This window comes from Perna viridis, chromosome 2 (assembly GCF_037379345.1).
Source record: "Perna viridis isolate PV_CMFRI_1.1 ecotype Kerala chromosome 2, ASM3737934v1, whole genome shotgun sequence".
NCBI classification, from domain to species: Eukaryota; Metazoa; Mollusca; class Bivalvia; order Mytilida; family Mytilidae; genus Perna; species Perna viridis.
In genome coordinates, this window is record NC_142446.1 from 63,200,127 (window position 1) to 63,272,215 (window position 72,089).

The 72,089-nt window shown below is 33.4% G+C and overlaps 5 protein-coding genes and 1 long non-coding RNA gene across 6 annotated transcripts; 2 read left to right on the plus strand and 4 right to left on the minus strand.

Annotated features, from left to right (window-relative positions):
• Positions 1–4,936: 4,936 nt before the first annotated feature.
• LOC148626409 (uncharacterized) lies at positions 4,937–7,380 on the minus strand. The gene is made up of 4 exons (XM_088570376.1): positions 7,247–7,380; positions 6,583–6,935; positions 6,104–6,277; positions 4,937–5,454 (listed from the first exon to the last, which is right to left on the minus strand). The coding sequence occupies exons 2-4, from the start codon at positions 6,922–6,924 to the stop codon at positions 5,089–5,091; spliced, it is 882 nt and encodes a 293-aa protein (XP_088426502.1). The 5' UTR covers positions 6,925–6,935; positions 7,247–7,380; the 3' UTR covers positions 4,937–5,088.
• Positions 7,381–12,328: 4,948 nt separating this feature from the next.
• LOC148626410 (uncharacterized) lies at positions 12,329–23,372 on the minus strand. Its single transcript, XM_088570377.1, has 14 exons — positions 23,224–23,372; positions 22,437–22,643; positions 21,708–22,049; positions 20,595–20,957; positions 19,891–20,332; positions 19,288–19,455; positions 18,336–18,523; positions 17,776–17,938; positions 17,285–17,396; positions 15,739–15,892; positions 15,243–15,384; positions 14,130–14,307; positions 12,702–12,892; positions 12,329–12,462 (listed from the first exon to the last, which is right to left on the minus strand). Exons 2-14 carry the CDS (start codon positions 22,641–22,643, stop codon positions 12,404–12,406), a joined length of 2,709 nt encoding a protein of 902 aa, XP_088426503.1. The 5' UTR covers positions 23,224–23,372; the 3' UTR covers positions 12,329–12,403.
• A 7,061-nt stretch (positions 23,373–30,433) lies between these two features.
• Positions 30,434–34,501, plus strand: LOC148626411 (galactoside alpha-(1,2)-fucosyltransferase 1-like). The gene is made up of 2 exons (XM_088571223.1): positions 30,434–31,352; positions 33,405–34,501. Exon 1 carries the CDS (start codon positions 30,434–30,436, stop codon positions 31,340–31,342), a length of 909 nt encoding a protein of 302 aa, XP_088427349.1. The 3' UTR covers positions 31,343–31,352; positions 33,405–34,501.
• A 22,885-nt stretch (positions 34,502–57,386) lies between these two features.
• Positions 57,387–59,320, minus strand: LOC148626412 (uncharacterized). The gene has a single exon (XM_088570379.1). It carries the CDS (start codon positions 58,574–58,576, stop codon positions 57,527–57,529), a length of 1,050 nt encoding a protein of 349 aa, XP_088426505.1. The 5' UTR covers positions 58,577–59,320; the 3' UTR covers positions 57,387–57,526.
• On the plus strand, positions 58,742–63,037 carry LOC148626413 (uncharacterized). The gene is made up of 2 exons (XM_088571106.1): positions 58,742–58,869; positions 61,459–63,037. The coding sequence occupies exon 2, from the start codon at positions 61,544–61,546 to the stop codon at positions 63,035–63,037; it is 1,494 nt and encodes a 497-aa protein (XP_088427232.1). The 5' UTR covers positions 58,742–58,869; positions 61,459–61,543.
• A 1,516-nt stretch (positions 63,038–64,553) lies between these two features.
• On the minus strand, positions 64,554–67,060 carry LOC148626414 (uncharacterized). Its single transcript, XR_015920067.1, has 3 exons — positions 66,524–67,060; positions 65,954–66,030; positions 64,554–65,380 (listed from the first exon to the last, which is right to left on the minus strand). It is a non-coding gene; the product is annotated as an uncharacterized LOC148626414 (long non-coding RNA).
• Between the last annotated feature and the right edge of the window lie 5,029 nt (positions 67,061–72,089).

A 72,089-nucleotide genomic window follows, 5' to 3' on the forward strand; every position in this document is an offset into this window, starting at 1 on the left:
ATTTACATTTTTATCGTTTTTAAATCTTTGATGTAGACCGGGAAATAAAAAGGGAGGTAACTCAATACGTTCTAATCATGTGTTATCCCATCTCATAAGTCACAATTGACGAACTTACATCCGTGCATCTGAAGACCTTTGACCTATCAAAATGATACCCCTTTAGAAACCCTTGATATCATGAACATATTTTATGGATGTTAAATTCCCAGATGTGAATTTGTGAACATTGAAAAACACAGGTTTTGTTTTGCAATAAAAATAAATTAAAGGAATGCAAATTTAAACCCTAAAATCACAGGTGCAAGTTCTTCATAACAAATTACCGTGAGATAGCGTTACACAACTCAGAAACAAATAACCTACCCGTTGTGGAAATGACAGACAAGGGAGTGAAATGTTGGTATTTATAACACTATAAATTCAAAACTTAAATTAAGGGTTAGACCTTATTAGAGCTTAATAGAGAGATTTGTTCATACCAACCGAGATAATTTTCCGTATTTTGTAATTGTGAATAAAAACGAACATCGAGAAAATAGATATACACAAATATAACCAAGAGTCTAACTTGAAACCAAACACATGGGCTTGATCCCACAATCAAGTATGTAGCCCGATCGGCTAGCATACAACGATGAGAAGTGAGATCCCAGATTTTGGTGGTACCTCGTTTCAATTCACCCCCCACCCCAATAAAACCGAAAATATTACTATTTATTGCTCTGAACCAAAAAACAGAATAACAGAATTCGTATGCATTATAGATGTTTTGAATGATTATGCTTCAAATTACAAATATATATAAGTTAGAACCGGTTTTTCCTGTATATCCCGACACAATATGAGGGTCAAAAACAAAAATTGATTATAGTGTTAAAACCACATGTTGTATTCAAAATGACTTATTTAGTTCCAACAACGTGTTGTATCCGTCAAGTTTTCTTGTACCGAATATTTTTCGGCTATGATATTGGTATATAGTTTGCACGTATTTATAAATCTATAATAGTATATTCCCTTCTCACATATACACAAAGATAGGACTTGAGCAGAACACAGGGGCTTGCTCCTATTATTAAAAATGTAGGCAAATTTTATATTCGGGCAGCATATTTTGTCGATAAGTCTCTGCATGCGCCCAGCACAAATTGAACAACAACATAAAAACACGACACAAATGGCGTGTTTATCTTCAGAAAAGGACAGTACGCCATAATGCTTCTTCACTGAAAAACAATTGGTATGGGCAACTTGAGGATTGTTTCTGTAAAAGCAGGAAACGCTTACCCTATTGGTACACCTGGTTCGTGATCCCATTTGTTCGATGGTGTTCTGGTTGCCTATTTACTTTTTGCTGTCCTTGTATTTTTACTGTTGTTTCATTTGAATTCTGAACTTTCATCGTGGTTATGCCCTTGAATTCACTTTATTACATAGAAGATGATACGCGGTTATAAATCTGAATCACATGCCCTATCACGAGGGTCTCTAGCCCAAGGGGTGATATTGATCGAGGGTGATAAGGCATGTGATACGGATTTTGTCGTGCATCAAACACTTAATCATATATTTAAATAGGAGATTATTACAGTATACACAAATTGTCCAAAACACCCCACAATGAAAATGACACAGAATTCCGAGGAGGTGTGCGATATATTTTCAGTCATGCGATAAGAGATTTATTAAGTTAGCCATGTGATAAAATGTAGGGGTTTGACACCACAATGTTTGATACGAGTCAAATTGTTCAGACTTAATCAGATAATTAATACCGCTGTTTTTACCACTAAATATATGACGAATATCTTTATTTAATATGTTTAGATAAAAGGAAAACGAATTGTAGCGATATGTTAACCTCAGAAGTCAGATTATGAACTGAAGATACAGAAGCTTTGTATCTTAGTCATGTCAACGTTTGAATTTCCATAGCACATGGTTACAGAAAAAGAGAGACAACTCTGATTCACCAATATGCCAAACATCCCATAGTTATAGGTCTCAGTATCGTATTAATTTTCCCATAGACTTCTATAGTGAAGTGCATATTTTTAGGATTTTTTAAAAAATATGTAAATTGATTCAATAAAAATTTCACTTATGTAGCATTTCCAAGGACATGTGAGAAAATAATTTCCCACAAAGAAAATAGGGTGAGTCCGTCCACGAAGATCGGACAGAAAAGTAGTCTCAAACTATAAATAGCCATTTTCCCTACTTTCACTTTCGTTTTGCACTCACCAAACCAACCTTTTCAGTGGAACATTTTTATGATATTATGTTAGATTTTCTTTTAAAAAAGTTCTTCATCTTACAGTGTGATGTTTGCTCTATTTTATAAGTCATTGTTCATATCTTTTGACAAAATATTAGTTTGTAGAGAGGCAAAAAGAAAATGCACTATATTTTTATAGTATCCATGTTTTGACGATACTGGTACCTATATGTACATTATACCGCTCTATATGACATTTACTAAACAGCACGCAATGATACTATAGTAGTAAAATTTAAGCTGAATTTGTATTAATCTTTGCCATACAATTATTTAAGGAGGTTGTAAATGACCATAGCGGAAAACTGTCCCTCGTTTGATACATACAATCTGTATATACATGAACATGTTGTACGAAATGCAAGCTTGCTCATAATAAAATATATCCTTAGACAATATTCCTAAATATTCATGCAATAAATAACGGTACTCTGGATGTTCTATCTTACTTGTCTTTTTTTAACCCGTTCTTCGTTTTCGAACATGTTAGATAAAAATTATCAATCGAAGAGGAGTGCGAGTTATTTGGAATCGAAGCTGCACCAACATGCACATGTAAGACCTTGTTGTTTGCTTGCTTTGTTTTGATCGAAAACACTTTTGTTCTGAATCATAATTTTATGCCGAAAGTAACTTTTTAAAAACTGATTATATGATTAATGTCGTTACAAACTTATCACAAATATAAATGTAGGGTATTTTACTTCAACTCTGAAGAGTTGTTTCAGGGTAGCCATTGGGTCCACATTTTAAGATGGAAGGTGTTGAAAATCAAAATGATAACTTAGTTGAGTCTTTGATTATGATATAATAAATGAGATATATAAGTTCTTGGGATGTAAGTATCCCAGTTTGCACCCTTGAATCAACGCCTTGTCGTCAAGCAAGTCTGACAATTACGTGTGTATTATTTTCATTTTAGGGTATAGAGTGAAAACCAATTACCGCTGAACCAGAATTGAACTGTGTCATTAAGTATTTACTTCATTAAACAGACTTTCTTAGCTGGAAGGAATTGTTTCTATTTCTAAACTTTTTAAGAGATGTGGAAACGTGCCATGAAATTAATTTCTTATAATAGTAAATAAACCCTTAGGACATTTGTGTTCTTCGTTGAGCATGCCTGAATAATTATGTCTGATGCCATTTAGATACTGAATTATTATTGAACAAGTGATTCGACAACTGATAATACATATATCGTACATGTATCTATTTCGTTGAGGGCAGTCTGTGTCGTGAACATGACAATGACGAGCTAGCACGTTGTGTATTATTTTATTTCAAAATGTAGTGATTAGTCAGTGCAACTTCATGACATCTAAAACGTAAAACTCAAGAAACATTCTTCTAAATTCAGAAAACATAGTGTTTTAGTTCGTTTCCACCAATGTCACGGACAAATAAATAGAACCAAATTTCGTCATATTTCATGGCCAGGTGAAACATGCAACAAAAACATCAAATAAATTCTTTTACTTGTTTACAAATGTACATCATAAACAATACTAAAAACATAAACACATTACAAATAAAAGAATTAAATACATACATGTATATATGCGCAGTTACAAATACATGTATGGTTTTTAAATGCTACAATAAAACATTAAAATATGCGGCATATCATATTTGCATCTAAGATTTAAGATAAGAAAAATATTTGGATCTAATAATCTACGTTTGATCATTTATTCGGTCTGAAGATCTGAAGATATTTAATTTGGAGGGTTTATAACTTACATGTAAATGAACTGCGTTTATTTTGGTCCATCAGTCAGCTTTTATGCTGACGTCCAGTTCTTTTTACTAAAATAAAGTCGGAATGAAGGCTGAATCAATTGCATGAACTAATCCAGGAGGCAGAGAGTCGGCTCGAATCCAGTTGAGGGATCGACCGAATTTGTAATGATTCAAGAGTTTTGGAAAGATCCTAAGACTTGATAGTAAATGTAAGATACTTTGTTGACTTGTAAGCCTGTAAGATACTTTATTGATGTAGTAAGCCTGTAAGATACTTTGTTGATGCTGTAAGCTTATAAGATACTTTGTTAATGTTGTAACACAGTAAGATACTTTGTTTATGGTGTAAACCTACAAGATATACTTTGTTGATGTTGTAAGCCCGATTGATATTTTGCTGATGCCGTAAGCCTGTGAGATACTTTCTTCATGCTGTAAGCCTGTAAGATACTTTGTTGATGTTGTAAGCCTGATTGATACTTTGCTGATGTAGTACGCCTGTAAGATTCTTTGTTGATGTTGTAAACCTGTTAGATACTTTGTTGATGAAGTAAGCCTATAAAACACTTTTTTGATGTAGTAAGCCTATAAGATACGTAGTTGATGCTGTTAGTTCATAAGACACTTTGTTGATGTAGAAAGCCTATAACATACCTTTTTTGATGTTGTAAGCCTTAAAGGTACTTTTTGATGTTGTAAGGCTACAATATACTTTGTTGATGTTGTAAGCTTATGAGATACTTTGTTGATGTTGTAACCTTTCAAAATACTTTGTTGATGTTGTAAGTTGAAAAGATACTTTGTTGATGTTGTAAGCTTATAAGATACTTTGTTGATAAGATGATAGAGTTTTCCACACCCAACCTATTACAAGTATTCATATAATGAGCAGCCTAAAATGGATAAACAACATCACATTATATGTTTAATTATACTGTATTAACCGATAATAACACAAACACATTTTTCATATTTGCTTGAACCAGTAGAATCGATCAGTGCATTAAACGCACAGTACAATTTGGTTATGTATGATAAATGTAGGATAAATAATGCACTTCATTTCACGTCACTTTCAAGGGCAAACCATTTTTCTTGTTCACAAAAATTACGTCTACTTTGTTTATTCTCCTGTTTGTAAACTGGTGGAGTGTAAAGTACCCCTTTCTGTCCATCTCAAGATACAAGTTCGGTAAATCTTCCAACTGATCATTAGATAACTCTAACACAATAACCCGGATGTAGAATTTGTCAAGTGGTATCGATTGCAAAATGGACACCTCTTTGTTGTGAACATCAACGGTAATTAAGTCGATATTCTTGTGTCTGTATGCATGCAGAATTGTTTCCATATGTAAGCAATGTTTGATATTATCAACTTCGAGTTTGCTCCTAGAAACTTTGAACGAGATGTTCTTTGTCTTAACATTCTAAAAGACATAAGAGTTAAACCATAGTAAATATTATATTCGAGGCGTGTTGTTTGCACATTTCTTTTAAACTCACTTTTGATAACGTAAAGAAAGTAAATTGACACACTGAGATCAACAAATCGGAAGCTTTCAACCAAGCTCTACCTCGCGGAAGTATATGTCACGCATGCTCATCGGCTACTCCACAGTTATCACGAACGGTACTGGCCTTTAGCAATCATATACAACACTTATGGAAACATCATTTAGTGTGATTATCTTTACTCATGTGAATATTAATGCATACGGTAAACATGATAATAGTTACATAGATAACTCCATTCTATTTAGTATTCACGGTGTCTGTTTGCCAGTAAACTCCTTGGATAAATTATGGACTAAATACAAATTCAAGCTCAACGGATAGATCTTTTCACATAAGTCCACACTTTTGCATTGTATCAAACATATAAATCTGAAATTTAATACCCAGTTCACCACATTTAGTTTACTTTGCATGAGGGATATCTTGCACCACTTCCGCTGCCCTGAGAACCAGTATTGTCATATTTAAATAGCAAACACAAAAAAACCGAAATATTAATTAATTGAAGACATCTTTGAGATGGTGTTGTGTAGACTGCTTATACGTTCATATAGAACTTACCTTTACGCATGCGTTTAAAATTGACGATTTCCTTTGTTTCTGTTTCATGCGTTGGAACTTTTCTTTATCTGGTTCGACTAAGAGACCGTTCCAATTTCGATGGCGCTCGAAAAATAAAGTGACAGAGTCAAATTCGCCATCGCCAGCTCCAATGTCAATAAAGGTGCCGTTCTCCTACAACAAAAGATATTTCGTAGCTTTTATTGTACAAAATAGATCAACGCATGTGTTTTTATTCACTTATTATTATCTTTTTTATTATTATTTTGTTAGGTCTTTGTGTGTGTATGAGTTTTAAGGAGGGTAACTCCAATCATAAATGTGTACATCACAATACCGGTATAAAGACAATTTATTTTGGTTTCAGTAAGTATATGTGTTCCTTAATACATGTGTCATATCAAAATTTACCATGAAAAAAGTCATGGACAAAGTCTATCGGTTCAATTTGAAACAACCTTATCTATACATGTACATACCTGCCGTTGTAGGTACCGGTCAACCTTAGTACTTTGGTCACGTGATGGACGATCAAATTGTGGATTCGTCAAGTTGTATTCCTTTCCAGATGGTTGCTGTATGAGATGTGATCGAACAAAATCAACCAATTCTGGGTCATTTGATTGTCGCTGAATGAGCTCCTGGAAAATTTTACTTTCGGTTCTTATGTCGAATAACGCGCCTGCGTCCATTGCCATTCGATATGGAACGGCTGTAAGATTGTTCTTAGCAATAAAAGTCTGATGAAGATAAAATACCATGATAAAAATAAAAACCCATTTTCCTAAGGAGCCACGTTTCCTCAGTCTACACAACACCATCTCAAAGATGTCTGAAAGTACATTATAAAAATAATCAATTCTTGTCAATTTGGTGTTTTGTTTTGTTTTTATTTTGTGAGAAACCATTTTGACTGGATGTATTTACATGCACGATTTTATATCCGGGTTTGAAGACAGATCACCTGTGCCATTGGACGTATATTTTTAAACGCAAATACCGACAACAGCAGCTGTACTGAAACAAACTATTGCACATCAGAATCTACATTGAGAGTTCAGAACCGTTCAATTTAACATATATGTATTATTGCAAACAACAGCACACGTTTGCTACAAATTTTGTAAAAAAATTGTGACTTACCTATTTGTTTTCGTGCATGTAAATGTTGGATTAGGTAACAAAATTAGGCGATATAACCACGTTTAATATCCGCTTTCAAACATCAATTTCTGAGTACCACTCTTTATAATAATCAGACAGGGAGCTAATTCATTTATGTCAAAAATCCACCCAATTCACTTTTTATTTCTAATTCAGTAACATCGACAGACCGCATCATCAGTCCTAATATTTCGTTTGGTTGTTTCACTTTCAAGTTAAGAATTATAAAGATTATATATGAATTTTTTACTTTGTAAGAGTTATCATTCATGACTGGGATTGATTTGGTTAACTTAAGCGGGAGATGAATATGCAGTTTACTAAAAAATACAGATCTGTATTCTCAAATTACTATTGTGACAAATCAAAATGTAACATACGTCGACCAAAAATGGTGGATTTTTCTATGTCATGAATCACCTCTACCATATGCAGTGCCTTTATTTTATCTGGATAGGTATTTAAAAACTCGTAGTGTATTCATTGATAAATATGTCCCTTTCATAAAAGTTTATTCAAAATTAGTGAAGTAGAAAGATTTGAAATTAATGAGATGATTTCACACCCTCAAGGCTTTCATCTTTGTTATATGAGTGTATTTGTAAGCATACGGCAACAAGAGAGAATGTTTGCGTGCTTCGAGCGTGTATGACGGTTAAAAACGTCTCAACCGAATCCCGTTTGAACTTTAAAATTGGTTTGGTTCAGACAGATGTTCGATTTACCTAGGATAAAAAAAACATTTTACTGATATAAACGTCTGGTTTTGACGGGTTTTCGGATTATGCAGGGTTCAGTGTAGAAAGGCTTAACTCTATATGTATACTAGTATATATATATATATATATATATATATATATATATATATATATATATATATATATATATATATATATATTATATATTTGTTTTTAAATCTAGTTAGAATTTGTAATTGAATTGCTTTATTCCTCGAATGCTAACATCTTTTGATTTTCCGACAATTCACCTGTAAAATTTTGTTGGCGTTCAAGGAATAGGTGTCAGGTGCATGCTTATCAAAACTTTCATACTAATTAATAGATAGCTAAATTACAGGTGACTTAATTCACTTCATATTTAAGACAGATATTCCAGTTGTTAAAATCTTTTTTTTTTTTTTTTTTGGCTGTATCTACTTCACAAAATCATACATGTACATGTATAGCACATTACGCTTTTGAATTAATTTTGTATATTATAGTGCTAATAACTTGAAGATATTTTAATCTATCATTTTACTTTATGTGGTAATTTCAGCACAATGTTGAAGATTCGTTTTTGCTGTAAGTGGTTTTAAGGACTATATTCTTATTACTATAATTTGATATCACATGAGGCATAAAAAGTAGAAAATAATTATATTCACATTAATTAGTTAAAACGTTAGAACGATAAAGAATGAAATAAATCATTAATATAAGTTCAGAGTTTGAAATAATGTTTATTGATGTTAAATTTCTTAATTTCTTTAATATTTTTGTTTATTATTTTTACATTTCTTAAAATAAAAGTTAAAAAATTTTATAGTATTCTTACATATTTTTTAAAAATCTGCTATTTTCTATATAAAAAAGGTACAAAATGTTCCATTTATCAACTTCACTAATTAATCGCAACAGTTAAAAACTTATAAGAACATTTTAATTGTTAGAAAATCGCGTATTTTTATAATATAAACATCTATTGAAATATTTTTGTTGGCATTGAAAGAATAGGTAATATACAAAATGTTGGAATTCGAGGAAGACACCATTGAATTATAATTTATCAAAATTGCCAAAACAATATTGATTCAATTTCATACGGTTATATCGAATACATGTAACCCCTGGCTTTAAGGTATTTGTAATACACATACATGTAACTGGCTTCGACATTTAACCTTGTATTTTAATAAAGCAATTACATATACATGTAACTTGACTGTAACCGACTAAAATTATGTTGAATTGATTCATAAAATCAAGGAACGTGCATTACGGAGACAAGTGTGTGTGTGTGTTGTGTGTGTGTGTGTGTGCGTAGGTTCTCGAAGAACATGTTCCAGGAACAATGTACATAAGTTTATGCATGTAAAATCTTTATAATTTTAGGTAAGGGGCGGGGCCAAAAAATTTCTTGACATGATCATTGGTGAGGATCACGAAGTACTAGGGGGTTTGGGGGCATACCTCCCCCCCCCCCCCGAAAAAATTTTGAAATATTAAACCTCAAATCCAGCATAATGAGGGTTTCTTGAACAATTTATAAAAATTGCAATTTTCAAAGGGGGCACCCCCCTGGATCCGTCACTGATAATTTATGATTTGCAATCTATTTCTTATTAAGCATTATGTTTTATCTTGTACCATTTTTCAATTTTATTTTGTAAGAATACATGAAAAAAACAACAGAACAATGTTGACCACTTACTCATTCATTGTCCTTTATATATAGTCCAAATTAAACTTTATTTAATAATTTAAGCTGTCTCTGGGATACTTATCCACTGAACGCAAACATTTTACTATTTGAAAGCTCAGAATTACCATATGAAGAACTCATTTGTATTTTTCAGCAGGTTTTTCAGTACATAAAAGGGTCAAAAAAATTTCTTGTTGAATGATTTGTAAACCAAGCTGATATTTTTTGTGCTTGTTTTTGCTGTGTTATAGATCATTACCACCACACTCCCTCCCCCAAAATGTTTTATCTCTCCAGCTGACTTTTAGTTACACCCATTATAGTAATGTATACTTCGTATATTGTTAAAGCATGCTCTCGTACTCTATATGTATACATGTATATTGTATTTAGAAAAGGTCTACACAATTTACTTTTTTCAAATCCATTTTTGTTCTTGAGCAAATAAAATATGTTTAAACTAATAGAATAATACCTACAATGATTGTGAATGAGGTGGTTAAGACTTTTATGAATCGTGAACCATTCACTTGACTACGCACACTTAATAAACAAACAACTGAGATTCACTTGATCAATTCTCTCTGTAATATATATTATCCAGATGCCGATCTCTGTACTGCCTAGTAATATCGATGACTGTGAACAAGGAAAATAATGTATCCTGAAAGTGAAAAGAAATAAATATCCTCCTCTTTAAACCTGCAGCTGACATGTTCATGATATCCATATCTTGTTTACAGTCAAGACAACTAGAAGTGTGTGAGTAACCTTCCGATTGAATTTAATTCTAAATGTAAAATCTTTGCGCTGGATCATCTCTCTCTGGCATCATTCAACAGCAGTTATATAGCTTCGTGCACATCTACATATAATGCCCAAGCTTACGTTAAAATTCCACTAAAATCCATCGAGCGGTTTAGGAGGAGTTGTGATAACAAGATGTGAAGACAGACGGACAGACAGACGAGTTGATTCCTGTATGTTCCCGGGTATAATGTATTAAGTGTTTTTAATCGACAGTTTGGTTTCATTCAAACCTAAATTTTGTTTCCACTCTTGCTTGTATTTGAAACAGAATTTACCTGCTTTTGTTAGTAATGTAATTACAATTTACCCTTCAGGCTTAAATGTACTTGTCATGCTTGCAATCATTTGTTCTTTATGAGCAATTCAGCGTGTGTTACTAGAAAAGCAGAGGACGCTTACCCTATCGGTGCACCTGGTCCATAGTCCGAGTTGCTCATTTGCTTTTGTCACTTTGTATTATTTTAGTTACTTTATGTTCTTTGTTGTGTATGTCTGTTTTCCATGTCTGGTCTTTGTCCCTGGATTATATTATTTTGATTACCGATAGAACCTTGGTTCCCTTAATTACTCTTTCAGAATAAAAATCTAAAACAATGGTTTATTATTACTTCCGTAGTTTTCAATTTTACATTCATTCTTATCTTCACAGTGTAATACTTCCTTTAGTTGTCAGTAGCGGATTAAGGGGGGGGGGGGTAATTCCCCTTTTGTCTGAAAATTCTTTAATTTTGTGCAACATTTGTGTAAAAATGAGCAAATAATATCCTGGAACCAAAATATCTCTATATCGGCCCATTACTATTGTCCTGGAACCAATATCTCTATATAGGCCCATTACTATTGTCCTGGAACCAATATCTCTATATCGGCCCCTTACTATTGTCCTGGAACCAATATCTCTATATAGGCCCATTACTATTGTCCTGGAACCAATATCTCTATATCGGCCCATTACTATTGTCCTGGAACCAATATCTCTATATCGGCCCATTACTATTGTCCTAGAACCAAAATATCTCTATATCGGCCCATTACTATTGTCCTGGAACCAATATCTCTATATCGGCCCATTACTATTGTCCTGGAACCAATATCTCTATATCGGCCCATTACTATTGTCCTGGAACCAATATCTCTATATCGGCCCCTTACTCTTGTCCTGGAACCAATATCTCTATATCGGCCCCTTACTATTGTCTTTTATCGTATAAAAATCTACATTGATATTGCTTCCTTTGCATCCTGGTAGTATATAACACGACTTTAACTATGTGTATGGTTTAGACAGTTCCTGATTATTAAGTATAAGCGTTGTAAGACTCAGGCAAGATGTTAAAGATCATGAACATGCATTTCAAAACCCCACCGATCTGACAATAAAATATCTCTCAAGTATGCTTTCTCTATTTGAAAAGATACAATTTGATCTATGCATCATTTGATTTGCTTATAATTTTTTCAATAAAATCTTATAAAAAAAGAAATTTTTGACAGCGTTATCTGCCCTTGACATGTTCATTTTCAGTGCATTTCAATGAAATCGTAACTCAATGGTCCAGCATAAAATGAAATATCTTGTCTGTTTCCCTTGATTCTGATGGTGCAAATAGTCAAATTACACTATCGAAATGATGTTTTTTTTTCATACCATTTTCCACCTACTGCCTGATTCTTACAGAGACTAACACTTAAGGGTTCGGTTTCGACAGGTTTACGTGTATCTCTAATTTGAAAACAAATAAATGGGCAATGATTTCAGCTTTTCACTTGTGTTTTCGGTATGATGATCAATCGAGGCTAAAATTAATAAAGAATGGCAAAATCTTGGCACCACTTTATTGAACTATAACACAAAAACAAAGTCACGTGCTCAAACATACGATAATAAGGCCGAGTTTTAGTTTAACATTTTGGAGCTGGAGCTGGTGGTAGGTCATTGTCCAATGCAAAATGGAGTAAACCTGAAAAAAAACAACAACAAAATTTGTAAATTCATGTAATTTTTCGTAGAAATAATTTGTTAAAACTGAACAGTACTATCGTAGCAGAAAACAAAATTATGTTTAATAACTTAGAAAATGTAGCAAGCTCGGTATTTTTTTCATTCTATTTAAAACAATGTGCATATATATATTTTTGTTGCAGTTTATTATAAATGTCAGTTGTTAGATAAAACGTTGAAATTTTTCCATGTAGTTACCTGCAACTGCAGATTGGAATCCAGCATTATAGTCAGTTGTGACTTCGTTTTTCACATAGTCTGTGCGGTCATCAGCATAATTGTCTTGTATATCCGGGCCACCAACAAGGGCACCTAAGAGTGTTTGCGGGTTATCTGCCGATGAGTATAGTTGAGCGTCGGTGCAAGATGCAGGCATGTCTGGACATGATCTATAGATAAAAGAAATAAACGCTACTTATTATTAAGGCCCTGGGTTTAGAGTTTCTGCCAGGTACTTGTACGTGTACTTTTGTTTAACACGATCATAGAAGTTTGAAAAAATATAGATACTAGTAAGTAGGGCTAGTAAAACATACTATTTACTAATAAACATGTGGGCTCCCTAGGGAGACATCTACACTAAGTCTTAATGACCGTAATCTTGGGCCACGCAAAGCCCACAGAAGGTTCTGGAATATAGGTACAAACATATGCAATTTAACAGTTTCCTGGCACGACAAAATGAAAGTGAAACAAATTTAGAGAAATATCATTATATTATAACAACACTTTTACTAGTACATCAGGCTTAGAAAAACACAATTTCTACTACTCAGAAATTGATTACTACGTACACTGTAATACTTTGCTTGCGGACTAGACCATGTTTTAAATATGCATGTTAGAGCACTGTAACTGTCATTTCCTTATAGGTACTTTTACATGTAATACGGCAAAAAACGATTCTATTAAGTGTAAGTACCTGTAAGAATCAGGCAGTGGGTGGAACATGGTATGGAAAAAAAACACCATTTTGATTGTTTCTTTTGACTTCTTTCAGCATCAGAATCAAGGAAAACAGGCAAGATTTTCCATATCATGCTGGACCATTGAGTTACAATTTCATTGAAATGCACTGAAAATGAACATTTCAAGGGTAGATAACTCTATCAAAAACCTCATTTTTCTAAGATTCTATTGAAAAATTTCTGAGCAAAGCCAGTGATGCAGAGATAAAGTAATGGTCTTTTCAAATAGATAAGGTTTCCTTGAGTGATATTACATTGTCAGATTGGTAGAATTTTGACATGCATGTTTCTGCGTTTTTCCATTTTGTCTGATTCTTACAAACACTTATACTGAAAGATATTTTCCCTGTGTATTTACAGAGAAGTTTTGGTTGGTCATAATTAGATAGGTGTTTCATGGTGAGGTAGGAAATATTATAATAGCTTTTTATTATTCCCAATATATCTCCAGTTTCTGTGAATCTTTATATCCCTTTACGACCCATATTTAAATTCCTAATGCAAGGTAAATATGCAGCAGTGTCGGGTTCGCCCCCTCTTTTAATGATTTTGTTCAAGAACTTGGCGAAGCCTGGAACTCCCCTTTTATAAATTTTCTTCCTTGAATTTCTTAATCCGCCCCTGAATAGTACTGTATTTATAAAAAAAAAGAACTTACGCTGCACGATGATGAGGTTTTTTAGGGTATTTGTTTCCAAATCCTATCAAATAGCTCATGTCGTAATTGTTATCACCAAGCATGTAATGGATCTGCTGCATCGCCCAAGTTTTGTAGTCGTCTGCTCGACTGAATCCATCTGTATCTGCTGCCATTAAAGCCACCAAGGCTGCATTGGCTGTAAGTATAATTAACAAATCTTACAAACTACTGCACAGCGTTAACATTGAAAGACAGATTACTATTCGTTTCTGTGAGTGGTTGGTATATTATAGGGCAGATCCAGAATTCTAAATTAATGGGGGTGTTAATAGAATAAATTACTGAGCGAAGTACATGTCAGGCAAAAGGAAATTTAGGGTAGAATTTGTGAAAAATAAGATATGTAAAAACCCATCCCAATTTTTAGGTGGGCATATGCCCGGCACGCCCATCCTTGTATCCGCGCATGTATAGTTGATAGCGAAATTTTTTTTTTTATTTGGAACTCTTGCGCACCTAATTATTTAGTCTGAGGTTAATACAGGACACATTTTTTGTTCATAAAGCAGTGCTAAAATATGGACAGTTGGAGTATTTATTAAAAGTAATTATTATATTTTATTCATTGAAAGAAATCTTCTCGCCTCCCAGTTTCAGTCTCAAATTGAATCCATCAGTTCTACTAATATCTATAAAGCGCTTAATTAGTGTCATGTAAAGGTTAAATGGGCACTTAATATAAAAGCTCATGCGACGACCCTTAAATCTTTAAAAAAAAAAAAAGGAAATATATTTTGAAAATTAGAAAAACTGTGTATTCAAACGTTACAGTAAAAAACAAAAAATTAAGAAAGTTAACAACAGGAAGGAGATAATGCGACAGTCTGAAATCAAAACCCGTGATACGGTATACCTTCATAAAGCTTTTTTTCAAAATATAAAGTTGCTATGATAAAAAGTTGACAGCAGAGAAAACTGAAACAAAAAATAAAAACCATGAACCGGCGAGCTAAGATCACTAAATACCAACGCATTCAAAGCAGGGAATAGAATAACCAAACGAGAAAAGAACACACATCGCCTTCGACACAGTTCAAGACTCACAAAAAACAAACGGAAATCATGGCATACCTGCGTATCTATTAGATCCCCACTGAAGTCTAAAAGCTAAACCACATGGTGTTTCAGGAACGTTCCCAGTCAAGTAGTCATTCAGGAAGCTCTCTACTGGATTTTTATACGTCTGTTCCATTGTTTCTTGATACAAAATCAACTAAAATTACAAAAAGGCTTTTTACATGTTTTTTTTTTACATACGAAGTACTCGCAACGCACAGCCTATTCAACAAGTGTTTCTTAATTTGGGTTCGTCTTTTCTGTGTTTGGAAGGTTAAATATGTATAACATTTCACCTGCCTCATTTTAAATATTATTTATTAATGCTAATTTGTGTCACGTATGACATCATACCTACATCATGTTTTAAATATGTCTGCAGAAATTTTCGGAACACCAAAGGTGTGGCTTCTGTGGTGCTTGTTTTAATGGAATTAGTTCTTTTTTATATATAATGTTGTTAGTGAAATTCCTTTTCCCAAACGAAATACTAAAACTACAAAATATGTACCTGACAGGCAACAGTCTTCTCATCCCATGATAATGACCAAGCAGTACTTGTTGAAACGAAGCCTTTAGCCTCATTAAGGTAAACGTCATTTCCTGTAGCCTTGTAGAGCATTATGGCGGCCAAACATAGTTCGTCTTCATATCCGTTACGTGATCTGAAGTACAAAATATGTTGTGAAGGAAAGTGCCGTCAGACTTCACTCTGCTTCCAACAGTTTTACAATTTATAACTTTGTTTTTAGTACCAACTTAGCTAGTAGATAAAATATGCATCTATCAATAGTTAGTACCTGATTTAGCTACGCACATGTACCACTTATTCAGTATCTGATAAACTATGCATTATGTAGTAAGATTAACTATGCATCCCTTAGGAAGTACCTTTTGAACAATGTATCATGTGGCTAGATTAACTATGCATCACCTAACTAGATTAACTATCATCCATCACTTAGCTAGATTAACTATGCATAACTAAGCTAGTACTTCATTTACTATGCATCACCTAGTTAGATTAACTATGCATTACTTAAATTCTATTCGCAGAGGTGTCAAAGCTTCGAAATTGTATTTTCGGCAAAACCTTAATAATAAATGCATGCAAAAGTTTAAGTTTTTGATATTTAGTATATTATTTGTCTTTGTGTTAAAATGTTTTCACAATATTTCATTTGGTCCCGTGCAGGCCCGGGTGTTAAAAGAATAGGCCTGCAGCAGTGCTAAGCTTGTCGTAAAAGGCGACTAAATAGTGCTCAGAGCCGTAGCCGGGGGCTAGGGCGCTCTGCCCACAGAGCAACTGGGATGTGTGCCCTAGGTGGTGGAATGGGGTACCCCTGGCGTGTTACACGCTGGGGTTGTCAGGCTATAATACGGAAAACCTGACCGCAAACCCCATTGTCCTTGTGTCCCATCCCTTTTTCATTTCATCATCATTTCATTTTCATTTTATCATAAATTTCATGTTCATCGTCTGAATATAGCTGAAACATTGCTGCTCGGACGTTAAACCCCAACAAACAAACAAACATTAGGTCTGGACAAGAATCCGTACTCGTAAAAACAACATGTACACATGTACAAGTTGCCAATAGCGATATGTACCATTACAATTAGGTAATGCATTCTTATGTGTACCCCTGTCTATACATCAGACAGGCGTGATTCATCATAAATATCGCAATGAAACAATGATAAGAAATAAAATTGTTCAAGTACTGTTACATCCTAAAAACAATTCTTACTGTGTTCATTTCCCTTTTTGACTGGTTATAGTGTAAAACTTCTCCAAATAGCACAAGAGAACGAGTGAAAGTTGGAAAATTTCCCGTACTAAAGTAACAAACTTTTAGTTTAATATTTCCAATGACCAAGTTTCATTTGTGCTCTTATTGTCGAATATAGTTTCTAAGAGTTAAATTTGAAGATTTGAAATCAAATCTTTGGGATTAAGATAACCATAAGCATCTGCTTGTTGTTTAAGGCAGATCTGTACTTCAGAAACAAATGGTAAACAAATGAGAAAGAAAATAAAATGTTATGATACATACGTGTAAAATGGATTAGCTTGAGAAACCGAATCACTGTATTTTCCCCGGTATGTCTTGGCGAATGAATACATGGTTTTGGCTTTAGATAGCAATTCTGATGAATATGTTGAATCTAAAATATGTTAATAAAACGGAATGAAGGCAAGTTTTATGTTACTCATAACTTGACATGGAATTTTACAGCTTGAAAATGAACATAACAAATACACGAGCCTTTGTCTCAAAGGACAAAAGAGATTGGACCAAGTAATTTGGCACATTAGCAGTACCTATAAACGGAAACATTGTGAGTTGTCAAACCGCGCTCTTAACTTTGTAAGTCGTATTGCTATTGTCATTACATGTATTAAAGAATCTCAGTCAAACATTATCGTCCCAGTAGTCCTCCTAAACAAAATTTCACGTCTCGAAGGAGAGATCAACGAGATTTAAAACAAGAATATTGAAAAATTATACACAAAGAGTGGACAATTACACAATCGTGAACACACCTCCTTTCAATTCAAATACAATTGATCCTATAGCCAACGCTGCAGCGGTTTCTCCCGCAACATCACTTCCAGGTTTTGTAGTATCTACAGCAAAGGCTTCTCTTTTATAGGTCATCTCTTCGGGTCTTCCCCAGAAGGCATGATCAACACCACCATCGGCTACCTGATAATGAACATAACAGTTATCAGTATTACGCCAATTTTATTTGAACTGATACCACTTTGTCCAAACACAGTTTTTTGTTGTTGATTTTAATACCTCGATCACGTGCTCGTTATGTACTTCACTACTTAATTCTACTGAACACCGTTGCAAGTCTTTCATGTTTTAGATTTAAATCACTAAAAAGTCTAACTACAATTAAAAGTGATATCAGATCGATTTGCAGTCGAAAGTAAAGAGGTTATACTAGGCAAGTACGTCCGGAAAGAGATCGAATAAATATGGTTGCCGAAAGTATGACTTTGTATCATAATCTTTTTTCATAGTAAATCTGATTAGCTCTTTTCAGACAAAAATGTTAATAGGAAATGATGAGTGTGAAAATCTCCAAAGCTACCTGACAGTAATACGTATCCTTGTCTTCATTCCAACATTTAAGGAGATAATCGAGTGGCCACTTAATAGAATCATACATGTATTCGAGTTGACCTGCGGCGGTGTATGCATCCTTCCATTCTGTCAGACCCCATGATAGCAGTGTAACAGAAGATGCCATAGGAAGGTTGAATTTAACTCCGTCACCAGCTAAAATAAATACAAAAGTGGTCTGGATACAAGTTCAGTTGTTTATTTAAATTTTGAAGAAAAAAAAACTTGTACGCTTTGAATGTTGTTTGAAGAGACGACAAAATAATTGTTATATTTGTCTCCTTTTCTTGATCGTCTATTTATTTATGTGAAATAATCCTTTATTTTATTGTTGTATACAATTTTAGATACATTTCACTTTAAAAGTACTGCATAAAGTAGTATTTTCATGGACCGATTGACTTTATCAGATCATTATTTGAAAGTAAAATCCTCACGGCGAGATCCAATTTCCATAATTTCCTTATGTGAGCATGGAATCGATAGATTATATTTATTGAAACCAAATATGTTTTCGAAATAAAAGAGTAATCGGAATTAAAAATAACAAGAAAATTTATCATAAAGTAATTACAAGTGAGCAACTGTCAATACAGCTGTGGCGATTTGTCATTTTAAAAGAACACGTGAACATAGTCTATTGTCTTGCTCTTAATTTGGTCTAAGAGCAGTGGAAGATCCAGGGGGGTGCGGGAATTTGGTACCCTCTTTTTTATTGGAAAAATTGTCATTTTCAAGTGTGAAATTGAAAAAAAAATGGCAAAAAAATGTTCTAGCAACCACTTTATTCTGAGGAACCCCGGCAGGCACCCATCCTTTTCAAAGTGTCTGGGTTTTGCCCTGAGTATGTCAGAATTCTAGTGGTCTCGACCTGTTTGTATCCATTATTTCAGCCAGTTTGAATTTTCCTTGTCACTCACCGTCATACCACCCTCCACTTAAATCTTCACCATAAAATCCTTTGTCATTCAGTGCAGAGTCATCTCTGTATGCAATGCGGTTGTTCGCCGGGAGCTTTCCAGATCTTTGCGCCTCGTAGAACAAAATCGACAATTCAATTACCTCTGCATAGTCGTATTTTGTTGATACTAAAAACAAACAGTATGTTTCGTCAGTGTTGGTAAAAGCAAGGAATAATTTAAGGAATTATATTACGTCTATGGAAAAATACCGTATCACAGTCATTCTTGTTTAATTCAATTTAATGATTACTCGCCAGTATATCATAAAAAAGGTCGATATTGTCAGTGGCACATACATGAAATTCATTCAATCAGATGATGAAAAGTTACATGTATTATCCGAACATTCGACTGTTCAACATATTACTCCTGATATTAAATCGTCCTATATCTTTACACCTAGTTTTTTTCTAATTGATCTTATAGACAAACCATTTTACTAAAGAATATCATGAAGTCGAAGGTTTTATTAAAAGAGAAAATGTTACTGAGAATTTATTGCATGTATCCAATAAATTCTTATAATAGACAATGAACTAATTCGACGCTGTAAACGCTAACCTGGTGTGTTTGTCGGGGACTGTGTTGTAGATTTCTGCTCCGTGAATGATGTCGTCGAGGCGTCTGTCGGTTTATTTGTCGTTTCTTGTGTTGTAGGTGCCAAAGTCGTTGTTTGTTGAGTGGATTTTGAATGTGTCATAGACTGAGTTGTAGACGATCGTGCCGTTGGTGCATTTGATGTCGGTTTAGGTGTCGTTGCTATAGTTGTTGTCGGTTCAGGTGTCGTCGATGTAGTTGTCGTCGTTAGTGCTGCTGTGGTCGGTCTAAGTATTATAGGATCTAAAGTTTCGGAATAGAGTTTACAGACGCCGGATGGCACTTCGTTTCCTGTATATTTCACACCAAATGGAAAATTGAGCTCCGGTGGATGACCATCATGGTAATTTTTAACCAAATACCAACGACCGTTAGGTTCTGATACCTCTTCACGACCAATCCATATCTGAAAAGTGTTAAAGATATAAAAATAAATATGGCAAGTTATATACAATTTGGTGTCATGTGTGACGTTTTGCCATCTTAGGCATCAACCATTTGGGATGGGGGTGTAGCTTTAATATTTTTCTTAAGGTTTTGTTTCCACAATCTTAAGAAAAAAAATTATCATAAGCATTTACTCTCAGATTTTAATAGCTTTAACCGTATATTTCAACAAAAAAAAGAAAGAAAATCCATAGCTGAAAAAAATCAAAGCTTAAATATACCTCTAAATTTTCTGTGTCTTTTGAGAGCTCAATAAGTATGTAGAAACTTTGTAACATCATATCAATGGGCAGCTTACATCGCCCCTGCATCTTCATCCCCCCATTATCATTATATGTGTTTTCCACGGTAATATCCGACGTCGTCGTATCTTCCGATGGAGGATTTGGGGCAACGGTAGATTGTGGAGTCGGTGGCTTAGGTTCATCTCCAACCAAAATAGCACATTGACCCGTAGGCGGCTTGTCGGAATTATAGTAGACGTGAAAAATAAAATGCAATTCAGGAGCATGCGCAGGCCACTTGTTCTTTATGATGTACCAACGACCATGAGGGTCTTTCGAAAAATCTTTACCGATCCAGTTCTATGAAAGAAAATTACAAGTACAATGTACATATATCATATAAAATAAAAAAAAGGACTATTGTGTGCCCGTTCGTACAAAAACTCATAATTTTTTTTTAAATTAAAAAAATAAAGCGAAATAAAACGAAAAACCATTTCTGTACTTAAAGATGCCATAAGGTAGGACTTTATCTTATATTCAATATTTATGAAATGTCAAATTTATATAAAATAAGGTTTAACTGGTTTCCATTCCAAGCAATATCCTAAAATTACAAAATTTGACCATCGGGCAAAACTGAGGATGTATTGCAAAAAGCATGAACTGCCCACCCGTCCGGGGCAATAAAATTCACTCCTGTTCTTTGTTATGTACTGTTCGTTTCTTTTTATTTTATTTTATTTTATTTCATTTTTTGGTTTTCTTTGTCCTTTGTTTTTTCTTAGCTTTTTGTGTTCTTGGTCATATTTTGCGTATAGAATTCCCTTCTTTAGGATAACCTATTTTCAAATGCACATCGTTTTTCAGGACCGGATCCAGACATTTTTTTAAAAGAAGGGGTGCCAGCCGAAGTTCTTCGGAAAAGATGGGGTGCTAGAACATAATTTGCCTTTTTTTCAATTTTACACATGACATGACAAATTTTCCAGTAGAAAACGGGGTGCCAACCTCCTGCATCCACCGCTGAATCCACCACTTGGTCTTTATCTCTCTTTTTTTTTTTAGATAAGAAAAAGTTTAAATCTGTCGTTCTACAAACACTCTTACCTTAAGACTGTCAGTTCTCTGGTCAAAATTCAGAGCTAGGTAAAAATCGTCCAATGATTTAGTGAGAGGAAGGACACATTTTCCCTGCATAATTCTTCCTTCTCCATCCTTCCAATCGTGTTCATACTGTATGGTATTGCTGGCAACGATTTCAGCCTCTGCTTCCTCTTCATCTGGCGTTGGTTCCACATTGCTTAAGCAGGATCCTGTAAGAGGAGGCCCCCCTTTTTTATATGTAAGTCTGAACTGGACATCAATTTTCTGGGGCCAATACTCGTACTTGCTCTTCATTGTATATGTCTTTTTGTCTTCCGAACGTTCTGTAACTTTCATTATCCAAAGCTGAAAAAGATTGATTAAAATATATTGCTATCTAATATAACTCGAACCTATCTTTTGGTATGCTGATTGCTTGGTAGATTGAGAACAAAATATCAAAAATTCAAGCAATGGATTTTATCAAAGTGTTGGCTGGTTTAAATAGTTCGACTGATATATAATTTATACTCGCATTTAATGACTTTTGTTATATTTCTCTGGTAATTGCATATTTTTTAAGTGCATTTTCGACTAATATGTCAAAAATCGCAGTAATAAATGCCTGAATTTTTTTTTTTAATTTACAGTGCTAACATTTTACAAAAGTCAAAAACCAAATTTTACGGCAATTAAAATAACAACAAAAACAAGATAGCCGTGGATTTTTTCAGAAAAATAAATGAAATATACCTTTATCCATTTTGTTGGTTTGTTTGTGGTCAGGGTCATTTTCCATTGTCCTTTTCGTTGTCTTTCTGTTATGTTGAAAGTACAATAGGCATGCGTCTTCATCAGTCCATTCTGTGTCCACGTGCTGTGTTTTATCATTGGCACTTCTGATATTACCCATGTCGTCAAGACAACCGTATATATGGCAAAATGTATAAGGATTTTCATCTGGAAGTGTGAAGGTGGATGCCGTCAATCTATGCATCCCTTAATGCCGCGCATTAATACAAACATGCATGTACTAACTAATATCAAAATGCTCGAGGTTATCATTTTAAAATTACTTTCTTTGGTTTAGAATCACGAATGCTTAAAGGTCGAAACTGTATTCCGCTGGTGCATACATGCAAAGATGAATATTTTATTTTAAAAAAAAGTACTAGAAAACAATAAGTTGAAATGAAAGTAACAAAGCAAGTAATCTTATTTTGAAAAATTAATGTAAGCACCGACTTTTTATACAGAAGACTGGGATGATTTTGAAAAAAAAAAGAATTATTCCAAATTCTTTTTAAATTATCTAAACAAATTCTAACTCAACATAAAATCCCAGGCCGTACTAAAGAAGAAAATGATCTGTGCTATATAACGATAAACTATATTTGGTGTTACGGATAAAATCTTTTAACGAAATTTAACGGTATAACACGAGCATATTTTTACAAGATGTGTGATCCAAGACAATGAGCTCGATGGCATTTTGGACACAGCTTTAAAAATACGTATGATTTTGAGTTCATAAACTTACCTTGGTCTTTGTTTAGTCTAGAAATCTTTTTTTGATTTTCATCTTGTATTCTCTTGGACCTATTTTTATAGTTAAAATAAAAAGCGTAAATAATGAATTAAATACAAAAACAGCCCGTTTACGTGGTGTGTCCATCCGATTAAATCTATCCAGACATACGGATGGTCAAAATAAAGGTGAGATAATTAAATCCAAACAAAAATATTGAAAATTATGAAATTTGAAGTACTTCTCTGTCTAAGAATCAGGCAATATGTGTACAAGGTGTGGCACATAAAGTAAAAAAAAGCGCAGAGATTGTTTTGCTTTATCGAAGTATTTATACCTCATAATCTCCAGAAATTCCCATCAAAGTGTTTCCTAAGTTAGCCTTTTTAAGATATTGATAGGTCTAATGAAGCTGAAATGCACTATGGAAATTAAAATAGCGGGGAAATCGTCCCGTACTGTTTCTCTTTATAAGCCGTCAAAAATATTGTCACAGATGTTTCAAGACAAATTTAAATAGCTCATCCGTTGTTTTATTTAAATGTATTAAAATATTTAAGGCAAAAAAAAGACCAATCTAAAAGAAAGAATGTGCCAATCATTACCTGAATCTTACACAGAAAGGTATTTAAATGCCCATCTGTTGTACTTTTAGTTCTTGTGTAACACAATTTGCGTATATTTTGTCCGATAATAGCAGATAATCGAGTTGGTTTTACATCAACACAGTTGTCAAATTCGTATTTATACATCCAAAATATGTTATGGTTACTTCATACACGTGTATGACCTAGCCATGACCAAAGGCGTACTTTTATTGTTTTTTTTTTTTACCTTGAAATATTACATATATAAGATTTAGATACTTGCCGAATGGTAGAGGCGAATCAATGAAGATACAGAAAAACCCACCGAACAAAATGTTTTCAAATCATTCTATACATACACCATATTTGCCATCACTTGGCGCCCGTCGTCGTCGTCGTCGTTAACAATTTTTCAAAACTCTTCTCCTCTGATACTACTTGACCAATTGGGGATTTTTTATCCGTTGAAAAACATAGCCGCCGTTACTAAAAATAGAACATATGGGTCAGACAGTTGGTTTTTTTTTTTTTGGCATGTATCTCCAAAACCGTTAAGTTTAGCCAAATTCTGACTGGGTACAAGTGTTCAACATGATAAGATTTATCTAGGTGAAATAATCCTACCGGTGTACCTGGTCCATGCTCCCACTTTTTAGTGGAGTCCGAGTTACTTATTTTGCTTTTTTTACTTTGTATGTATGATTTTAGTTACTTAATGTTCTTTGTTGTGTACGTCTGTTTTCCATGTCTGGTCGTTGTCCCTGGATAACATTCTTTTGATCTGCGCTAGAAACCTTGTTCCCTTGATTACTCTTTCATTTTAATCTGTTTATCCATGTTGGAGTTATTGAAAAAAAAATGACCGCCGTTACTAGAAGGGTGGGACAGTAGTTTTTTGTATATATCTCCAAAACCGTTAGATGCAGATTTGCATAGGATTTTAAAAATTCATTTTGTTTTACAATATTTTCTAAAATAATATTGTAGCTATATTTTTAAATTTATGTCACTGGGGGTTAAAATATCATAAGGGGGGGGGGTCAAATTATCATAAGGGGGTATGATAATTGCATTAGTTTTTCGAACTATAAGGGCCATCCAAAAAATCAACTTTTTATTTTTTTTTTTCAGATTTTGATTTTTTTTTATTGATTCCTCACTATAATCCCTGCTTGCATTTTTCAATGAGATTTCAGATATCTCTTCAATTGTTCAAGTTAGGGCCAAAGGGGAATATGCCCCCCCCCCCAAAAAAAAAAAAAAATTGAAAAAAAATGGTCAGATTTAAGACAATTGAATCTTATATTTCTCTCAAGAATTCAGATATCAGATATCTTTTAAATTTATGAATTTTATGAATACCCCCCAAAAAATCAACTTTTCAGCTCACCTCAAAAGGTTTTTGCAAATAACTCAAAAACAGTTGAGTTAACCTGAAATCTGGCGGTGGAAAAATTGTTAAGTTTGATGGGATGGACCTATGCCGAATAAGTGGTGTGCTATTAGTTCCTATGGGAATTCCAATAACTTGACAATAAACGTTTTCGCCATAGCGTATGAAAAAAGTAATTCATGTTTTTCGTTACCAAAAAATGATCTAAAAGTATTGGAATAAATGTATGAACATTCCGATTTATTAAATGACCATTTCATAAGATATGTGATTTTTTTGTTTTGCGAGTTTATGTGGAAGTGTAGTGTATAAAGTTGAAAAATAAGAACTTTTAAAATTGTTTACTACACAACAACAAAGGACAACAGACGACGACGACGGACGCCAAGTGATGACAATAGTTATAATCGCCTTTTAGGCCAGGTGAGCTAAAAGTAAGGGGTCAAAGAATTGTTTTTCTTAACTTTCTATAAATATTTTATTTCTAATATCTATTTGCCTTTTGTGTTGAGACAGTTAACTCGGGTATGAGTAAATAGTTCACAATGAATTAGTACCAAAAGATGTTATACCACAACAAAATAAAGCTGGGACTGATTCTGATGGTTATAACTTGAACAATTAGGGAGTTAGGGGCCAAAAGGGGTCTAGAAAACTTTTTCTCTGGTGTCATCACAATGACCTCAGACAAAGTTCAACGTAATGTAAAAAATGTGTGGATGCCAATGAAATTGTACGAAAGGATTCATACCACAAAAAGACGGCTATGGTTGATGCTAGAGTCATGACTCGAACTATTCAAAATAGAAAACAAAAATGTGCCAGCAATGAGCATTTTCCTGTTGTTCCCAATGTCGAAATTCGTAGATTTCTATGATACTGAACTACAACTTTCCAAATAACTAACTTATGCTTGAGAATAAGATCCCAAAGGACTAAAAGTAGTTACAACCTTCATAAAGATAGCGATTTTTTAAGTACAGGTCTGCCTAAAAAAACAGGCAGAGGCATATAAATAGTGATTCATGCATTTCTTGATCCCTAATTTTTTTTTATTAGAAATCCATTAGCCCCATAGAATTTCTTTTAGGAAATATAAGTGCAAATTCAAGTAGTTCACTATTAATATTTCAAGATATATACAATAACAGATCCAAAATATTATTTAATGGAATACCCCCATATTGCGATATTTTACCCCTCTGCTGCGATATTTCACCCCCCCCCCGCTGCAATGTTTTAACCCCCTGGTCCAGTCATTAACATCCTGTTATGATACTTTAATCCCTGCTGTAATAATTTGACCCATCTGATGCGATAAATGAATCCCGTTTTATGTTATTTTAACCCCCTTGGTTCAATAAATTTTACCCTACTGCTGCGATATTTTTATCCCCGTAATACGATAAATTAACCGCCCTGTTATGATAATTTAACCACCTGCTATGATATTTACCCCCCCCCCCCCTGCTGAGACATTTTAACCCCTGCGGTGATATTTTAACCCTCCAACTGCGCTATTTTAAACCCCCTGCTGTGACAAACTTGCCCCCTGGTATGATATTTTAATCCCCCTTGCGTGAAAATGAACCCTACTTCTGCGATATTTTAATCCCCGGATACGATAAATTAACCGCCCTGTTATAGTTTAACCCCCCTTGCGTTATTTTAACCGCCCTGTTGTGAAAAACGAACCCTACTGCTGCGATACTTTAACCCCTACTGTGATATTGTAACCACCGGTTGCAATATTTTAACGCCCTGGTGCGATAAATTAACATCCTGTTATGATATTTTAACCCTCTGCTGGGATATTTTAATCCGCCTGATGCGGTAAATAAACCCTACTGCTGAGATATTTTAACCCCTTGATCCTATAAATGAAGACATCATATGGTATTTTAACCTCGGGGTCAATATTTCGGGGGGTCAAACTATCATATGACACCGCCGTTAAATCAAAATTCCGTATTTTTGCAAAAATGAGGGCATTTATGGGAAATTTAAGAACCCTAGACTAAATAATGATATAAGGATTGGCCGATATCCATCTGACGGCCATAACAGGCCGTTTTGAAGACAAAAAGCTTAAAATGAGACATAATTCGCCTTGTTTACATTTGCTTTTCACGAATGATCGAGAAAACCGTATACTTTTACCTCTGAAAACAAGCAACCTCTTTTAGGTTGATCATTGTAGCACCAAATGATCATACTTTTATATATATATTAACTAAATTGTCATTCATATCAGAGCAATTAAGTAAGGTTACCCATGCACTTATTTTGTGAGGAAATAACCGTAAAACCGGCGTTAGAAAAACCGTGAGTCTCGCGATGGAACCGTAAAACATGAGTTAGGAGTTAGACACCGTGACGGTGCAATCTACAAGTAAATTTTTTAAAACTAATATCTAGAGGCTATATGTTTGATACACGTAAGAGGATTCGAGAAGAGAGTGGCACATTAACATGTACGTGGTAAACCGTGATTAATTATGCCTTCGCCTATACGGAAGTGAATACACCTGGACCATGTATTGCTCGGAGAACTAAATTAATTTTTCTGAAAAAATTAGGATGCATGCTACGTGATTTCAACACCAGGACATACGCTTTTAGAAATGTAAATTGTTATCCTCTGTAATGGGAATGTTCCGTAAGTATCAGTTTCTTTTTTCTTTTTTTTTTTAGTAAAAATAGTCAATGAATACTTCGAAATATGACGTAAGACAATGGTGATACCAATTTAAACCATGATATATATGGTCCGTAATAGGCTTTCTGATTGGTTGCTTTTCTGGGGCAACATAGGTTATTTTATAAACTAACTTGGCACAGTGACATATTTTCAAAAGAAGATAATTCAAGTGCAAGTGTCAAAAGATTTTAATTATTTTTTTACCTTGGACTTAACACATGGAAAATTGCATTTTTTTCATAGGAAATTAGACACGGTATTTTTGCTGCATTTGTACTTAAAATCTAACTGCATACTAAAAGATGTAAAATTCAGCTTTTTATACGCAATAGTAAAAACAATTATAATAATATTGTAGACATGTATCTCTAATTGCAGGATGTACAAGCATCTAGTAGCGCTATGGAATCATATTTATTTATTAAGTATTACGTCAAGAATTTCAATGTTGTGAACAAGTTGCTAGTTCAAACAAGTTGCAACATGTACAAAATTATGTTATTCTAAATATTAAGACAAATAATTTTGACAGATGTGTTAACGTGTAGGAATAACTAATTTCAAAAATCAATACTAAAATGTTTAAACTGAATGGGCTGATCAATCACTTTTAAATAGACCCTTGTGTGCTAACTGTGGGATAATCGATGAGCATGCGTGAAGCATGCTCAATATATACTTCCACAAGGAAAATTCTTTTGTTCTACCAAAGCTCTATTTCGTAATCGCGGAAGTATATATTGAGCATGCTCATCAACGTACCACAAACTATAGTCAGGATGTAATCAGGCCAACATTTTAGAGGTAGTGGAAACAATAACAAAATTTTCATCTTCAAGATGACATTAGAAAATGTTGAAAACGAGCTCTTACAGGCAGTGTTTTTGAAGTCACAGACAAAATCATAGCAATAGATAAAGGAAAATATATGGTGAAACGCACGAAATTAACCATCGTTTTACGCTATAAAAGTAAGGAGGTCATCAAAAAGTCTTTAATAAGTGTAAACGCACTTTAAAATAAGCTCTAAAGTCCACGGTAATAGAACACTGACACTCCTTCAAAATATTGTATAACTAAAATGGGAAAAAAACATCAAGACACATGAATGACCAACATTTATATTATGGCGAAATCATTCATTTCTAACCAAGCATCATGCTGCAAGTGCAACAGACAACTCGGACAAAGTGTACAAACATCAACAATCGACAACAGTAGATTAAGGCAACGAAAAATCACCATGTTTCATTCATAAATTATTTGTTCATAATTTTGAATCTGATCTTGAACTTGATATTACAAAGCAATAAATCGTGCGATAATAAACAATACACGCCAAAATTTTTAAATGAAATAAAATATAGAAAAAAAATCAGTCCAATCGAAAATTTTAAAATTAATTGTAGCCGGACCTGCGTAAAGATATTCTTGTATCTCGAATATAGGACATGATGACTTAAACTCAAAATAAAATGTGTTTTGAAAAAGTCAAGCCACGGAACGATACAGGAGTCGATATCAAGTATCAGTAACCTGAACATCGCGCAGGCGATGAAACGTGACTCATCAGGAAAATAATCGCAAATTGATTTGCTCGACCAAAAAAACAATAAAAAAGTAAAGTGTGTTAAGCGGTCGTGATAACGTAATCATCCCAATTCAATTAGTTGACAAAGGGCCGTAAAAATAAAGTACTAAGTAATTCCATGCACCATCAACTTTTAGTATTGAGTATAACAACCGCTATTGATGTTTTTTTTTTTTTTTTTTTTTTTTTTTTTTTTTTGATAATTTTTGATCATTTTAATAAGTTTCCTAATTAAAACATTTTCACACATTTGCATTTTTTGCTTGCTTGATTTTGACACTAAAAATGTCTAGAAAGAAGGTTTGTACAAGTTGCAACCAGTTTTAAAGATTACACAAGTTGCAACATGAACAGAGATACTTATACATGGTGCAACTTGTGCGAAACATATATATATATTTGTTAGCAATTTCTTTCTGTTGAAAGTAAATGTTCATGAAAGTTCAGCGAGATGGTTTTCCAATAATTTGTATTGTTTGTGGTGAACACTGCGCCCCTTACACAGAACCTCTGAGCATGTTACACACCAGAAAACAGCCGGAATATTAGTCTTGCGAAAAGAACATCTGACATAATTGTTACAATGGTATGTAGCCATGGCAAAACTATTTATTCAAACAAAAAATAACAAACTGGCTACTCTCACATATCAGTGGGTTGTGACTATTCAGCTGTTTCATAATATTGAAAAATATTAACTAAATTCAGAACACATATGTTTACAAAAGTAAAGGTCATATTTGTATTAAAATACTTATTAATTTTGCTACTACTGAAAAAAAATACAATATATGGACAAATGATCGCCTGTCCCCTTCTTGTAAATGCCTTCTTAATCGCTCCATATAATGACCTTTTTGGTCCGCTCCTCGATCACGATGCTTTCTGCGTGTAATCGCAACGTTGTTTTACCTTTTCAGAAGAAGCACCACTTATTCTGGTTGCTGGTCATGACAACAGGCATATTGTTTATAATAAATGACTTCAACTTCGACTTTGGGCAAGATACATTACCAGTATCGAGGTTTACAATCTATCCGGTTTTTAGAGGCCGTTTGGGAAATCAGATGTTTACCTTTGCCTCTTCGTACGGTATAGCACTGTCAAAGGGAATGAGAATCAAAATAAACCAAAATTCTTCTCTTTACAAAACATTCAACCTTTCTTTTGGAATTCGAAATTATATTTCTGACTGCCATCCTGGTGTGAGAGTCATTAAAGAAAATAAAGCAGGCGCCTTCGATAGAAATTTAATCAACTTTAAACCAAACTCGTCGGTTTGTTTAAAGAACTATTTACAATCATATATTTACTTCAGTAACTACACCGAATACATCAGAAAGCAATTTGTTTTTCTGAAACACATTAAAGACAAGTCGAATGACATATTCAAACGTATTTGTGAAAAGCATGGCGTTAAAGAAAAGACAAGTCGCACATTTATAGGTGTTCATGTCCGTCGTGGTGACATGGCGAAAGATAAAAAGGCTGGTTTTAATTTACCATCTAAACTATACCTAAAAAAAGCAGTAAAATATTATGAACAAAAATATAGAAATACTATATTTTTAGTGATATCAAATGGCATCCAATGGACAAAAGACAATATGCCTAAGAATATTACTGTGGAATATATCAGTAGCTATTCACCAGCGATAGATCTGGCAACTGTCACCATGTGCGATCACTTTATAGCAACTGTTGGGACATTCAGCTGGTGGGCTGGGTGGTTGACAGGGGGAGATGTCATATATTATAAATCGCCTGCTCTTGAAGGAAGTACCTTAAGAAAACACTATAGTAACGATTATTCTGATTATTTCCCCCCCTCATGGATTGGTATGGATAACGAAGTCTGATAACATGAAAGTATGTATTTATTATACATGTACTGAATTTGTAATTTAGGGGAAACATTGCTTTAAAAGTATTTACTTTCCAATATCAAGTAAAATATCGTATTTGTCACGTAAGCAAGTACCCTTCGAAGTTATAAAAACGTTGCAATAATTCTCTATTTATCAGTAAGTTAACAGTTTATTTCTTAAGTATGGAACTGTGTTCGGCCCTCCAAATGTCAATCGTACAAGGACTTATGAAGTGTCTAATGGGCCTAGAGGGTATACGGCTATATCTTTTGTCAATGGAAAGATAAATCAAATATAATAGTTCGTGAGTATTGTACTTATCAAAGTGAAAAACGGTAAAGTCTTCTGCTATTAAATAGAGGAAGGGTCAAAGATCAATCGACCCCAATACACTTTGATAAGTGATTTAAGTGAAATCATTTATTGTAGGTATTAGGAAACAAGTAATATGTGAAGATCACATGTCTAGAATTTCAAAAATGTAAAAAAGATTTGTTTTCGACAAAAGCTGACTATTTAATCACAGAACAGAATTGCTCCTAAAATGGTTGCAGTTTAGTGCATTTTCAATAATAAGACACCGTAGAATATTACAATGTATATCTAAATATTGTTTCCTGAATAACAAATAAAATAAACACAACGTTCTCGATTCGATCTGCGACATAGGCTTTGCAAAATGAATTTGAAGTTGCAAATTTTCACAAATTTAAACTATTAATTGTACTAAAATTGTATAACACGGATTCGTTTCCGGTCAATTTATCTAGTTTCCTCTTGGCGCATTAAAGTTCGAAAAATCCTTAGCCGTCCGCAGCACTATAGTCGGCGTCACATAAATAACATACTGTTAAAATTTGAATAAAAATATTTTCTACGACTTTATTGACACCTACCGTCGTTTAAATTGTCTTAAATGACTTGCTCATTCGTTTAGCCAAACGGCTTCTCCCTAAACATTGAATCGTTAAATTCTAAAAACTTACGAACTTCGTTTGTAAACAAATCGTCCCGTAAAAACCAACATGGCGGATATTAGTATGGGATTTTCCCGTAAGGATTTGTTACGCATGATTTAAGCTAATAAGCGACTTGTTTTTGAGAAGCTGTATGGCTAAACGAATGAGCAAGTCATTTAAGACAATTTAAACGACGGTTGGTGTCAATAAAGTCGTAGAAAATATTTTTATTCAAATTTTAACAGTATGTTATTTATGTGACGCCGAGTATAGTGGGTAAAACATTGTAAAAAACCACGATTTGAAAGTTTAATTTGACTACTTACACTATCAGAATAAAGGAAAAAAAAAGAAAATGTTGATAAACTGTGATCTTATTCCGTTGATAACCACCGAAAATGAACATTTCAAGGGCTGACAACTCTTTTTACATTGTACCGAACATTTTTGAGCAAATCCAATGATGCAGAGATCAAGTACTGGTCTTTCCAAATAGCTAAAGCATCCTTGATTGAAATTATATCGTCAGATCGGTGGGTTTTTTGACATGCATGTTTCTAATTTTCTCATTTGCCTGGTTTCACATAAACTCAATTTACCAAAATGATATGGAAAATTTTGTCTTTTTTTCCTTATGCCTGATGGTGCAAATTGTCAATTAAACTTTCATTCCATTTCATCCACTACCTAATTCTTACAAAGACTGACATTTAATGATACTCGCAAGCTCAATAAAGACAATGAAACACTACGTCATAAGTTTTGTAAAAGTTGCAGTTTTCCTGAAAGTGTTGAAAAATTAAGAAACACAAATGAACTGTATATCATGCCACCCATATGTGGACTATTCTCAAGTTTATCAGATCATTAAACTTCTCGGGGACTAGTCCAATCTCGCTTATTGTCTTGAGAACTGCTTATCAGACATCAGTGAACGAATGAGTACGAAAATGCTTAAATTAAACGAAGACAAAACAGAACTGATTGACTTTTCACCGAAGCAATATGTGCAACAAAATCGATCCTTCATTCGACGGAACAGTTATTACTGATGTCTCTTGTGTAAAACAAATTCTATGTATTTACTTTTGCAGAACACTCGGCAAGGATAAACGAGCATCTTTTGCAACAAATACATGTTTTCATCAAATCCGTAATATCAGCCGAATACGATCTTGGATTACAGATTGTGCCTGCAAGACTCTCGTGTGTTCACTCATAACTTCTCGCCGAAATAAGGATCTAATTTAACTCTTCAAACCCAGTAGAACTTTGAGGAGGTCCGGAAATGAAAAAAAATCTTTAATAAGCCTTCCAAATGACATTCGTACAAAACTCTATGGTGAACGACCTCTTGACAAAGCTGCACCTACTCTGTGGAACAACTTACTTTCGTATCTCCGGATTTAAGTTCTCAGACGTTTTTTATAAAGAATCTTAAAACTTATCTTTTTAGAATCGCTATTGCTAAATCTCTGTAAATTTTCAACACAGTTTATTCAATTCGCATTTTATAAAATGTAAGTGTCAATTTTAGTGTTAAATTTTAAACTTTAGATTTAATATATCTTTGCTTTTTCACTTTTTTAATTGATTGTTCCTTTCATAAGTTCAAAATTAGTACTTTCTGAATTGCTTTTAAATTATTATATTGTTTTTATTTTTTCATGTGTGTAAATGCATGAGTTTAAAGGCAGTTACATGGTTCCATTTCATTTTATTTTGGCTACATTAAATTCTTTATCAATAGTTGTTTATCTTGTATAGCTGTTTATTACTAATTTCCTTTTTTTTTATCATTTTATATCAATCTTTACTTGTATTTTAGTTCGTATTTGTATCATGTCATGTTTAATTGTTAATTAATATAATTGTTTATATTGTGTAATGCAAATGTTGTATAATAAAAATAATAACTGAAAAACTCCCACAAAATGTAATAGTGGTTTACGATCCTTAACGTCCTCCATTCACGATCAAGCTGTAATACATTATCGATCGATCTGTTCATGTTCTTTTCTCTCGCTTGACAGTGTGATGGAAGTGACCAGGCTACAAGGCAATTTTATCACTTTTTATGAAGAAGTATTTAGGTAAGCAAATCTTTACAACGTTACACCCACATAATCAGAAATGCTGTACAAAGGAACCAAAACTTACTGAGGTATATTCAAATTAATTCTGTGTTATTTTTTTTATATTTATTCAAAATAAGTCATTATGACCTTTAGTAGTATATATTGACTGACTTTTTTTAAATTTCAATTTTGAAATAATAATAAAGATTAACAAAATAACTTATTTGGGTCTTCACTTTACTATTTATTATTATTTCTTACAAATGAAAAGAGAGTAAAACAAAACTGATAAAAAAATCAGCCACAAGAATTCGAAAGAGTAATCAAGGGAACCAAGATTATAGCAGTAATCAAAAGAATGTAATCCAGGGACAAAGACCAGACATGGAAAACAGACATACACAACAAAGAGCATAAAGTAACTAAAATCATACATACAAAGTAACAAAAGCAAATGAGCAACTCGGACTGCACAAAAGAATGGAAGCATGGACCAGGTGCACCGGTAGGGTAAGCGTCCTCTGCTTTTCTAGAAACACCCGCCGAGATCTAAAAGCACATATTATCACGCAGAGTTTAGTCTATCTGAGAACAATATTCAGAAAATGAATGGCCATAAAACCAGTTATCATAATGATTTTTGAAATTGCATATTCACATGAACCTCATTGCAACAAAAATTCCAAAATTTGTTCTCAAATTCAAATTTTGGGATGAAATTATACCTACCTAACATATATAATTATGGATTTCTGATACTCTGATATTTAGCTCGCCCGGAAGTAAAACTAAACCTGCTGTCATGTAACATCCACCCAAGCTCCATTCTTTAGCTTTATATGGTGCCGAAGATACCATAATCCATCGTAACATGGAGAGGGGTGGTTGAGTTGGGTAATATGTCAGGTAGGTATTTATTCACAAAATTTCAATTTTAGAACACAATTTGGAATTGTATTTCACAAAATAACCGACTCATCTGGGATATAAACTTAAGGATTTACCTTGATTTAAAAGTAATGATCCTGCTGTGGTTTCATGATGAATTGATTATGCTGTATCTTTTCAGGTAATCCAACCTATTCATTCACTACACAGTCTAAAAAAACTGCGTGTATATATTATTTCTGAACCACTCCGAACTGTTACAGTGATTATTTGCCTTATAACACTTTGAAGTACAATTGAATCATCTGAATTGATGCGCCGTTAAAAACCAACATCAAACCAAACATATAAACCAAACAAACTCGCCAGGAAGAACTTCAAACTGAAAATGAATATTTTAGAAATCTACTTCATTAACATCTTGCAAATAGAATTTGAAATATGAAAGTTGTAGATCTTCATGTTCTCCAATCTGTACTATTATGTACATTCCTCAAAGATACCTCTTTAAATAATGCCCAGGATGAACCAATTGATCTTGTCGAATAACCCTTAACTTTCCCTACTTCTTTGTTCTTTATTTTGTATGTTTTATCTGTAACATAATCCAACGTGTGATTGTTTGAGCGGAAACTGGTTTGTGAGGTTTGATTAACCCTAAAAATAACTTTGTTTCTTCTGAACCATCTCTATTTCTCAATCCTTCTGATCTCTGGAAATAGAGGTTAATTGTTCATTTTTGGAAAACGATGGAAGCAAAATCTTTAAGTTGTCATGAGAATGTCTATCCTTGTTAGAAAAGCCTTGTCTAATAAAAGTGAAACCCTTTCTTTGTACATCAATAGATCCGTCTCTAGTTCTAAAAGATTGGATACCTTCCATCCTTTTGAAACTTGGAATTGAAATTAAGAAAACTGTTCTTAAAGTTAAATACTTTAGCTTCGCTCTCTGATCCACGAGTAATAGACTGCTGTTTTCTTATTCCGTTTGGAAGAAAACAGGTCTAACAGATTAAAAATTTGATGCAGAACCTGATCGTTCATACACCACTTTGTTGACTTGACTTGAAAGCGACTCAATTCGTCCGTCTGACATTTTATTACGCCGGCTATGTGGGCTGCTGTTTACACAACATTGTTCTCTAAGGTTCCAATGTCATCTGAAATAGTTGTGGAGATCTTGTCCCATTTGCTTGTTTAAACATTGGACTACTGTCGTGTTGTCTGACCGAATTAGGACATTTTTGTTTTCCAATTAACTCAAAAAATGTCTGAATGTCAGAAAAATAACTTCTAGCTCTAAATTGTTTGTGAGCAGTGCTTTCATTTTGTTGAACCATAGACCCTGAACTGTCTGATTGTTCATGTGACCTCCCCTTACCAATGAAGTATCTGACGTGATTGTCGCTGTTGTTGGATTGGTTGAGAGCAACCTCCCCTTCATTGAACTTTTCTGTGACAACCACCAACTTAGTCGAACTTTTAGATATACTGTATTCCGAATTTGTAATCGAGACTCATTTTGGACGGTTCCCAATACTGAAGTAAATGTATCTAAATCAGTTTCATGAGCAATCGACCGTATGAGATCAACTCCAAGCAAGATGCCATGATTCCAAATACCACTAGATACTGTATTTGGACGTTTCCGCCTTGAGAAGGTCTATGTGAGACTTTTGAATATTCACGAAGAAACCTATTCAAACTTGGAGATCCAGGACCACCTCTCGATTCTTAATCAAGACATTTTTCGACTGATCGACTCCAATTGTCTAGTCTTACACTTTATTTTCTTAGATGGGCAGCTATCCTTGAAATTATGTTTGCAATAAAACGTTGGAGAACTGGTCGGTCCGAAACAGAGTGGTTGGAACTGGTCGGTAGACTGTCCTCGGGAGACAAAAGCTACGACATTTCCGTTGTTCCGGAAAAATTGGCACAAAAAGATATGCATCTTTTAAACCCTTAGGTTATTTCCCAATCTCCTTGTTTGTCTAGATTCAAGTCTATCATCGTATCAATTTTGAAATGTTGCTTTCCAAGATACCTGTTTAAAGGTGGAAGATTTATTATACGTCTAAAATTCCCGGTTTTCTTTGGAACAAGAAAAACTTTCCATATTTTGGTTGTATGCAACTAATTCTATTGCATTTTTTTACTAGCAAAGTTTTCATTTCTGCTTTTATTTTATTTTTGGATTTACTAAAGCTTGCTTGACTCAAAAAAATGGTGGTTTCTGGGTAAATTCAGTTTGTACCCATTTTCTATTATTGATAACAAGTTTGTACCCATTTTCTATTATTGATAACAACTATTTGTCGATGATCACTTTTTTTTATTGAGGGAGAAAATTTGACAGGTGATCTTCCACAGGTTACTTTGGAAGTAACATCACATTGCTTAACGAGTCATTGGGACTTGCCTTCCCTGTAGACACCCCTTTCTTGACACCATCTGACTTTTTTCTGCTGACTGTTTCCTTTTCCCCTTTTGTTCCCTTTTTGTTCTGATTTATGTTGACCTTTTGGATACTAACATTATTATTTCCATTATTATTCGTCTGATCGTCTTCAGATTTCTGTTTTTTTTTTCAGAAATTGTTTGGCTTTATTAGGACCTGCGGTCGAGGCATCATTGTCAGATTTTTGTTTCCTGTCTCTGATTTCATGACTGAAACTTGAGTAATAAATTATCTTAGCATTTTTATTTCTTCTTTACTTTAGTGTAGAAGCTAGGTGGTCCCTAAATACTCCGTTAGCACAAAGGGGCAAATCAAATATATCTCATTTATCCTCTGAAGTGTACCATGTCGTATCGGTCATAGCGAGTTTTCTCCGAATTTCATGGTGGAAAGACCTTTTTGATCCGGACACTTAGCTGCAAATGCGTCTTGCACATTTTGTGTCATCTTGTCCAAAAAAAAACCGAGTCTCCAGACAAACTCTCTACAATATTACCCAAGGACTGGTGAATATACATTTGCATAACTATGCTTAAATGTTCAGCTTGCTGACCCCGGTAAACCAACTTACATATACCATTTTGTTTAGTTGTGTAAAAATACTTCTGCCCGATCAAGAAAATGCTTCACGTTTACCAGGCTTGTTCATAAGGCACCTTTCTAATATGTTATTTGATGTATATGCCTGAAATTTTTTTTTCGATCTCTTCGTCTACTGGAAAGGCCTCAAAATTTTCTTCAGCCAATGTGGTAATTGAATTTGGTTTTCTTAAACGCTAACTACCTTCCAAACTGAGAATCGTCAAGTTTTATTCCTGACTTCTGAGCTGATTTGTTAGTAATGACATCAGAAGAGCCAAATAATTCAAACAAACATTTTCTAGCTTTTTCACCAGTGTGTTCATCAATACACTTGTTTTAATCTGATCCCAGGGTGAAATTCGGTCCGGGAACAACAAAGGCATTTTGGCGAGTTGGGTCAAATTATTCAGGCACCGTGAGGGTCCGGGTGTCAAAAGAATAGGCCCGCAGAATCGCTAAGCTTTTAGTAAAAGGTGACAAAATAGTGCTCATAACACTTAGTCAAAGTTAGTTAAATTTGAGATTCATTATAAATTTGAATTCATAGAAATCTATATTTGAGATTCGTCATAAATTTGGACTTGGAACTCTGTTGTTATTATACACTTAAGCGAACGTTTGAAGGACTTGCGTGAGCTATTATTTTCATCAAAAGCAGAAGGAACTTGCAGGTGAAGATTGAAGAGCATTGAAATATCTATTTGCCATTAGTGTCATCCAAACCAATTTAAAACAATTTCATTAAAATTACATTTAGACGGTTGGTAAACTATGTGAGACAGGATGCTTTCTTAACAACACGAGAAGTTACTTTTCATTACATAATCCAATTGACTAGAAACAGCAGAATATTTACTAAAGTTTGATCTTTATAGAACAAGGTCATTCAGAAGTTAAATGTCAATACTTAAAAATATTTAAAATTCAAAATTAAGTCAAAAAGTAAAAACAAAGTCTATAATTTATATTAAGCAAAACGGTGACATTGTCATATAGCCGTCTGACTTTGGTCATTAAGTAGCATGGTGCGTAGTGAATGGAGTATCGAGAATTATTCAAAACTTTTGCAATAATGTACACGTATAATATTGTTACGCCCACCTACACATTTAAGTGCAAAAATTGTTATAACAAAAAAAAAGGTCCGCATTTTCATGACACATTATTTTGTAGCTGAATGATTAAAGAGTTTACAAATGCAAAATTGAAGCGCAAAATGTATATTCTGTAATTTAAGGAAGCAAAAAGAATAATTTGTCTGTATGGTATTTAGAAAAAAGAGAAAAAATCAGACTTATATTCACCCCTGTCTGGCTCCGTTGACTTCAATCTTAATAAAAAGTAGCACGTCGCATTCAATTGATTGCAGCATAGCGCCCATGCTTGGAAAACTTGAAGATTTACCTCGTAATCAAAAGCTTTCCTATTAATTATCCTGTCAGTACAGTATATATTTCTAGTTTTGTGTGTGTGTGTTTTTTTTCCTGGTTTCATTCTCATTCCACCCTCTACTAAAATAATAAATACAAAGTAACAAAAGTGTGAGCAACTCGGACTCCACTAAAAGCTGGGAGCATGGACCAGGTGCACCGTTAGGATAAGCGTCTTCTGCTTTTCTAGAAACTCTCGCCGAGTTGCTCATAAAAAGACAAGTCCGGGGTAGACAAGGCCAAACAGGTTAACACGTAAATTTGACTACATATAGATTTGAACATGCTAAACACTTTTACCGTATAAAATTTGGCTTAATCTAACGTTTTTGAGATATATGCGAATAACTATTGTCGGACCCCTATATTCTATTTTTAGTAATGGCCGCCATGTTTTTCGACGAATCAAAAATTTCTCACATCAGTTCTATGCAGAATTCCCCGAGGAACATTAATATTAAGTTTTGTTCCAGTTGGTCAAGTACTCTAACAGAAGAAGATTTTTGAAAGGATTAACATTAAAAATAGCACAATCTACGTGTCGAAAAAAGGCAAAAAAGCGTGTTGTGATTTTTCAATTTTAATAATTCCGTATGTTGTACAGAGGTATTGTGTTGTAGTATAAAAAAGAATGACCTAAATGAACCAGATCAATTCGTGATAACTAGATCCAATCACGAGGTTTAACTGTTTTGTGTATAAAGAGTTAACTAATTGAAACATATCATAGTTAGTAATGATATTTTTGATACATATTATTGTCTTTTAGATACAAATGTAGTCTTGATTAATTGATTGATTGATTGTTGGCGGTGTTTAACGCTCAAGCAGCAATATTTCTACCATATCCAGGCAATGAATATGAAATTGGTGATGAAATGAACATGAAACGACGATGAAATGAAAAATGGGATGGGGCACAAGAATAATGGGGTAAACAAATTTTGATTGCCACTGTAAATAGGGAGAGTTGGGTAGGTACGGGTAATTTAGCAGGGTTTTTCAACGTGCGAGAACTGTGGCATTTTTCCCAACACGGTGCACCACTTTTGTTTGCGGTCAGGTTTCCATCTCATAACCTGACGACCCTAGTATGTAGCATGCTAGGGGTTCCCCATTCCACCACCAGGAACACACAACCCAGTTGCTCTGTGGGCAGAGCGCCCTAGCCCCCGGCCAGGGCTCTGAGCACTATATAGTCGCCCTTTGCGCCAAGCTTAGCGCTGCTGCGGGTTTCCTCATTTGACAACCGAACCTGCACGGGGCTAGTCTTCCTTAAAATCTCCCATAATAACAATGTTGCTAATACCAGTATTTACAAATAAGTCAACAGTATGGCCAGTAAGAGTAAAGGAATGATTACCAGAATCTGGAGATTTATAAAACACTCTATAAAAAACTTTTATAATATATATGTTTTGAAGTACCTCAAATTAAACGGAAATGAGAATAATGAATAAGTGAACGATAGCCACGTTTAAAATGTAAAAAGGAACTACACACAAATAAAATATAAACAAAACTTAAAAAAAATATAAATGATTCCAAATTTTCGACCTTAGGGATTTCGTCAGGAGCAAAAAGGAGTGAGAAGAAAACTTAACTGCCGACCCCTACCACAGAGACAAAGTGCCTTTTAGATAGTGGTCGGCAGTTTAGTTTTCTTCTCACTACTTTTTGCCCCTGACGAAGGCCGTAAGACCGGAATTTTGGGCTCATTTTCTCTCAGTTACCCCATTTCTTCGCCTCATTCATTTATTCCTTTTATGTGAAGTCAAGACATTATTTTTGTGTTTATACTGCATTAAAAAATATTTTCATGAACGGGTGTGACTCCAAATACGAATTCTATAATTTATTCCCTGTGGGGCACCTCTCGTTTAGGTGTAATAGCATAGATGACGTAGACAGATGTACATTTGTTAATCCATTCACGATTGGTTGGAGTGCGTCATATTGCGCAAATTATTTACGCATAACTGACTCATATTTATTTCTAGTCAATATACTGTTATTGATTTTATACTGCAAATAAGTTTAATTCATATATGACGTGTTTGTTGCATGTATTTACCACTAGTTGTCCCCTATAGTGATGCTACGATTAACAAATAGTTCATGCTCGGGTAGGAAAGTAGAGGAGCCAAAGTGTTACATACTGTCACTGACCGTATATCATCAATTAATATACCGTCAACGCATATTGGTTGCTTATATAGAACGATTACAATATTAATGCGTTTTGAACCTGGACTTACCATACAACTGTCCAAACAAACTGAATACTACAATCCGTGTATGGCTTCGGTTTAGAGAGCACAGAAAAATGCACTTCGTAGTAATATTTTTGCAAAATATAAATTATTACAAAAAGGTACACATGCAGTCATTCAAGTTCAAAATGTTTATAGCACTTAAACTATGGTTAAGCGAATGAATTTCCAAGCCATGCTTGGCCGGTTACGTTGCATTTTTTTTTCACGGTAAACCGTACTGATTTCTTTTCCGGTAAACCTTACTGATTTCATTTTCGGTAAACCTTACTATATGACAAACATTCAGTGCAAGTTTTAATCTAATATTCTCACTTCCACCCAGGTCCCTGATCTCATTACGTCAATGTTCGTTGCACTTATTAACTCTATATAACATTTAATAACTAAAAATTAAAATTGGATTTCCTTAAACCTTAAGAACACCAAGCTTAATACATGTAAATATCTTATGCTACATGTAGGTTTTAGGTGCTGAGATTAATCCAACGATACCCTTTAGAAACTTCATGTACAAAGTGTAAATATTACATGTTAATCTTATTACATTACTGTGCAACAGAAAGTATGAATATATTGGACTTGTTCGAATAATTAATGGCAAGCACAAGGAAATCAGAAAGAGGTAAGATTTTGTGAAATTTGTCTAATTGGTATCCAATCAAATTAATATTTAACATTTTAACCCGGTTAAAATGTCTTGCCTATATGGTACATGTACGTCATCGCAAACTCTTTTTGTTGTCTTATTTCAATCGAACATACTACATGTACACGAAGATAACCGGTTTCACCCCAACTGCACCCTCAAGCGAGATAAATGATCGTTAGCAGTCGAGTATTCACGATCAAAGTGCAATACTTGACATTCGTTATCGATCTGTTTACGATTTGTGTTTATCTGAGACGGGACAAGTTTAGTTCAAACATAACATGCATGAAACATGCATGTGAAATACCGACCGATCTGGCAATTATAATTTCACTCAAGGATGCTTTACTATTGTTTGATCTCAGCATCACTAGTCTGGATTTGCTTAGAAATTTTTCAACAGAACGTTGGAAACCTGAGTTATCTTCCCTTGAAATGTCAATTTTCGGTGCATTTCAATACAATTTTAACTCAATTTACCAATTTATAACTCCATGTATCTTCTTTTGAAATATGGAGCTTTATAACAAGAATCCAAATATGTATTACAAACCTTATCGATAAATACGCTATCAATATACGTGTATTTGTGTAATATTGATATAAACTAATTAAATGTCACTCCCCGTAAGAATCAGGCAGTGGGTAAATCTCGTTTCCTTCATTACTCTTTGACCAATTTGTACTCCTCCTGGATTGTTGCTTTCCATGTCTGATCTTTGTCTCTGGATTACATTCCTTAAATTTCCGCTAGCATGAAAATTAGCTCTCTTGATTATTCTATAACACGTACATGTACTAAGTGAACAATAATTCGTTATTTATCTTTTTTAATTACTTTGAGGGTGGATAAAAAATATAGAGGTACAGGATTTTAATAATCTTCTTACAAAAAACACTTCAGAATCTTTGTCCCTGAATTACATTATTTTGATTTCCGCTAGAATCTTGCATGGTTCCCTTGAAGACTCTGACCAATTATACTCGTTCTTGATTGTTGCTTATAAATACGAATATGATACTGCTATTTGTTCACTTCTCCTTTTCTATGGTATAAATAATCAAGGCGTACTTACTTCTTATCGGTATTAGTTTATTAACAAAATTGCCATTCAGTGGGATGCTTGCAGGCGTGGATTCATAGGGAGCGGACCCGTCTTACACCATCCCCTAAAATGGGGAATAATATATGTTGAAATCTTGATTTTTCACAAAAATAGGCCTGCAGCAGCGCTAAGCTTGTCGTAAAAGGCGACTAAGTAGTGCTCAGAACCCTAGCCGGTGACTAGGGCGCTCTGCCCACAGAGCAACTGGGTTGTGTGCCCCAGGTGGTGGAATGGGGTACCCCATTAATCGGATTAATCGAGCTGGCCGAGTGGTCTAGGGCGCTGGACATTGTGCAGGCGGTGTTGGCATAGATGTCACAGCGGTACGAGTTCGAGTCCCGCGGAGTTCTAACATCGTTGAGAATTATATATATATATATATATATATATTGGCATGTAGGACTGTGGACTTTACATGGTCATTTGTATAAGAAATAGATGCAAAAAGAAAATGTAAAGAATGACTGAAGTTCTTTTTCGTATTAAATATCCATATTCTTTTTACATGTATTTCATTTATTCGTTGATTACCTTCTTTCAAAATAAGGACCTTTATAAGAAGAATGCAAATACATGTACAATGTACATGATTTAAATGCAAATTTGATCGATCAATATGTTATCAGCCACATTCTAGCCGCAATAATGTAACACCTTTGGGGACCGGTCAAAATTTACCGCCACTTAGGACCGGTGCAAAAAAAAAGCCTAAATAAAAGTTGAAAAAAAATGTCCTATGTCAACTTAGTAAGAAAAAAGTTGGTGTCCTATCATGACTTTCTTATAAAGTTTTTATTTGAAAATATTATATTAACACATACAGTACTAGTGTATTAAAGATCTTACAAATGAGGTATTGATATAAAGCTATTTCTATTTTAATACATATACAGTGGGGATCCAAGGGGGCGAGGGGCCCGGGTCCCCCTTGGAAAATTGTAATTTTTAAAACTTGTTGAAAAATTGTGCAAGATACCCTCATAATGCAGGATTGAGATTTAATATTACAAAATTTTCTTGGGCGCCATGCCCCCAAACCCCTTTGCAAATTCAGAACACTTCGTGATTCTTACCTGTGTTCCTGTTAAAAAAAATGTTTTGCCCCCATACCTAAAACTCTGGATCCGCCACTGATATAGTTACTCCAATTACAATGAATGATGCTAAATAGTTGTATTTTCTACTGCATTTATATGTTGTAGACTATTTTTGTTATAAAAGTTTGTGTTTTTTAAAGTTAATAAAAAAATTAGTTCAAAGTATTTGTTCGTAAAAAAAAAAAAAAAAACCCAAAAACATGTGTCCTATGGATATTATCAGTAAAAAAGTGGTGTCCCAAGAAAAGCATTACATCAAAAAAGTGTCCTACTGCTATTTGCACTGGTCCTATGTGGCAATCAATTTTGACCGGTCCCTTGGCACTAGTCAAAGTGGCTAAGACATAGAATTCACTACTGTTTTAATCACATCGCTATCATGAGAGTGTGGTAAAATTTCTAAAGTTTTTATTAAAGTTTAGGTGCCCATTTCATGAGAGGTAGGATTCATTTTAGCCTCTACTGGAAGTCTATGTATTTGATGATTTTTTTTTCTCATCATAGCACAATTCAATATTTAATGGCTGTGCTCTTGTATCTATTCTGTGGTTTGACTTTTCAAAACACATTTTATTTTGAGTTCTAGTCTATACTATAGTATTATTAATTATACCTTTATTGACTAACAATACGTCATATTGGCCTAGGATAGTATGGATAATATGGCCAGGTGAGCTAAATATAGAACATAGGGGTCAGACAGTAGTTTACCGCATATTATATCTCCATAACCGTTAGGTTTAGCGAAATTCTCTGAATTGCTGTAATGATCCTTTTTATAAGGCCTACAAAAGTTTCCGAGGGATCAAAGTTGTCAGACGACTCCTTGTAATATTTATTGCCCTTTAACGGTGAAAAATGACGTTTTTGTTTTTGTTTGTTTCTTTTTCGTTTGTTTTTTTTTTTTGGTTTTTTTTTTGGCAGTTTTCAGCCAATATCTTGACCAGTATGATAGATAGGAAGAATTTTTCAATTACTGAAATGGTTCTCATAATAAGTCCTACCAAAGTATTCTTGAGTTAAAATTGTTCGAAAACTCCATGTTAAAACTGCTTTTGAAAGACAAGATTTAACCAGGTGTGTAATTCAGGCTCCTGGCAGCCTCTTGTATAAAAACTAGTACTCAAGTTTTGGATTTAGATCTTCATTAGGTCTATTTACAAATGTTTATGATTCTAATGCTTCTAATAAGAGATTACTCCTTGGTAACACGTGTACAGCATATTGAATCTTGCAATTTTAATATCATTGGTACTTTTTATAGTTCAAAGAGAGAAACAAAGATGGGAATAACAGAATCCTACCCCACATCTGTGACTGTAGTGAGAAGCATAAACAATAACAATACAAGTGGTAACGCACGATCAGCTCAACACAGCTCAAGAAAGGAGTATACGGGTATAAACAACAGACCGTCCGGCCCGAACAGTAGCGTTGGTAATAGAACTGTAGAAAACAGTAATGGTTCGAATACAAGTAGAAGTTCGAAAACACAAGAAAACAGAGAGACAAAAGAAGAAGCAAGCGATCCATGTGCGGTACAAGAGAATATTGCTTAATTTTGGAAGTGACAATACATCTACATGTACATGTATAAAGTAAATACGCGTATACAATTACACTAGAGAGAGACTGAAGGTCATTATAAAACGAGAATTGTTCTGTTTTTGACAAGGCAGGGGAACTTTTTGGAAGGGTTTTGTTGTTCAATATTTGTTTCTTGTCAGACGATCAAGTTCATACATTAATCTTTTTTGGGGTACATTGTACACACAAAATTCTATTTTCTATCCTTCCGGTGCGATGAAGTTATGCTGTCGTTTTGATTCGTCAATGTTAAAGTAGATAAAATAATTTCTTCCACGTGACATCCATTATATATAGTTTCAATTTAGTGTTAAAATCGTGTAATCCCATAAAAATGTTCGCCCAATAAATTGCGTGCTGCTCATATAGCAATCTAAAGTCAACCACAGTTGCGGTCTCAAAGCCATATAAGGACGTCATATTAGAATACTACATATTTGTACATGTTGGCAACAATGTACACGTAATAAGTCAACCACCTATCCTTTAGCCAGTGAGATATACCAGTACTTCAATGTACATCTTCCTAAACTTCCTAATATGTACAAGATATACACGCACAAATGTGTATCGTTTTTTTTCCAAATACATGTACTCTCCGGTTGACAGACCGGTTACACATTTGCATTCCATGGGGAAGCCTACTAGAATGTTTTGATTATGTCGGTCTCCGATTTCATTCTGAATTTATTTTTTTATAACTCTATTCTAATTACCGTAATTATTTACTTTTTACGGCCTCGTTGACAGTTTCTACAACAGTATAAACTCCATGTACACAGTATACAAACATGTCCACCATCGCTTAGACAAAAGATATATGTCAATTTAAGGTGTGAAGCGGTTTACGTAAAATGACTGTGTATTATCTGCTTTATTCCATTAATTCTTTGTTATCACGTATTCAAAAGAGCAATTTTAAATGAATACGCGTACGGTTATCACTTCGAATATTAAAATTGACTACCGTTGAATGCTTTCGTAAATTAGATAGTAACAATTTAGCAGTAGTTTGAATTCATTAAGACATTAAATCAGTTATTTGGAACGTACTTCAAGGTTTTTATGATTTGACGTATACAAAATTCAGTTTAGGAAGGAAAATTGAAATACCAACGCGTGTAAAAACGATTTAAAAATGTACCTATCAATTATTTATTTCTTCCAATATTCGTAAATTAGTTCTGAGTTTGCCATTGTCTGTAGGTTAAATTAAAAAATGTACTAATTTGCATTAATACAGAAAGTGTAGAATACTTGTACATGAATTGCTTATGTAGAGGGAAATATCATTGACCTGTTCTTGCATGACTGCAAACTGCTAAAAAATTGCGGACCTATAATGTTATGGCGCAGTCGTCTGGGGACACTAACGACTTCGTGCGAAAACTTTAGTTGTGGCCGGCCAATTGTACTGAAATTTTAATATGATTTAGTCAACTACTAAATAAAGTTTCTTATTTAATTTGAACTTTGTGGCCCCAACCGTTTTATAAAAAGTCAAGCGGCCAAAAGGATAAAAATATGTGTTTTATTATTACCATTGTAGAATTATTCTTTTTTTTTTATTGTGTTCCTTAATTAATTCTCGTAAACAACTGTATCAAGCAGATTTTATGTGTTTTGGACCATTTTCAAGTTATTGAGGTTCACAGTTAAATTCATCTTTTTAATTATTGATTCGATTTCGGAAAAAAATTGGATTCCTCATAAAAATTCATGCTAGCATTTTTCAATCAGAATTCAGATTTTCTTACGATTTTCTATTTGTGCTCGGCGGAGATTCTTATTTGGAAAAGATATAAACTCCTCAAGGAAAGTCAGTGTATCGATGATGTCCTCTAAATAAGCAACTATAATTTTGTTCATTTAATTGAAGAATCTGAAGTGGTTATACGCCGGTTAGTATTCAGTTGTTTTAACTTGCCATACAAGCTGGAATCGTGGGACGTTGGAGCTTGTTCCATATCAAAAACTCGATATTTTGCGAACCAATTTTAATACTTTATTGGCTCTTGAAAAGTTCATAACGAAAGTTTATACTATTGATAATGTTATACATAGCTTTTCTGCAAAAATTGATGCGATAAGATTTTTTTTTTTTATAAAATTAACAAAATATTAAGTTCAAGATCATAAAATCAGATATTGTAAAATTTTGTAAAACTAAACTGTGAAAATTCATAAAAAGCTTTTAAAACATGACTTTTTGTCAACAGTGTTGTTTGTTGTACTTGCAACAACAAATAACTGTTTTTCTTTGAATTTACAGAATGTCGACTTTCAAGCCAAATCCGTGTTTCTTATATGGGACAAGTTCTGCGTCCCACGGTCCCAGCTTTTCTGGCAAATAAGCCTTTGGACGGTAGAGCAATCTCGGACCATCAGTTATAATACCAGTACGTCATGCCCTTATTACTTTTGCTGTTAAATTCAGCTACATGTATTTATAAGGCTTTTAGCAAATTTTCCATTAGTACAGATGGTGCTGGAGGTGTCTCATTAAAATATCAACATACCTTATGTGCCAAATTAGAAAGAATGGTAAAGCGAAAGTAGACAGGTGCAGAATTACCTACGTTCGTTTTAAATTTAGCCATATCAGGGTACCTAGAATTTGTATCCTACACTGAAAACTGAAAAAAAAAGAAAATGATGTACGTGCTTAGACAACATGTGATTCATCCAGGTTGCATATGATACCAAATTGGTATATCTCCACTTGCAATGTAACTATAATAATGATACGTGTAATATTTGGACTACTTCGCGTCATTCCGAATTAATTTCGTGTATATTTGTATGTAAAGTGCACAAAAATTGAAATTAAATTAAAGTTGAAAGTTATACATATCAACCACCATTTCCTTTGATCCCTATAACTTGAAAACCGAAAGAAACATCTGAATTCTGATTGAAAATCTATAAAAGAATTCGAAATCGGAACAGAAATAAAAATGAGTTGATATTTTGATCGTGACTCACTTTTGTACCTGTATATCCCCACAACGGTTAAAATAAGTATTCTTTTGTAAAAAAAAAACTCTGTAAACAGACTTCAAAAGAAACAATTAAATTTAAAAAAAAAGAATTAACAGTTAACTACTGTGAAAAATCTTTTATTCGTGGATACCAATTTTTGTTGTTTCCCTAAACTCTTGAATTCGTAGATTTGACAACTCCATCATAAAAAATGTTGATTTATTGTTGGTATTTAACGGCCAAACAGCAATATTTCAGCCATATCCGGGCGATGAAATAGATGATAAAATTATCATGAAATGTAGATTCTTGTTTTTAATGCCCTTTCGGCGACTAGGGGCATAGCACGACATTTAACGATCTGGAAACATTAAAAATGAGATGGAAGTATCTTCACAAAATAATGAGATTAAAACAAAATGCTATTTTAATACCTATAAAAAAGTGCGTAAAAGGGTAACTTTAACACAAAAAACATAAGACGGATTCTCTGCAAATTGTCCCCAATTGTCATCGAAGGAAATAAAAGAAAGTCTTTTTATAACGTATATGCACCTTTAAGTTGAAGACATATGCATGTGTACAATTAATGGATTATTCTTTGCAAAATGTCCGTAATTTCCAATGAAAGAAATAAAAAAATAAGTCTTTATAGTTACGGATATGTATCTTTAAGTTTAAGACTTACATACATGTGTATGAGCAATGTATTATCATAGTTGCTGGTGTGAACTGTTACCCAGAAAAAAAATGTAATGCATCAACGGTAAGCTTGTATGATTCAGGTAAAACAGACTCGTTACCGTAGAACAAAACTTAACTATACCATAGAACTTGTATTTCTGAGGAGTGTTGTGAACAAATTATTTAAAAAGAAGAGGAAGGTACTGACCCATTGATTAGTCAATCATTTTTTATACAGCCGTGTGTTTTCCAAAACATGTATCGAAAATGCAACCATTAGAACTTTCAGTCTCACGAAAATTCGAAACTGACTCCTTACATTTATTTTTGTACTATTTAAAGGAAGCTATAAACAATGTGTCTGATAGTGAAAATTGTGTCATATGCGTAGGAAAAAAGTTGGAATATTGCTTACTTCCATTAGCAATTTCGAAAAATATTTGCGTCTTAGGAACAATATGCCTTGAACGGTTACGTATTTGTTCATTTAATATTTTTACTGAAATTTTAGGAAAGATTTGTACTTATACATATAATACTTCACATGGTAATAATTTGATAGGAAAACCAGATACAGCAATCTTACAGCTGTTCTTTTTACATTCTCTCAAAAGTAACGTATCAGTCATGTTTTTTCGACGTTGAAAAAGTAGTTCAAAGAATAAAGTGTATTCTTCCAATGTATTATCCGATGACTGACAGTTTAGAAAAAAAAAAACAGTACGAAATACAATTCAACAAACAAGTTCAATGCCCTGAAATTAATAGAAACTTATATTGAAGGGACATACTTTTTTTTCTTTTTCTGCTAGAATTTTTGGTTCCCTTAATTACTCTGTACCTACAATGTAAAAAGCAAAAGTAATTACAATGATTGCAAATAATAACCAACACTTCTGTCTATTGAAAATAAAGTTATTTGCTGATAATTTCATTCAATATCATTTTAAGAAGTAAGTTGACTTTTACATGTAATAACTTGTTTAAGAAACACTGTGTGTTCAGATGTGCTCTGATGTTTATTCAAAATTATATTCCTCTCTGTCGCAGCGCTTAAAGCGCATGCCGTGAACCTGCTCACATTAAGACATCATTTATACACCGTATATTATGAGGTGGCATGCAACAAGATAAGTTACTACAAGTGATATACAAAATCTGCTGAATATTTTAGGGAATCTTGTATATAATTGAGGCTTTGCCTTTATATGTACCTGATGAATTAGCTGCGAATACAAGATGTCACCACTGTTCAAGTCTCTGTTCTGTCAAAAATGTTTATGATTGCCACATTAAGGCAGATACATAACACACTAAAATTACAATAATCACTTTTGGTTTAGATCACCAGACACCTGACATCAACAAAGTTCTGTGAATTGGTGTACATTTACGTTTGATCAACTGTTTTACAAATGCATTGTAATATAATACATGTACATGTATTCAACAGGTCTAGAGGAGTAGCCATATTTGAATGTGTGACTCTTAGTCTTTCTTCTTGTATAAGCAATTGAAGCATGAGGTTCATTACAACTACATGTAGTTCCATCCATAGACATACCAGTATAAGTTCATATATTAAAGTAATTATATATGATTTGATAAATTTTTGGAGAGGTAAAGTGATTTTTCTATCCTGTGAGCATTACAAGATAAAAATATACACTGTTATAAGATGCATCAGAACGATGTGTGATACAAAAAGATTTTAATGGCACTGCATATTATAGTACTTCAAGTGCTTATAACGATTGTGCATGTTCTGTTTGGTAGGATTCCGGAATTATTTTCCTGTATGCTAATACCATATTCATTTTACATGGTAAAATCGGAATTTTCGCTGATTTTTATCTCCATCCCCTCCCAAACGTTGAGGACAAGAGTCCGGTTTTAACTGATAAACATGAATTATTTTGTAATATTATGAACTAATTTTTAATAATAGTTCATTCATTTTTTTAAATAAAAGAAATCAATTTTTATTAATAGAATTTTTTTTTCAAATATCCAAATTCATTTTTGACGTTTTTGTTTTACTATTAGAAATTTATTCATTTATATTAGAAATTCATTTTCTAATATTGAAAAATAATTTTTCAATATTAAAAAAATTATGTTTTTCAATGATAAAAATTCAACATCTTCTCTCATTAAAAATGTGATGGTATTTTTAATAATAAAATCCTTTTTTTTTATTCTTAAAAAAAATTCTTATTAGAAATCAAGGTAGAAAGTGACATAAATTCTTATATTAATTAAAATAAATTCTTATATTAGAAATTAAAATAAATTCTTTTTGCAGAAAACGATTTTTCTTTTAATCAGAGCTTGAATTTCTAATATTAAAAAATAAATTGCTTATATAAAAAATAATGAATGGCTAACATCCCTGTGCTAACATTCAAAATTCTTTTTTTTATAATAAAAAATTCCTTTTTTTTTATTAGAACATATTTTTAAAATCTAAAATTATTTTCTCATAGTATTCAAAATTCATTTTCTATTATTAAAAAATCAATTTCTTGTTAGAAATATTATTAGAATATTTATTGATACAGGGGCTTTTCTGTTATTGGCCTGGGTTGAATAGCTCAGAAATTCTTACATTAGTAATTTAAATCAAAGTCTATTTTGGTATGCAACAATGCAAGGAAGGACGTGCAAGACATTCTCCCTTCCTACAACTGCTAATTATGAAGCAATATTGTTTCTATTTCTTCAACTGAAAACAAATGCATAGAGTCTTGATCCCCCCCACCCCCCAACAATGCTCATGTCTCTGTTTTAAATTTCCGTCCTTATTAATTTTATTCAGGGTACCCAAAGTCCGCTGAAATCCTTAATTTTCAATCACAACAATATTCACTCCCTGATCACAAGTACGTACCTATGCAGGACGAACTGTTTAATCGGCGTTAATATACAGGAGGTGAGCCGTTTGTCGACCGTTAACTGGGGCGCATAGGATGGGGATACAACATGTGCCAGGGGTGAACCTAAGGGAGAATTTTTTGATAGACGGAAACCTATCCAGAAATTTATAAAATTTCTCCACAAATTGGCTTCAAGGATACCCACGAACATTTCTGTCTGGATCAAACCCCTATATTGGAATAAGCAATTATAATCTTCAATCTATATGTCGAATATGCAGCCCAAAGAGTCGATTTCCGGCATGCTGGCTTTGGTTCTAGACTGCTTGACTATGATTAATGCGAGGTAATATAGGGCCGGTAATACAACCTCATGACATTCTGGAATTGACATTTATATATAGGATTTAATTGCTAAAAACACAAGTAACACTTAATTACATGTTTACGCAAGTTCCTACAATGTATTTCGCTTTAGTCCATTCCAAATTTTACTAGTGCGAAATGGGAACAAGCCGGTGTTTTTTCCATTCTATGTTGTGAAATTTTGGAAGCACTCCTTCCAGAATTAGGTAAGTTATGGAAATATACACGTTCCCAATTTTTATGTGTTTATAAAACATCAGGTTTTAAAAATCTAAATTTCCAAGAAAAACTGTACATTTGTATGTACGTGTATAATATTACGCAATCTTGTACTGAAAATTCTGTTATAACATTTATATGCATTTTTTTGCAAGGTGAAATCGAGGTATAACCAGGATTCGAACGGTATAACGCAGGGGCGTGTCCAGGATATTTGAAAGGGGGGGCGTAGAATAAAATATTTTTGGACCTTTTTTGGCTTAAAAACATAAAATAATAGAGAATTGCACTAATGTAAAGGTTCCTGACTTGGAGCATGTATATTTTATAGTTAAAGTGTCAGGGTGTGACATTTTTTATGCCGAGTTTTCTCCATTAATTGTCTATGGCATATTAAAATGTGCATGTCATTGCAATACACGTAGCAAAATGTCGCCCCCCCCCCCCCCCCGAACCGAAAAAATCAAGTCCCATAACTCATACAGAATTAAATGAAACATTTATAATGATGGTGCGAAATGATATCAACTACATGTCATGTTAAACAATCCTGCAAAAAATGAACGAATCCGTCCAAGGTTTCATAGAAGTTGTGTACACAAAATAGTCACTGTGTGACGGACGAACAGAGGCCACCATTTCCATGCCCCTCTGACGCGTGGCCGATGGAAGACAATGCAGGGGAGATATTCTTGAATGTCTCTAATGTAGCAGGAGTTGCGTATATAAAGACTGAGAAGGTTTAAAGGGTAATTATATAGTATACTGACAAAACATATACAAGTGATACCTCGCCACGCATAAGGGGATGGCAAATAGTGTACTATAAAACTGTAATTTCTCACAAAAATAGTTCGTAGATTTTGCTAAACATGGATTTAATATTAACACTAAACAACTACATTGAACTGTGCAAATGTTAAAAACGTGTATCCGTTCTCGAGTTATTGTATTAAAACCACCGGGATGGACGGACCGACGGAAAATGTTGTTTGTGCTGTATTTATACCACTCTACCAAGAAATTTGTTTTGCATGCACACGTATAAAAATTGCGGTTTTTATCCAACGCAATCATAGGTTTGAACCCCGTTCTGGATATCATAGTCAAATCTGAGTGACCCCTTCCAAGGCAACGCGTGAAAAAATAACCCCATTTTAGACAATTTAGCTGAAAATACAACCCCTTTTGTCAGAATATACCCAGTAAAGGCAGTATTGTATATATAGTAATATACCCCCCCACCCCCCGGTATATTTAGAATGGCTATGGGGAATCGAAGTTAGTGTCACACAAAACAACCAAAATTCATGTATTATACTGATTTACTTACCGTTTTGGTTGTTTAAAAAAGGTGTCCAAGACACCTTGATACGATTTTAAGGTCTTTTGACGTTTTGTTTTTGACATCGACATCTTTGCGAATTCTTTATCACATCAACAACAATGGATACTAATCGCAGAGTCGAACACGCCGGACTCCGAGAAACGAAATTTTACGGTTGATGATGACCCATCAAATTGGGGAATCAGTATAAAAAGAAATCAGAGTATGTGTTTAATTAATGAATATGATAAATTGCCATCATTCAATACAATACTAGCAGATTATAACGATAGATTTTTTTTTTTTTTTTTTTTTTTTTTTTTTTTTTTTTTTTTTTTTTAAAGGGGGGGGCGTACGCCCATTACGCCCTTACCTGGACCCGCCCCTGTAACGTCCTATGCTCATTCGTCGTGTTACTCATTTAGTCTCACGTGCTGGGAATACTTTGTCAGCTTGACTTCATTTCATTCTAAATTTTACTTCTACTACTGTATCCGTAGTTGTTGTAAATATTCGATTTATGAATAAGGACGAAACACAAATATTTGTCTGTCTGTCTGCTCATTAGCATTAATATATGTACGATCGAGTTTAAAGAGGCTCCTGCTAATAACGTGTACCTATAGTCTGTCAAAAGACTTTTTGAAAAAAAAATTGAAATAATGCATTTTGAGATGGACACATAATTTATGTGTGCCTTACTTGTTAATATCGATACTACGAATTCACGAACTGCCTGTGAGGTTGTTTTTTTACGTTTATGACTACATTTTTTTGCATGCCAGACTATGATCTCTGGCTAGGGGCTTTATATAATTACTTTACACTACACTCTCTGTGTAATGTCATAAATTGCCGATCAATCACGTGGTATAGTTGTTAAAAATATCATAGACCTATGATAAGAAAATGAATTCCACATCGGCTTGCCATATAGACCAGTATATTTAATACATTATATACATGTCTATGGAAATCATTGAAATATTAACCTGGTTCACAATAGAACTCTTCGCGATATGCTGCCGACAATGCCAATTTATGTATAGGTTATAAGTGTGACAAAATTTTAACATACACACAGTGTCACTTAATTTCTATTTGACTTGGTGGGGGGGGGGGGGCACTTCCAATAAACAATATAATAGTGATGACGCTTTCTAGTGATCTCGGCCATAGAACGTTTCGACCAAAGTACTTTTCGGCCATAGTGACTCTGTGTGTATGTTAAAATGTGTGGACGAGATAACTATGGCCGAAATGACTATGGCCGAGGTGGTAGTATGGCCGAAACGACTTGTATCGGTGATGACCCGCTGGTTTATTCCCGATTGTCCAACATTTTAAAATTATGGAGTTCTGATTGTTCTACAACAAAAGTTCTGATTGTCATACTTTTAGTGTAGTTAATTAAACAAAGTATCATCATTATTATAATTTGAGGATAGCAAAGGGTTTCTATTGTAAATACATAAATAATAAATGCATATTTATATAGATTAAATATAAAACAATATCTTTAAATAGATGAAAGATAATTTTAATTTGAAATACATATTTACTTATTTTTTTATAATATTGTTTTGGATATTTCAATCTAAAGCAAACAATAATATCAAAACAAATCCGACGCTTAGCCTACCGGTGCACCTGGCCCATGCTTCCAGTCTTTTATGGAGTTGCTCATTTACTTTTGTTACTTTGTATGTATGATTTTAGTTACTTTATGTTCTTTGTTGTGTATGTCTGTTTTCCATATCTGGTCTTTGTCCCTGGATTACATTCTTTTGATTACTGCTATGACCTTGGTTCCCTTGATTACTCTTTAAAAGAAAAATATTCGTCTCAGAATGTGACGACTCTATTCACTACACTGCTCCATCGGATCAAATTGATACAGGGAAGATAACGTAAACTTATAGAAGGGTCTGAAAAATTCCCAACGATGTTAAAACTGTCGTTCCCTCCGCGGGACTCGAACTCGTACCGCTGTGACATCAGTTCCAACATCGTTTTTTGTTAATTCCGTGTGGGTGTAAAAAACGGAGTTCTTTTATCCAAAATCCCTCCCACTTCACTTCACTTAATGTTTTTTTGTTAAATCCCCTCCGCTTTACTCTCTGTAGATCGCTCCAGATCGTGTTTTGTTCCACAATGAAGATCTTCATTTTGTTGAAATCATCGAGGCAGTGGTTAGGTAATCTGAAGTGTTGACTGACTTTTTTGTTAGGTCGCTCCTGTGTCCGTTCAAGGGCTTGTGTAAAGGCTGTTTATGTTTATGTTGGTGAATCTGAAGGACAATCGATATAATCAGCCATAAGTTATAAAGCATCAGCTAACAAATACTGATGCAACAAACCAAAACAATAAAAAACTGGTTTATTCTGGCTTTTCCAAAATTCTAAAATTTATAGGTAAAAATTATAAAATCCAATTCAATTCAATTCAATATTTTATTATAGTCTCACCACTTGCAATATACATATACAATACAATAAAAACAATAGTTACAAATATAAAATACTAACAAGTGCCATTCTAAAAAGAATTATGAGAGACTGTATAAATCTACAATGTATGTCTCTTATTATGACAAACTAATTACATATTCATGAATATAAAAAGGTATTTCTTCTATTTAAAATATTAAAACAGGTTTTGGCAACCATATAACCACAATCATCTGATTTAAAAAGATAAATAAATTTTTCATCTTCATTTAGATATCTAAATATATCACTATATCTATCAATGTCTTGAAATAAATTCAATCTTAAGTCTGCATATAGTGGACACTGCATTATGACATGTTTCTCATCTTCAATAGAAGAATCATTACAGAAAGAACACTTTCTATCTTCGACATTTTTACCCTCGTATCGACCAGTTTCAATTTTGAGTGGGGCAACACCACACCTAAATTTTGCAAAAGCACTTCTATATCTATAATTACTGATACTTAGTAAATATTTCTCAGTTTGATACACATTCTTAAATAACTTATAAGTACGTAATTTTTTACCAACACTTTGAGCAATAATTCTATTTTCCCTTTCTGATATATACTTCTCAAAAATAAGATTTTCTAAATTTGAAGCATCTCGTCTATTTAAGACATTTTCAGTGTCTATAAAATTATAAAGGTTACACTCTCTTAGCTTATCTTTGACTTTATAGCACCAATTTTTCTTATTTATATTTACACTCCATTGAAAAATTTTATAGTTAACTCTGTCTCTTTCCATAACAGTAAATCTCTTCCACTGTCTAAAAACATTTGACCATTGTTTTGTGCATGGAGGTCTCCAACCCATATCACCACTGATAGCATCATTAGGTGTATACTTCCTTACCCCCATAAAAAATCTGTTAGCTCTGTTCTGGACAGCGTTTATGCATGAAAAATTTCTGGTTCCCCAAATAGCAGAACCATAGTTTATCAATGGCCAGACCAGGGTATCAAACAGTTTAGTAAATGTAGGATATTGGAAACTACCATGTTTTTTACTCTTTACTATAAGAAGACTAAGAGCTCTATTTGCAGACTTGGCCACTGTTTTAGGCATTTCATTATAATCTACATGTTGTGTAAGTAGTAAACCTAAATACTGATAATATGATACAATATCAATTAAGTCACCATTAAATAAAAAGGACATATTTGTACAAGGCACAGATGGGTTCCTAAAATGTAGGAATAGCCAGAACGGTGGTATGAGCAAGGGATTAAGTTTGTGTATACTGTAAAAACAAAACTTTAATTGGAATTCTAAATGTGTTGGAATTACCTGTCCAATTTTTGCTGTATGTATGAAATTTTATTTTGGATCTATAAAGGTTTCATGTGAAAATTCTTATGAATTTTAGACTTGCAAGTGTTTATGTGTCATTTATGGTGCTTAGTTTCCGGTGGGTGAAAATGGAGGTGAAAAATTCGAGCGCAGAAAAAAAGGTAAGTTAGAGAGAATAATAACGGAATGTGCTATTTAAAATATGCCTAGACGTAAAAAACTAAGGGATAAAAGAAGAGATCATAGTTATGACTTTACATCATCAGATCAATCGAGTGTTGCGGACAAAAGACAGTGCATTGAGAATGTAAACAAGGTCAAAAACAAGAACGATTGTACGAATATAAACAATGTAAGCAATCACAACAAAATGTCACTAAATAATTCAACAATGCAACAGGGGCCCCAGCCAACCGGACCTATGACTAGTTCACCAGGACCTGGATACAATCAGTTCCAACCTTTTTTGCCATTTCCACCTATGACGAACATTTTACCAAATATGCCACAGTATCCACCCATGGCTAGTCCAGATTTATACCTGAAAGAAATCTGTCAAAGAATGGAGCGTATCGAAACAAAACTTTCATCGCTTGATAACATTGAAAAACGATTAGACACAATTGATTCAAAATTTGATAAAGTAGATTCTGATATAGAGGTACCAGTATCGTATTGCATATCCCTGAGCAGGTGTACGAGCAAACATCACACTGTAAGATGAAGAACTTTTTTTAAAAGAAAATCTAACATAATATCATAAAAATGTTCCACTGAAAAGGTTGGTTTAGTGAGTGCAAAACGAAAGTGAAAGTAGGGAAAATGGCTATTTATATGGATGCTATAAAAATATAGTGCATTTTCTTTTTGCCTCTCTACAAACTAATATTTTGTCAAAAGATATGAACAATGACTTATAAAATAGAGCAAACATCACACTGTAAGATGAAGAACTTTTTTAAAAGAAAATCTAACATAATATCATAAAAATGTTCCACTGAAAAGGTTGGTTTGGTGAGTGCAAAACGAAAGTGAAAGTAGGGAAAATGGCTATTTATATGGATGCTATAAAAATATAGTGCATTTTCTTTTTGCCTCTCTACAAACTAATATTTTGTCAAAAGATATGAACAATGACTTATAAAATAGAGCAAACATCACACTGTAAGATGAAGAACTTTCTTAAAAGAAAATCTAACATAATATCATAAAAATGTTCCACTGAAAAGGTTGGTTTGGTGAGTGCAAAACGAAAGTGAAAGTAGGGAAAATGGCTATTTATATGGATGCTATAAAAATATAATGCATTTTCTTTTTGCCTCTCTACAAACTAATATTTTGTCAAAAGATATGAACAATGACTTATAAAATAGAGCAAACATCACACTGTAAGATGAAGAACTTTTTTAAAAGAAAATCTAACATAATATCATAAAAATGTTCCACTGAAAAGGTTGGTTTGGTGAGTGCAAAACGAAAGTGAAAGTAGGGAAAACGGCTATTTATAGTTCGAGACTACTTTTCTGTCCGATCTTCGTGGACTCACCCTATTTTCTTTGCGGGAAATTATTTTTTCACATGTCCTTAGAAATGCTACGTAAGTGAAAGTTTTATTGAATCAATTTACATATTTTTTAAAAAATCCTAAAAATATGCACTTCACTATAGACGTCTATGGGAAAATTAATACGATACTGAGACCTAGAGCGGTGCACGGTACGAATAGAACACTTAGAACGAAACGCTGAATTTTTATCTGACATTAAAGATGACCACGTAGCGATAAAGAAAAGGCTAGACACTATTAAAAGCGGTGTAGAAATTACACAGATAGTAAAAAGGTGCGCGAACGATTAATAGACATAGAAACACAAAACCTACAAAATAACTTACTTTTTTTCGAAATATCCGAAAAGAGTGCTGAATTTATTACCGAGGATAGAAGAGAAGGCGACGCAGAAGGTGGCGCGACCGCGAATGAAAATCGTCGTAAAACAATTATAGTGGAAAACTGTGAAGAAACTATTATCAATTTTTGTAAAACAGAGCTAAAAATACCCGATGCCGAAACGAAGTTTAAAATAGAAAAAGCATATAGATTGGGCAGAAGAATCGATGATGCGCAAAACCCAGGCCTGTTGTCGTAAAATTACGGGATGTGGACAACAAGAACTATATACGGAGTATATCAAACCGATTGAAAGGAACACGATACGGAATCAGTATACAATACCCACCCGATGTTTTAGAGAAGCGAAAAAAGTTACTACCGGAACTGAAGAAAGCGCGTGATAACAAGAAAAGAGCCTGAGAGGTGACAAGCTGTATATCGACGGAGAGCTATGGCAGGAATAGAATTCGGCGGAGGATCATGTTAGTCTCAGTCATGATGTGTTGAAAATATGTTCTTGGAATATATCAAAAGGGCTTATTCGAAAAATTCAAGATAAAAAGTTTCAAAGTATTGTGAATTCATATGATATTGTATGCTTCCAAGAATGTTGGGTTAAATGCCCAGAAGATTTTGACATAAAAGGATACGAAAAGGAATTTGTTCATAGGAAAAAGTGCAATGGAGGTGGTGTTATTGTATGGTGTAAAAAGTGGTTGAAACCATATTTAAAATTAATCAAAATTAGTGCTGATAGTATAATTTGGTTCAGAATTGATAAGAGTATAATGCTTAATAATAAAGATATGTTTTTATGTTCTATTTATATGCCACCTGATAAAACTTTTTTTTTTCACAGGAAGTATGACATTGATGTATCTGAGACACTTGAAACAGATATTGAGCATTTTTCCAATAAAGGTATTGTAGCAGTTATTGGTGATATGAACGGACGTGTGGGCTTAGAACCAGATTACATACAAGGGGAAGCAATTCAATCTCAGTTACGTGACAATTTAGATTTTATTGACTACCAAAATGACGATGAATATTATAAGGTTAAAAGAAAATCTGAAGACGATAAGACAGTCAATGCTTTTGGCAGAAAATTACTACAGTTATGTTATTCTACAGGTCTGCGTATCTGTAATGGACGATTTGGTATAGAAAGTGAAAAGATAACATTTAATAACAAAAATGGGTCGAGTGTAATTGACTATTTATTAGTTCCAAAAAAGGATATGAATGTTGTTAAAAATTTTCATGTTAGTAATTTTAATACTTATTCTAGCCATGCTCCTATTTTTGCAGATATTTTCCTTAAACATAATACCTTATGTCAAGAAAAATGTAATTGTCAAAATATGAATTATAACGTTTTTAAATGGAATGATGAGAGCGAAGATGGGGTCAGAGAGCGTTTGATTGAAAACGCAGGTAAATTTGATGAGATTGCATCGTTAATAGACGAAAGTACAGATGTGAACAGAAGTGTAGAATTACGTAACATTCTATTGGAAGACATTTTTGAAGGTTTTACAAAGACCGAGATAAAACATAAGTGTGACTATTGTGAGCAACATAACACTACATGTACAACTATAAGTAAGACTGAAAAACCCTGGTGCACAGCTGAGTTGAAGAGATTACATATTGACTATCAGAGTGCTTTAGAAACTTTTAATAATCTTCATTCTAACGAAAATAGGCTACAATTGAATTTAGCCAAACAAAAGTACAAGACTTTAGAAAATAGACTTAAACGGCAATATAAAAATAAATCAGGAAACATGATTGAAAGTCTAAGAAAAACAAACCCAAAGCGGTTTTATAAGAAATTTAAAGTGAAGAAGAAGCAGGTGAACAGTAATACTTCACTGAAGGATTTTGAAAACTATTTTAGTAAGCTTTCATATGATGAAACTCTACACGGAGAAGCGCAAGATAATCCAGAGAATGAATCTGTCTTTGAGGAATTGGACGTAGACTTTACTGAAGGCGAGTTAGTGTCGTGTATGAATAAACTTAGACGTAATAAATCGAGTGGTTTTGACAATATATTAAATGAATATGTGATATTTAGTAAACCGTTTATTAATCCAGTGTTGATTAAGCTTTTTAATAACATATTAAATAGTGGAAGTTTTCCAGAAATATGGACTCAGAGTATAATTATTCCGATTTATAAAAAAGGAAACAGTAATGATCCAGGAAATTACCGAGGTATTTCTCTTGTTTCTCATCTCGGAAAATTGTTTACAGCCATTATAAACAACAGACTCACAAGATGGAGTGATAAATATTCTGTTCTGACCGATGCACAATTTGGCTTCAGACCGGGTTTTGGCACAGTTGATGCAATCTTCGCTCTCCATTCACTGATAAATAATTCGTTTAGTAAAAACAAAAGGCTATATTGTTGTTTCATTGACTATTAAAAAAGATTTCGATAGTGTTTTACATTCTAAATTATGCTTAAGATATGCATTATAATCGATTTGTTTTCATTAATTGGCATACGTTGACTTAGATCACAATTCTTTTCTAAACAAAACTTTTCTAGCTATGTAGCCCATAGGACTATTTGATAAGTAAATTAAGTGGTCCTCACAATTGTTTTGGGTTCCTCTCCTTAGGACTAAAAAATAAAAAATAATTTATGGTGCCTGAAGGACTATCAATTTAAATTTCAAGGTTGTCCTGGCTCAAACACATGTATGTTGTCACAGGACTACCGCACCACTGTGAAGTGTTAAACCCTAAAATCCTTTTTATTTCAAGCTGCTCTCCACTACATATAAATAATTTGTAGCTACAGCGCCAACTTCCATTCGGGAATTGAAAATTAGGATTCAGGAACACTCGTAACCAACACAAGTTTACGTTTTGTTAGTGTTTTTCCTAAGACCATGATAGTGGTGTAGTCTCCAGATTTTGCAATCTTTTATTGTTTGGTACTGTTATTTTTGTCCTTAGACACTTGGTTGTTGTGGAAGGCCAAAAATATTTTAAAAGTATTTATATGGCTCTCTATGATATTGTTCCACAACATTTATACCATAAAAGTAGGGTTGTGTTCATTTTTTTGGGGTTAGGTCCTGTACCGTTTAGGATTGAAAGGGTCAAATCTTTTTTACTATGCCAGAAACAACCATTTTCCTAATTCATGACTGTCACAATAATTTTACAATAAATGAATAGATCTCTTTGAAATTACAAGAAGTTGCAAACCATTCTAGTCAAATTCTTATGATGTGTCAAATATTAAATAACAATCAAAATTCCAGATTGTATCAAGCTTGACATGCTTGGAAGTGTTTCAGTACTTGCTCAAACTGTTAGGGTTCAAGGTTGAACTTCTGTGAACACAAAACAATTTAAATTTGCAAAACACTGAATTGCAAATCTTGGCTGTTTTTTCTTCAACCTACCATGACATGTGAGTAACCATTAGATGCAGATTCGCATGGGATTTAATGAAATGCATTTTATCTTACAATTATTGATAAAATAAACTTATAGTTTCAATTAAAAAATCATGGGATTTTTTTTCTCCCGTGGGATTATTTTTGTCCCATAGGATTTTTTGTTTGTAAATCAATACAGTTATAAACATATGAAAATGGGTACATGTGTATGAAGAGGTATTATGATAAGATACCAGAAAGTACAAATGTATCTGTAGATTGAATGAAGCTATAGAATTTAAATAATTTTACATCTCTATTATTTATAAGCAAGTAATCACCAATGCATTCTCACATTTAATAAGTATATTTATTACTTTATTAAATTTTATAAGGAATATGCATGTTTTTATGTATTAAATTATTCAACTTAAAAAAGAATTGAAGCTAAATTATCTTGATAAGTGTTATTAAAAAGTACTGATTTTGTTGACAAACTACAAAAAGATTAATCTTTCATAACATTTCATAACCATATCCACATTCAACACAAAAGTATCTGTATTTTTTGGCATTTTATGTCCATTCTTAAACAAAAAGTGTTAAAATGCAAAATCAACTTTATTTAATACACCCCCCCCTCTTTTGTGTAAAAATTGGGTTGATTTTGTGCTAAATTTTGGCAAAAATGAGAAAATTAAAGCCTAAACCTTCTTTCATTATTTCTAAGGATATGAAATACATGTCCATGCAATTTGACAGGAATTAAATGTCTTAATCAAAGTCTAACTTATCATTTTGAACCTTACATCAAGGGCAAGAACCACAGTTCATAAAAACTTTCCAATCTGGCTAACATATTTTAAAAAATTAAAACCTTTTTTGCAATGGTGGGGTTTTGAATAAAATGAATTGATTTCTTCTGATGAATAAACATGTAACTACATTCCTATTTCAAAATTTACATGTTTGTTGCTTATGTCTAAACCCCTATAGTTTCCTCCAATTTTACCCTTCTGTGAATGAGGCTGATACATCTAAACCACTCCTTGAATATCAACACTTTAGCTTCAGTGGGAATTATATTAGCAGTCACAAGTACATGAATGTACATATATCATATTTAGGTAGCAATGATGATTTCTTTACAACTGTACTCCAGTATCACCAAAAGAAGATTCTCAATTTCTCATTTGATGGTAATAATAGTAAAAGCTCATGTTATGTACTGCACACTTTGTAGTGATGATCTGATCATGATACATGTAGTGTTGCTCTCAAATATAATGTGAAAATCCTCCTAAGATTTTGCAGGAATTTCTTGCTGTATACCAGTAGCTATTCTGATCATAGAATTCCAACCAAAAACGATACCTAAAAAAAAGTTAAGAACTAAAAATGTGATAGTATTGGGTAGATTTTTAATTAAAAAAATGCAAACAAATCACAAAAATGTGAAGTCAAGGTCAATGGTAATTAACCCTAGAGCATGTAGAAGGCTATGCATCTTAAAAAATGCTCAACAACATGCCAATTATCAAAAACCTACCTTGAAAGATAATAAAGTAACAACCTAGTGTAAACATGATTTGTGTTACTGGCTGACTAATTACTATGAGGATGATTGGTCAGTTTCAGCAGGCAACAACCACCCCCTCACTTTTCAAAGCCATGCAAAGCATAATCTGTGGGTCTTCAACTCTTAAAGGTTTCTTACAAATATTTATAACTTATTAATGTATTCTGATTTATATGGAACTCTCATTCATGTATAAAGACAGAACTTAATGTGTTAAGTTGAAAAACTAACTACATGTAATATGCTTCTTGTGCTCAATTAACTAACAGAGTGCACAACATTAATAACAATTTGAAGTAAACTAATTACCTAAAAAAAACATCAAAATCATGTACAAGTAATGCTTTACCATGCATATATAGGAATACCTGTAATTACAAGTTATCACATGTTGCTCTCACTACAGGAGATGTATTAATAGTCATCTGGTATTATCAGGTTGTCCCTACAATATACAAAGCTAAAAGTACTGCATTGAATCTCTACTGATGCATTTCTTCACATAATTTTTTTTAAATACCTTGAGTAGTTTTGGAGGAGTTGTGCTAACAAGGTTTCCACATTAGAAACCAATCAGTTTAATTATCTCCCTTTATGGGTCTTGTGCATATATTATATCTTTACATAAAGCCTAACTTTCCAATTTTAATAATATAAAAAATTAGATGACTTTTTAATCATTCAAACAGTATGCCTGAAAGTTTCTGATAGTCTGTGAAACAAAAAACAAAATCAAACATCTCCACTACTATTTTGTGAGTAAAAGTGTGCTTTCTATTAAAATGCTCGTCATGAAAGCTTCCTGTGTATTCAAAGCAAAACTGTTTCAATCTATTGACAATGTCATCAAGATTATGTTAAAAAATGCATACCTGTGGATGAAAAAAAATTGTTTAATTATTTAATAATCAATGAGTATTGCATGTATAAGTACTTACTGCTACAGTAAATGTGTCAAATGATAATCACCCTTTTTAATGGGTCAATATTCTTCTCTAAATGTGTAAGTGTCTCTCTTTTAAATACAAGTCTTCACTTAAAGTTCTGAAAAAATATAAATACAGCTAGACAAATTTAGTTTGTACAAGTATTAAAATGCCAGCCATACGTGTAAAGATTGAGTTAAATATAGTTCTGTTGAAAAATTTCTGTTGGTATTGAACCGTCCCCCTCCCAAAAAAAAAAAAAAAACAACAAACAAACAAAAAACAAATGCCAATCATTGTATTTCAATCTTTGCACACAGCATATCTTATTTAAGAACTTTTAAGAACTAACATGTATTAGGAACACATACTTAGCAACAAATCCAGTTAAAACTTTTTGCAGGATTGTCAGGTAGTGTCTGTTTTGTACTATAAGTAAACAAATTGTAAGTCTATTCTACTGACTGAAAACTTGTGACTTATTCTTGTAATTACGTATTATCTGTTATTTTGAGCTACAATAAGAAAGATATTAATATTCATATATGCTTATTACTAATGTGGTTGAAAGTGTTGACAGCCTGCGAAGCACATAGCCACGATACGAAGGGAGAATAGGTGCTATAGATCAAGGTCATCGTAATCGCAAATTTTTTAAGGAGTAAAATTCGTAGCTCTAGATCGCAAAATCAAAAAAAAAAGATCAAGAGCTTCGATTTCGCAGCTACATTAACACTTATCTCGCTGCTGGGACGAGGTCATAGTGGGGAATGAACCGTATGCAAAAGCGTCTTGTGTCATGCGTGATTTCGCCACCCCGTTTCGCCACTGACTGACAATACATATCCGAGGTTCTCTTTGTAATTATCCTTTCGTATAAGATGAGCATTCCAGTAACGTAGTAAATAGTTGTACAAAAAGTTATTTCATAGCTAGCGAAAGAGTTAAATTTAGGTAAATGCTATATATAATATAAATCCTTGGGCTAACGAATGAAACTGCACTTTCTCGGGACTTGGTCTTGATTAAACATAGTACGTGTCCATTTTAATACCCAGATTTAACGTAAGATGCTGGCATTTCCGTTCGTCCATAGGATGGTGCCATATCAGAAAATGACTTCCATACAAGCGAACCTCTTTCACGGGCTGCTGTAATTCGGTTTTGTAATGTAAATTAAAGCATGGACTGTAAAATCATTGGTGACAGTTACACGCATAGACCTGTAATTAATTATAACTCCTTGTTACATGTACGGTTTTAATTCGCTAGTAAAATTATAAAAAAACCTAATATAAATTAAAAGGAAAAAAACTCATTCACTAGTAAGCAGATCCTTTCAGTAAATATAATTATATACAAGGACTTTTATAATAGCCTATCAAAATCCTTTGGTTGTTATATCCAAAAAAGAAGTATTAAAAATGATATAATTGGATTAATGTGGATAATTTCATGCAAAATTTTGGTGAAAATGAGGAAATATTATACTATGACACACCCCTTTTTTCTAGACCCCCACCCCTTTTAGAACCCACTTTCAAAATCTCGGTTAAGTTTACGTACGACACTACACAGGCCAGGTGACGAATATAATCGCCCTGAGGTAATTTAAAAAAAAATAATTGTTTTATGGCTCAGACAGAACAGGTGACTCAACAGGTGACAGGAATTATCTGTCCAATATTGCAGTAGAAGATGTTCGTTCCCTTACAGTTCTGATCATCCGTGTGTATATAGTGTACAAGAGTGCGTTCATGTTATATACAAGAAGCTTTTACAGATGGTATACTAGTATATTCCAACATTACAGTAAAAATCCTTAATTGTATAATTTCAAAATCGCCTACATACATGTAGGGAAACTGAAGCTCTAAAGTTTGTCATACCTCTGGTTATAGCTACAATTTATATGATATGCATTAAACTGTATTGTACATACGTGTAATAAGATTCACCCATTCTACTTTTCGAAACACTATACGGTGGAATCTATATGTACAATCTATACCTTGTGTACACTGAACACGTTGAAGTTCAATGAAAGTGTACATTACGCGTTATACGATTCAACTTTAGCGCCAATTGGATAAAAACTAGTTTAATTGTCCCAACATATTTCCCTGTGGTTGAATTGCGCTTAAAAAGACTGGCACTAATTGTGTCAGTTTACCTGTAAAAGGTAGTGATATCAAATATTTCATAAAAATATGAAAATAAAATAGAAGTTCAGAATATATATATCCAAAAAATGCCAAAAAGATGTAATCTACACTTAAATAGATCTACCTTGTATTGGATCTAGTATTGAAAAATCTTTTAAATGAACATGAACTCCGCCCGGATAACTCGCCAGTCCCAAGTCTGGATGTCCCTATCATATGTAAAATCAATTTCAATTCTTCCCATGCGCGGTTGGGCCACGGTCCTTCACACGTCACACAATAAGGACACAACCCCATGTCATGCCAAAAACTGTTTTAAAATATAGGAGAGTTCTTCGTGATGTCATCACTTACCTGTGATTTGGATTTGGTTGGCAAAACATCCCTTGGAGTGGCATGGGGCATCAACTTTACATCATCATAACGTTTTCGTTTTTTAAGGTAATTGAAAAATTCTTTTGGTTCTATACACTGCCAATAATACTCTTTTTATCCACGGAATTTTAAAATAAATATTCAGTAATTAAACTATGTGAGCATAAAAAAATTAAAATAATTTTTAATGATAATAGAGGTTTACATATAAATATCATTTCAAATTTTTTTTTATATTTTTACAGACTTGGTACAAATTCAACAACAAATTTGTACAAATAACACTTAGGAGAGCCCTGAAAGGTTCCGTTTAGATCAAATGTTAAGTACCAGTCAACATAAAATTCAGACACTGCTAATGGAGAAGTGATTCATGTTGGATAAAAAAGTAATTCACGGTGAAGAAAAACCTACCGAACAAACGATGCTTCTGTGCAAATTTCATTTACAATCTACATTTTTATACATACTTTTTCTCTATTTAGCGCAACAAACAAATAAAAAAACTAAGACTGGTTATGTGATCCGTAACTGTTTCTAAACAAGAAATAAAAAAATTAAATTGGGTTGGTTTTTGACGTGCTGTCTAATTTTTAGAAAGCTTGATAAAAAAAATGTACTTACGATTAAAATACTAGGAGTGTGAAATGTGGTGCACGATAGAACGTTTCCATGTGTTATTACCTTTGGTCCGTGGTCAAATCATAGCTTGTCACATTACACCATAATTCGTTTCTTTCCCCTGTATTTCCAAACTCATTGAGAAACTTCGCATGAGAATAAGCACGCGAGAACTTTCACTGCTTTCAAAATCTTGGATGCAATTAATATTTTAAACTCGTTCTTTCCAAAATAGAAACAGGTTAGTATCATTCATTCCCGACTATTCGATATTGTCGTTTATTAAAAGGAAAAAAACGCGAGTTGAAGGATCACTCAGTCATAACCATTTTAGTTTTTACTACTACAAGTGGGGCTGCATGTACTGGACAACAAGAGCAAGTCTCACTTCCAGATAATGTTTACTAAAACCGTGTAAACATGATGGCTTTTCAAAGGGTATGGTCTGGATTAGACCCCCCTTTTTTGTTGGAATTTTTTTTCAATATTTTGCCATTTTTTGGGCAAACGTGGCAGAGTCAAACTTTATAGTTTGCATATATTAAGCAATGATTTTTATTTATGTACTGCAATGGTAATTCTTCTACAAGTGATGGAATAAATATCAAGTGAAAAATGTGACTAAGTATAACTATCAGCAATGACCATTTTTGAATGCTGGAATAATACATTTTGTATATGTTCCATAAGTTTATCTGTGCACGCAGTAAGACAAACTAGATAGAGGTAGGTACTTTCTCACATAAGATACAGTACTGATGTTTTCTTTTGTTAAAATGTAGATATGGATAGTTATGGGTACAAATGTAACTTGTTTATGTTGTTAATCTTATGTATTAACAATTCAGAAATTTGAAATTAACAATATAGATATGATTATTTGAAACCATAATAGATTCAGTGCTTCTATACTCAAATGTAGTACAGAGTTTTGATTTTAGCATTTAAATATAAAAATACTAGTTTAGTTTTTCAACCTGTCCATCACACACTGAAGATTAGATGCAAGTTTTCATTAGTGGGAATTGGGATGTAAGATTTCTTGTGTTTGAAGAGAAATTGTGTTACGATTTGGAAATTGTATATATATATATATATGGCATATAAGTTGTACTGATTTCATTTTTTCTTCTCAATTTTGGAAGCCAGTACAGCCCCTGTTTCAGTTACATGTTTATAACTCCATTTTACTGTCTATATACAGAATCTGGAAGTTATCTAATATTGAAATAATGCATAATAAGTATAATTTTGTTTTGAAGGTGCTCTATGTTGCACAAGAGAGATTAGAGGGTGCATGAAAGGATTCTTAGTAATGACTCGTAAAAGGTGAGTGACGTATAAAGAACTTGCAAAATTAAATATTAAACCAACTATGTCTGAGGAAAGATAAACAAGCTCTAGCTAGATGTTAAGTTCTGGTAAAAATCACTATTACTTGCTATCAGGAGATATCTCTTTTTATATACAGATGCTTTTGTTATATGATTAAGCCAAAAACAGATATCTTTATTGTGTGAATATTCAATTGCAAATAGAGTTTTTCAAGTCCTATTCTAAAATTATAGTTGAACTGGACCATTATTTTTTAAGCTCTTCTCTTTGCACCACTAACATACCTTGTGTTTCAAAGGTAATCAAGGGAACCAATGTAATAGCGGCAATCAAAGGAATGTAATTCAGGGACAAAGACGAGACATGGAAAACAGACATACACAACAAAGAACATTAAGTAACTAAAATCATACATACAAAGTAACAAAAGCAAATGAGCAACTCAGACTACACTAAACTTGTTACATTTTTTGAAAGTTCAACGACAGCTTTCTCCACAATCTCTTAATTAATTTTGATTAAACTTACCCCCAGCATGTTGGACTTAACATTGAATGTTACTTATGTGCATTACAGGATAACTGCTTTAAGGATGCTTGAAATGAAAATTAATTCAACTAAATTGAAAGGTACCATATGTATTATCATGCAGAATTGTTTTTCACCATTTCAGCTAATCATATCAGGTGTACACTGTTCTCCAGTCCTTAATTGACTTAGAACCTCTGTACTTAGATTTCTCTTTTGTAGGCGCCTACCTGTTTCTGTGGTGAAAGTTATTCTCAAGTCCAGACAAACGGGACCTATTTCACAGCGAATGAAGTTATTGGAAAAGTCAGGTTGTAAAAATTGCGAAATAAAAAGATAATATATCCATATGCTATTTGTTTAAAGTAGCCAAAGTTTTTATTAGATTCCAGAAAAATAAACACATACTTAGGAATATATCTGACATAATCTCTTTTATCAGTGACTATACAGAAAAAATACCCACCATAACCCTTGTAAGTTTAGTGGAAGCCTGTGTCCAAAAATGTAACAATTCCTTCGAAGATACATTTGTTCATAGAGCTGTATCTTTA

Bases quoted from the DNA above. Each gene is read 5' to 3' on its own strand.
- LOC148626410 (XM_088570377.1), bottom strand. From the start codon at position 22,643: ATGAAAATCCTTATACATTTTGCCATATATACGGTTGTCTTGACGACA. The intron at 20,333-20,594 runs GTATATTTAAGC...AACACTTTTCAG, and splicing joins AAGACACAGAAAATTTAGAG to ATATGGATTGGTCGTGAAGA. The intron at 12,893-14,129 runs GTAAGTTCTTTT...TTTTATCTATAG, and splicing joins AAACCTCATCATCGTGCAGC to ATCATGTCCAGACATGCCTG.
- LOC148626413 (XM_088571106.1), top strand. From the start codon at position 61,544: ATGAACGGACGTGTGGGCTTAGAACCAGATTACATACAAGGGGAAGCA.
- LOC148626411 (XM_088571223.1), top strand. From the start codon at position 30,434: ATGACAACAGGCATATTGTTTATAATAAATGACTTCAACTTCGACTTT.
- LOC148626409 (XM_088570376.1), bottom strand. From the start codon at position 6,924: ATGGTGTTGTGTAGACTGAGGAAACGTGGCTCCTTAGGAAAATGGGTT. The intron at 6,278-6,582 runs GTATGTACATGT...CTTTTGTTGTAG, and splicing joins ACCGGTACCTACAACGGCAG to GAGAACGGCACCTTTATTGA. The intron at 5,455-6,103 runs GTAAGTTCTATA...TATGTCTTTTAG, and splicing joins TTTTAAACGCATGCGTAAAG to AATGTTAAGACAAAGAACAT.
- LOC148626412 (XM_088570379.1), bottom strand. From the start codon at position 58,576: ATGTCCTTTTTATTTAATGGTGACTTAATTGATATTGTATCATATTAT.